Here is a 60,655-nt window from a genome sequence, read left to right on the forward strand (position 1 = left end):
TTTTTTGCACATTTGTTCTGGGATGTATTGAGATCATGTGCCCACCCCGTCTCCAGAACGGTATTATACTGCTTAGGCATCAATATGATACAAGTCCACAAATTTGGAAGCTTGATACATTATTTGCAGATGGAAAGATGAGACTTAATGACGCTATTATTAAACAATGATGGATATATTTGCAGGTCTGATGGACGATAGTTCGGCGTTGTTTTTGGAGGAAAATAATCTTTATGGCCGAGCCTGAAATTTAGGGGTCAATCCTGTAGGTCACTTGACAGGGCTCAAAAACTCCCACCCTCGTCAAAGAAATCGAGCAAAAGCAATCCATACGAATGAGCTAATATTAGCTTTCTAAAACCAGACAGGTTAGCACGACACCTGTCCTTCTTAAATCTGTGTTATGCTCTACAATCAGATGTCGGAGTTACGAAAATACTGAAAATACACAAACCCCAAATGAACATCTGTAATGTCACTAATGATATCTGGAAGGAAAAATTTTGTATAAACAAGAGGCTCCCATGGCTACAGCAAAGACTTACAAAAGATATACAAGCGCTAAACCTACAAGCACATGAAACAAAGAAACCACATAAACAAAACCAGGCACAACACTTGAACCCCTCAGTCTTATGAATAATGTGCATTCAGCATCTCCCGGTACACCATATCAATGAATTGGTCGTTCTGTCCCAAATTAAACATAGAAGCTAAGTATACAAAACTATCATGCAGATGGAATAATCTAAGCAGCAATGTGTTAGGCAATAAGTTAAATGAAAGTTACCACCCAAAAAAGAGAAGAAAAGGTAGCAATTTACAGAATGGAGCACAAAGTAACATTAGAAGCAATAAGGAATACAGAGTGGGGAGCACGAAGTCTTGGTAGTTAAATTGGGTTAGACATGAAAATCTGAGGTAAGTCCTGTGTCAAACCAAGACCGGAAAAAGTACTCAGATCATATTAAAAAAAAAAAAAGAAACAAAAAACACAATTAAATTTATAAAATCTGAGGGAATGAATAAAGGCAGATCCACATTTGATCTTGCAGGTAAGAATATATGAACTAGAAAATAGAGCAGCTCCACACTTTCTCTGATCTTTCCTTTGGCTGCCAAGAGATGACAGTTTAAGAACTATAGTTGGATTTGAGAATTCAAAGGAATTCCTCCTATATTTTGTGCACTGTCTTTCCTTATCGGTTGATTTCTTTTGCTGGCATCACTTTTACTAAAAGCTTTTGTTTCTAAAAATATTGTGATGACGATAGTTAATGACCTTAATTTAATCTGTCGAAGCATTTAACCTTTTTCTGGTTATACATAGAATCGGATTATAAATCAGCTTGATGTTTATATGAAAGGATACTTATCGAAAAAAGGCTAAAAATTTTATTTGAAGCTGAACAAAAATATTATTAATTTTTGAAGAAAACATAAGATTTCATTTTTCAATGTCACTTGATTCCATCTGATCCTCCTGTGACTTCGGAATGAGTATACAATAATTTTATGAGCATCAGTTGATACAATTTGACAGTTGTTAAGATTCCTAAGATAACAGAAGCAATTTTGATGCAATTCTTTATTTTGCTTTCCTTCCCTTTTTTTTGGAGGGTGGGTTTTTTTTTTTTTGGTGGGGGGGGTGGATTCTAAAGCAGTGAATTGGCCTAGGAGTAGGAGCAATTGGACAGTTGTTAAGATTCCTAAGATAACAGAAGCAATTTTGATGCAATTCTTTATTTTCCTTTCCTTTCCTTTCTTTCTTTTTTTTTTTTTTGGTGGGTGGGTTGGGGGTGGCGGGGCAGAAATTCTAAAACAGTGAATAGACTTAGGAGTAGGAGTCATGATTCCACATGTTATACATGCACTGGACATTTAGCATGCAATATTCAAGGGTGCAAGTTGGTTAGTGTCAGATGTGCCAGTAACAAATAAACATGCTATTAGAGATAGCAAAGAGCAAAAGGACATACCTGAACAAGCTTCAGCAGTGCATCCCTGACTCTGTCTCTTGTAATAACCGAACCATAGTTTGGAGTAGGAGTAAGAGATGGCGGAGGAGTGGGTGGTGGAAATGGTTGAAGCAATGGGGTACCATATGGACGCTGCATAGTCACAGGAGGATGAAGTGGGGGAGAAGCGGGCATAGAAGATGCAACTGGTGGCATCATTAATGAAGAGGATGAGGAAGCAGCAGCAAAAAAAGAAGGTTTAACCAGATTTGTGGCCCGACTAGTCTTGCTGCTAGATTCATGAACATCAAGGAATGACTTTAGAGGCGGGGCCGAAGTTGGTGGAGAAAGGGCAGAATGAAGGGTTGGCACAGTTGTTGGAATAACATTAGGTGCAGGGGAAGATAAAGGAATAGCTGCAGAAGATTGATGTGGCTGTCCAGTAATTGTTGACTTTGATACATTTCCAATATTTGTAGCTGCCTGCAAACCATGGAAATTGCCAGTCAGAATGATGCAAGAACAACTCAAGCTGTAAATGTGTCCAATAATTTTTACTAGTTCTACTACCATCCTATGGTATGCACAACAAGTGAATGAATCTTCTGAAAACAAGGGAAGGCAACGAGTCTCCAGAAAACAACTGACTAGTTGAGACCTAAGAGTTCAGGTACAACTTTTCAAGAAAAAATAATAACATTACATGGTCATGCAAACACAAAAGACCCTGGAAAACTTTGTCCAGATGTTACCAGGACTTTCCGGTCTCAGGAACACATGGTCATGTGAAAATTTTGATTTTATAGGACTTTCCCTTTCATGCAATGCAACATAACCAGACAATGTTACACAAGGTTTAGAGCAATAAGTAGGAAAACAGTGGCAAGATTCATGTTTACAGTCAACAAAAGAACATACACTGAAGAAGTTGACAAATGATTCATCAGGAACATCAGGAACAGTAGCAGCAGCAGATGATGTCGGCGGTGGTTCCAGAGGACCTTCCACAACAGCCGAAGTTGGAACAGCTTCCAGCTCTTCAAACTCGCTGCTGCAAATGTGGAAAAGGAGAGTTAAATATTCACAAATAAGGACAGCCAGATACACATAATGGAAAGTATTGCATAGGATAAGTAGCTATTTTAGAAAGACATATGTATGCAATAACGCAGTATGCACTTCAGAGAAAAAAATGCTATAGCATATCAAAATACATTTGGGATCAGATCTACCAAAAGAACCACTATGTATTAGATGACAGTAAACAGGCTAAATGTTAAACATGAATCAGGTTGACACTATAATGTTACTGCAATACTGGAAGCGAAAAAAGATAATCTCAGTAGAAAGAACAATTAAGAAAGAACTAGAACGGAGTACTAAGAAAAAGACCTCTTCTATTTTTCATTAAGTGGCCAAGATAATATCCATAGAATGCAGTATGACAAAACAAAATCAAAGTAGCGTGAGAATACAAATCTTCTTGAACCACAAGCTATTTAGGAACACAGTTCTCCTACTCATACCATTCCCATATAATGAGTTAAGAAATCCCGCCGCCATTCATGCTGTCACCAAGATCTTAATACATATGCTTAAGCAATAGCACAGAATCACCGGTACCGGTCCTGAAAAATAACACAAAATCCCTAACAAGAAAATTTAGAGTCTTTGTATATTAGGGCTGAAAATGGATCGAATACGGATCGGATATTGATATATCCATATTTGTATCCATATTTTTCAACGAATACAGATACGGATATAGATATTAAACGGATATCAAAATTAATATCCATATTTGTTCTAAATGGATACGGATACGAATCGGATATTAAGCATAGCCATATTTGTTATAAACAAATACGGATACAAATTGGATATTAAACATATCCATATTTTTTTATCCAAATACGGATATAATTTAGATATGTTTTCAAATATTAATCAAATTTGAGCAAAATACAACGATGAAAACTAGCAATAAAGACATAATCATAAAAGAAAGATTCAATTAAAAAAAATAATTTTAGTAAGCATTTATCAACAATAAAAACTAATAATTTCATAAAAGATATATCGCTCAAAGTTACTCGTCACCAAAGTAAATGGGATTTATGGTGCCTCCAAGGCATCTCACAGCTGTTGCCGATTGAATTGCCAGGTGAAAACTAGAAAGTGGACAAAATCTTCAAATCTCTAGTTGCTTGAAGATAGTAAAGAGGAAAGAGAGACAAAATAGACGAACAAGAGATTTGAGCCTTTCAGGCGTGTCGGATGATTCCAAGGAATTTATTCGAATCGGGTATTCCGTATTCGGGTTGCTGTCTTAAGTGACAGTCATCTGAAATCTGAGTTCCTTTTAGTTTAGATTTGGTTAATCATTTAATTGGTTTTCTGATTTAACTTAACTTAAACTTCTTTTTTTCATTTACCCTTATCATACGGATATCCGGATCTAAATCCAAATCCGAAAAAATCAGGTGTATCCGCATCCATATCCGTATCCGGAAGCTTTTTGAACTACCATCTAGATCCATATCCGGATACAATAGGACCAAAAAAAACAATAACCAAATCTGACCCGAATCGGATACGGAAATGGATACGGCTAGATATAATCTGACCCACTTTCAGCCCTATTGTATATTCACCTGTACTTGTCTCAATACTACCTATGGTCTCAATGAATTGTAGAAAATCTGGCCTTCCAACCAAACTAGCAAAAAAATGACATTTCTTTCAACTTCCAGGGATTATGCTGGCTGGTTTGATCTTAGCCTGGGTAAAAAAGCGATGCCAAAGGCTAAAAACAAATATTCATTGCAATCACAAAGTATGCCTTTATAATAGAAAGCTGCTATAATCATTGCATATGAAATATTCCAAAAAATAAGAAAAAGAAATGCCACTATCACTTTAAAGACTCCCATTAAAAAGAGCCATCTTTCATTATGAAGATTTTTTGTTAATGAAAAAAACACCACATGGCGTTGCCAAGAACTGCACAAAATCAGCAACTTTACATGATTCTGTTTATGTCCAATAAAAATTAAAATTGTTCACTTTTGTTTATTTGTTGGTCAAATAGTGACAATAAGTTAACACAAATAACTACTTACCAAAACAGTTCTGTTTCAATCAAAACAATGGCATATCAAAATATCCCAATTCTTCTTTCAGGAAAGGAATCATTGTAAATTTACCCTAGCTGTTTTCAATTAAAATCAGTTAAAGCCATGCAAGTTCAGAAAGGCCACTCTGCTTAACTTTTTTTTGCACTTCAAGAAGGCCAATTTTCCCATCATTTATTGCACCTAAGAGAATGAATGAAAACCAATCCATGTCTGATGTAAATCGTAAGTAACTGTATAAATTTATCAGCAATGATAACACACATATGTAGAAAGGGATTGTATCACAACAACAGGCATGAGTATTTCAAGATCTAGAAAAGAATTAAGGCATGCCATCCAAAAAGCTATATATGGATGTAGACTAAACATACTCTTTTAAACAGTAAAAAGCATGTAGATTATTTTGTATTGATCATTAGCTATGAGGACATTTATTATTTTGGGATGAAAATGGGCTGGCCTGGGCCAAAGATATCTAAAATTCAGAAAGACCAGTCTCACAACTTGACCGAAACAATGTGAATTACGGCTCATGGGCCAGCACATTAGCATCTGTATCAAGCATGCTGAAAAGATATCCTCGGGCTAACAAGTGTTTAACGCTTATACACAAAGGCCAAAAACAACTAGAAGAAAAAAAAAATGCCTAAAGATAACATGAATCTTCATAAAGTAGTAGTTCCAATTCAACATGTTACAATACTAGGATGCAGAGGAAGTTGTATACAACCTTTTGCTTGAAGCTTTAGGCTTTGGAGGGACTTTCGAGTATGCATTCAGTATCCTGGTCAACAGAGATCAATTTAATTTCAAACATATCATGTAACATCATACTGAAAGCATCAAATCAGTTTAAAGCATCAAAATAAAGTTAGCAAGCTCACAGAATTAAGAACAATAAGATCTAGGAGAAGGATTTAATAGCATGGATCATAGCATTTATGTATACAAAATATTACATACAAAATGAAAATTTGTCGTGTAATGCCTGTAAGTATTACTGATAAAATTATGAGCATCAGGTTGTTAAGAGTAAATCCTGGAATTCATAGATATAGCTTCTGCAAGGTCCACACATTGATCGATCCATGAAATAGACCGACCCATGAAACAGCAATTCCATACAGATTTAAATAAATTGCTCTTTGGAAAAAAAAGAAGGGGGGGAGACCACAGGGGATTGAAAAGTAATGTCATACATCACAAAATGTTTATATGACATGACATAAGTACATACATAAACATAGGCATAAAAATATTTGTTTGTAAACAGATATGCAATCAAATATAATAAAGTTGTTATTTTGAACATATGAATGCATTATTGCGTTAATTTTTTCTAAAGTTATCATGCTGAGTTCTTTGGGATACTTGAGCACTTGAATTCCATGTCCCCGTCTAATTAACATTAATTATACAAGAAAATTTCTATTTTGGTGGGTTGGATGTGAGGGCTGCACACACATATAAGAAAACTGAACTCATTAATAAAAAGCTTAATAAATGGTTATGAAGTTCTGTGTGATATCATAAGCTACTGAGGCAAAGGCGCTAATAAAGTTTTAAAATTGATTTTTTCACAACACAAAATGTTTAAGGTATAAGGAGAGGTTTTCACCATTTAAGATGCTGGATCCATGGATTACAATGTGGCTCTACAGCAAAATAAAGAAAGAGGTCATATTAAGCACAACTGCAGAAGCGTGTGGGTTGCACCTATAAGTGGTAAAGGGGCAAAGAAGCATTTAAGATGTACACCTTGATTGCAAGGAAAGATGGGGTAAGAGAAACATATTAGACTAGAGATGAAAAAAGGCAGCCATTTACCAAGGGATAAAACAGTGGATATCATAAAACCGACTCTAGTATGGACAAGGTTGTTGGTCATGGTTACTGTATTCTAAATACAATTATAAGCAAAAATAGAAACATAACTAAGTCAATAGGAAGATGTTTTATCTTTCAACCCTATCCATTTGGTAATGCAGGTAACACGTGTAACCACTTTCTATAAAATGAAAACTAGAAACTGATCGATATACTTGTAATATTTCTTAAAGTTAGTTGGAATGCAAAGAAATGGAAACTTAACAACCCTTAATACCTGCCAAAAAGATTTGCAATAGCTTCACAGTCATGTGCATTGTAAAACCATATTCCATTAACTTCCTGGGCTGCATTCCTGTACAACAAATATGGAACTTGGACTTCATATTCAAAATCTCCCAATAGATCCTCCACCAGATTATCTGTTCATACAATAGCAGGCTATCTTAAATACATGTGTGCAGGCATATTCCCTCATTAGATAAGGAGAAATATTTACCACATACCAGCACAAAAATCTAATGTCAAAGCATGTGAAGTAGTTACTGCTACACATAAATTCGGAATTAATTCACATACCTAAGAATAATTTTTGAAGTGATGTTGAATGGAAATATAAGGGAGTAATAATTAAAGAAACGAAATTGCAAAACCAATCAGCAATCTAATTAGAAGAACTGAAACCAAAATGAAAGATACAATGAGGTATAGCCTTTCTTACTTTTTAAGTAGAAAATAAGTGTGGTTTTACAACTGCCAGCAACTTGTAGACCCATCGTGGAAAAGTGACTAATATTATTGGCATTATGTAACAGCCAAAGGCATACCTACTATGACATCTCTTATAATTTTTAAGAAGTTAAGCCACTTATAACATTACACAAGCTGATATGGTTGTATAAGTTTCCAATTATCATCCGTTAAAATATCTATCGGCTGTTTTAAATTCTGATATAGTGATTACTGGAGATAGATCTTGGTTGAAAAATAAAGCATGAAATTTCAATTAAATCAAATATTTAATATATTATAGCTGGTGCAATTAAGGTGTTGTTTTATCACAGTTTTTTCAGTCTTTGCTAAACAAAAATGCAGAAATTTCTCAAAAAATATCAAGAATCAATGCGAAAATAGCCTAATACAACTCAGCAATACCTTCCGATGATCCATGACGTAGTTCTCATGTCCTGCAAAGCATTGGTGATCCAAAATGATGATGTTACACCTATAATCAGATAATAAGACACAAGGTCCTAGGAGGAGGCAATTACTGGAAACTACGTAACCAAAGTCTGGTATAGGTGTGGAAGCTAGTGTGGTTACGATAACAGGTAGGTGTCCTTAGGAAGCAGGTCTAGGTTTGAATTCTAAAGAGTTTCCAAAGCAAGTATGTTATTGGAAATGACTGATAAGGACATTCATTTATCACACAATCAATACTAAAATTTTGGATAAATTGAAACAAAACCATTTGCAAGTGCGACACACCTAGAACAAATAGTATATTAACAATTCACACCACTATGAAGAGATCAAGCTCGTGATTATGGTGCATAGTAGGACGCCAACAAGAAAACCAAGCCATAGTCCTCAACCATGATAAAAATGACTATAGAATAATATTTAAAACAAGAAGGCTCCAGAAAAGAGATGAGTAGGGTTTATGGAGCTAGCTAGCAACCAACCCATTTGGACCCAATCCTTAACTTATATAGGCTGGTAAGAAGAGGGAAAGGTACCAAGAAGTAGGGAAAATTTTAATACCATTATATTTTAAAATATCCGGATGCAGAGAAGACCAAATTAAAATTTATGAAGCACAAAGTTCCTGGAAACCAGGACACTTTATCAAAAAGTCCAGAGATGCAGGCCGCTCTAACTGATTTTCAGTGGAAAAAAAGGGATTAAAAACAGAGATTACTGTCAAGATCTATTTGAGGTGTGATTACTTCTATTGAACCTGTGTTTTGACATATTTAGCTTTCCAGTATTATGTCATTTGCCACTAAAATTTCATCATAATGAAGCACTATACAGCACAAAATTGCTAAAGCATACATCAACACAAATTTTTATGCGTGTGTGAGAGAGGTCTAATTCTGCACCTGTATTGCGTCGGTTCATGACAATGAACTGAAATCTGGGTTGCGTATTTCTGCAAGACAAAGCAATTATTCCAGCATCATAAATCTGGTGAACACGACAAAGCAAATGATGCCATGCAGTTTCCAAATAAAATTGCGGAATGGATAGCAAAAGATCTCCTAAAATGCGGCGCCCAAACTGGTAATGACGTCACCGCATCGGACCAAAGAACCCCCAAAACAGATCGGAAACCGATGAAAACCAACGAAAGAGTTGCCATAGAACAAAAATAAAGGCAAGACAAAGAATGTCAGGCAAACTCAGACATATCATCGATCTAAAAGGATTAAAATCAGAACCGAATTATCAAATTCCTCCTTTTAACCAAGCATTGGCGGAGTATATACGAAAGAAGCAGCAGATTAATATCGGAAGCAAGCAAGCAATCGCAACTGGGAGCGAGAGATCCAAATGGTCACCTCTTGACGACAAAGAGAGATCCTTCGACATCCTTACGGCTCTGCGAGAGAAGTGGAGACGGAAACCCTATCAGAGGAGGAGAGCGAAGGAAGGAAGGATCGAAAGGGCCAAAGGAGATTAAAAATTCCCACATAGATAGATAGATAGATTGATGAATACATACCCATTGATTGAGCTCGATGTTGAATTCATAGAAGGTGACGTGGGCGGCGGTCATGAGGATTTCCTCGACGAAGGGATCGATCCGTTGGAGGACGGTCAGATTGAGAACCTTGGTGCTCTGCTGATCTAAATTGGGCATTAGCTTCCCGCTCTGCGACATCTCGCTTTCAAGCCCAAAAAAACCTTAATCCTAACCCTAGAGCTCGAAAAGTAGAGGAGGAGGAGGAGGAGGATTTAGGAGCGGGTCAGCTTCGGGTGCTCGCCGTCGAGTTGGATAGATAGGGCGGGGAAGAGAGAGGGGGAGGAAAAGAAGCGAGATGATTCCAAGCTTCCACCGACTGGCACCCACGGCCAACACGCCCTCTCCAGTCTTCACGTGACATCACGCGACACAGCCGCTTTACGACTTCTTGCGAACCATCGCGATTTTGAACCACCTAACGAGCCTCTTATTCTTTTTTTTCCTTTTTTTTTTTTTTTTCGCACGTAAAAACGGCATCTTATATAGCTCTAACTTGAGTACATCTTATCAAATTAGAAAAAAGTAAAAAGTACAAAAGAGAAAAAATGTCTTCCATGGATGTCCAAATAATCTCTCCGGAGTGTCGGACAACAAATGAGACAACCCAATCTGCGGCACTATTCACCCCCCGAAACACATGTAATGTCTGAAAAGAGCTCAACTTCTGGACCAGTCTACGAGTATCATGGATAAGAGGGTGACTATCACCATATCTGTCTGCTCCCTGCACCCAATCATTCACCACTGAAGAGTCCCTCACGAGGCATGTGCACTCAGCACCAAGTACCCATCTCGCAAAGGAGATACCCTCCCAGGCTGCCCGTAGCTCCGCCACAACTACAGTAAGACCAGGCATGCAACGACCATCCGCTACTATCATCCTGCCGAGGTGGTCTCTGATCACAAATCCGACCCCTCCCGACATCCGGTCCGCCGACATACTACCGTCAAAATTCACTTTGAGATGACCAAGGGGTGGGGGCACTCAAGAAACAAGGGCAAATGTGGGCACTGAGACAGTAGATCGGATGCCCCATATGTCCCCGGCCATCCTAGAAGTGAATACGGCGGTAAGTGAGGTGACCTCTCCCGCATGCAGTACATCTCTATCCACCACCAACCTCGGCGGTAACCTCCTGCCCTCAAACAGACTGGCATTCCTATCCATTCATACATAATAAGCCAAGTAAGCCCATAGTATCCCTGCCTGCACAGTATTAGGACTCCACATTGGAAGCTCTAAGTCGATGAATCAAATCCTGTGCCAACTCCATCGAGTGGGGAAGAGAAACAGGTGACCTACACCATATGTCCCTGGCCCTGGGACACCGCAAGAGGATGTGATCGATGGTCTCCTCAGTATCAGTACACACCTCGCAACACTGAGTGATCCTTATCTCCCGCCGGACTAGCAAAGACCTAGTCAGTAGGCAATCCCAAGCCACCTTCTTGAGAAAGAGCGTCACACGTGGGTGAATCCTCATCCTCCAAATCCAACCTCCCTCTATCCTCCAAGCTGGCTCCCTACTCACCAACACCTGAAGATCCCTGGCTCGCACCTGTGACTGCCCAGTCGGCACCCAAACTAGCCTATCCAACCTCTCCTTGGAAGGATCCGATAAGGCTAAGACCATCTCTGTCAACTGTTCTCCAAAAGCCTCCTGAATCAGCCTCTCCCACCAGCGGCCCCCACCGAGCTCCATTAGGTCACTAACCCTGTAGCCGGCTAGCCTCGAAGTGTCCACCATAGTCGGCAACCGACTGATCGGCTGCTCAGTCACTCAGGTATCCTCCAGCACATCAATGGCCCGATCATCTCCAATGGCCCATCTAAGCACCAGCGTAGCTCTAGCACAAATCTCCTTCCATACCAGTGAGTGGTCCCGGCCAGCTCGAGCTCCGGGGACCAAAGCACCATACTTGGCCTTCACCAGGGAGGACCACATACTATCAAGCTTTAACATGAATCTAGCTGTGTGTTGAGCCGCTAAAGCCTCCCGTCTCGTCACCAAGGACGGCACCCTTAAACCTCCATTGTTGATCGGCTAACAAACAACATCCCACACCAACAGATGGATGCCTCCTCTGCCCCTGCCCCAGATAAAGTCCCTGAAGAGCTGCTCAAGAGTCCTCACCAGCGCAACCAGAATGAAGGAGTTAGATAGTAAGTGGATAGAGATCGAGAAAAGGATAGACCACACCAAGGTGATCCTACCCATCATAGACAGCAAATGCATCTGCCAACCCTCTAATCTGTGCTTGATACTAAGCTCAAGGGAAGAACAGTCCCTGCCTCTCAAGCGGCGCCCAGAGAGTGGCACCCCCAGATACCTCAGCATACCCTCCTACTCTCCCACCCCCAAAATCTCCAATATAGAAGTCTTCACAGCCGGTCTGATCTTCGGACTGAAGCACATTGCTGACTTAGTTACATTGACCCGTTGACCAGATACTGCACAATTATCCCGAAGAATCCTCCAAATAACCCAGGCGACCTGCCTCGTCGATCGAGCCAGCAATAAACAATCATCGGTATAGAGCAAGTGAGAAATCACGGTGGCCCCCGACACTGGTTGGTAGACCTCCAACTCCTGGGTGAATACTGCATGCCAAAGAGCTCTAAAAGAGCGCATCTATATAGATAATGAAGAGCAAAGGGGAGAGGGGGCAACCTTGGCGCAACCCACCAGAGGATTCAAAGAATTGAGATGGCGTACCATTCACCAAGATGGCGAAAGAAGGAACTCTGACACAACCCTTCACCCATTTGATCCATGTCCCATGAAATCCAAACTCCTGCAAAGACTGTTGCACAAAATCTCATCTCATCCTATCGTAGGCCCTCTTCATGTCCAACTTGATCATCATCAAACTCCTCCTCGAAACCCTGCTAAGGTTAAACATGAACTTCCGGGCTATAAGAACATTATCTAAAATACTCTGCCCACCCACAAAGGCCCCCTATTTCGGGCTGATAAGTCTAGGAAGAATATCCCTCAGTCTGACTGCTAGTATCTTCGTCGTAACCTTGTACAAGGTAGTACACAGGCTAATTGGATGAAAATGATCCAGCTCAATAACATCCTGCCGCTTCGGTATCAAGGTGACAAAGGTCCTTTGCCAATCTGTGGACATCACGGCTGTACTGAAATACTATTGTATGGCCGCCATCACATCTTGTCCTACTATCATCTAATACCTCGGAAAAAATAGCAGTGGAAAACTATCCGGCCCCGGAGCCTTATCCCCCTCAAGGAACCACACCACCTCTCGAATCTCACTCTCTGTCATCGGCCTGATCAGTGTTGCAGTATCCTCCTTCGACACCCTAACTGATGGCGCCTGTATATCTGCTGGGCTCTCGCTCCCAGTCTGCTTAGTCCACCTAGCCCTGAAAAAGCACTTCAATATCCTCCGTATCGTATCAAGGTCCTCCGACAGCAGTCCATCCTCACCCATGATGGCTCTGATCCTATAACGAGTCTCTTGCTCAGTAGGCATGAGACGATATGCTATACTCGTCTGAGTGACAGATGTTGTATGGTGTTATCTTTGACTTGTAAGAGTTTATTTATTTATTTATTATTTATTTTACATTGTGGCAGTTTTACTTCACCGTTACGATGGGACAAGGCACAACAAGTCTCTTGCTCATCATACATGAGATGATATGCTATACTCGTCCTAGTGACATATTTTGTATGGTTATCTTTGACTTGTGAGAGTTTATTTATTTATTTATGTTACATTGTAGCAGTCTTTCAGCTCACAATTTCATACCATGAGCTCATTTCTTTGCATACTCACGGTGGCAGTGTCTCAAACCATAATAATGCCTACTTGCGAGACCGATATCATTAACAGCATTCTGTAGAAATATCCGATCTATTAGGGCCTCTTCATTGAAGATCGAGGCAAGCCGTCCTGGCAAACTCTACCAGGGGCCCTTCTAACCTTCCTATAAGATGCAAGGAATTAGTAGAGATGACAAAAACTCGACAAGCAAATGCCAAAACCTTATCATCTCCCTTTCTAAAAACATTTAAAATACATCAGGGAATCCAAGGGACAGATTTTAATCTACCCTGATAGCCGGGCCTGACATCACAAGGACGCGCGAAGAACCATCCGAGGGGAATGGTTACCCTCTTCTACGGTGACTTAGGAGACCATTTGAGGAGAATGCCTTCGTCCTCGTGATCCTGAAAGCAAGATAGCTGAGCCGCTTGGGTGCTCAAATTTTTGAGCAGCCACAAAATGATTTTAACCGGCGGCCAATGTTACGATGAAATCAAAGGGTTTTGAGGCCGGGAGCAACAAGAAAGAGATTGAAAGGAAAAGATGCTACCAAGAACAACTTTGGGAACTGATGTGACACAATAACAGAGCTTTGCTCAGACAACGAAAGTTTTACCGGATCAACACAAGATTTTGCTCGGAGAACTAGGACGAGGCTTCCAATAAGAAAGTACCAACTTTATTCTGCACCATATCTGCCCCTTGGAAGATCTTTCTTAGACCTAACTCTCTAGTTCTTTTGCTATCCACAGGTAGCTAGCTTTGTTTTATGGGAAGGACATAAAGCCAAGGTTGAACCTTAAATCCTCAAACCATTTAAGTTGCACACTGATCCTCTCTCTTCTTTTGTGTCGATACAATATGATGATCATTTAAACCAACACAGAGAAGCATCATAACCATGCGTCCAGGTCAGCATTTATTGGACTTATTCTGTTTACTGAAACATTATCAGTATCAAAAGGCAGTTCTTTTTACATGTTTAACTGTATGAATACTCTGTTAGGCATTCATTCCCTGTGCTCCAACGTTCATTCTGCTGCTTTCCCTTTATGACGATTGCTACCACCAGGGGAAGCACCAGTACCTCCCATCTCCAGCAGGTAGCAGATCATGGAATCCACATCATCACCAAGCATGCTGTAAGCTTCAATAACCTGCACATAGCTGAAACCCATTGACAGAGCCACCTGCATGCTGCTGGTGGGGACTGTGTCAGACGATAGTGCCTTTTCACTTCCACCTTCCAATGTTGCCCGGGATGACTCCGTCCCTGTTGCTGCTCAACAGGATGCATGTTAGTTCAACCATGATAAAGAGATCAATATATTTAGCATCCGAAAGTAAATTGCAAATCTTGGTAGAAGTGTGGTTCAAAATGAACATACTTGCTCCAGAAGATGATGGTTCCGCTCCTGATGTAGAAGATTCTCTATAAGCAAGCTGCTGTTTCATCCTCTCCTCCGCTAGGTATTCAGCTCGTGAAGCTTCCATGACCGTGCGTTCTATTTCCATCTCAGTCAGCTCCAGATCAGAGTAAAAGCGCCCCTCAGCTAGAAGTGCCTGCCATTAGGTTATTATGAAGGAATTTGTCAGGCTATCGATGCTGGTATGAAATATATCATGTTGCGACTCAACAAGGCAAACATGTCATGTCAAAATGTTAAAACTTTCTGAAGACAAGATTCTGCAATTTAAGCATAAGATATGTCCCTTGTCAATTACTTTGATCACCATATTGATCAAGTATATGGAAATTTTGACTCAAAAGAAGATGGATGGGTTGCAACATATATGTGAATTGCGCTCCATGTACCTTGCAGACGAGCGAAACAACCTAAATTTTCAACTATCCAAATAAGGGGGGATGAACATAATAAATCTGAACAAAGAGATTGAGCTTCCAAGCTAAATTGCCATTTTGATATGCTAAACACACATCATACTTCACCTCAGCACACCAGAAGAGAGGCTCATAGCTTGCATCTTATTCTGCATATATTGAGGATAAGGTGGCAGAGACCCCAACAAATATAAATATAACACAATTGTGGAAAGAGTGCTAGACTCCAAGAAAAGGGTGTAGATCTCAAATAGCTTGGTGGGATAGAAGGCCTTATTCACATCCATTAAATTGTAAAAAACACCCCAAGGACAATCAAAGAACAGAAGTAATACCTTTATTTTAGAGATGAATATCTCATTTTAACTAAAAGTTTACATGAGCTTTATAGGTTGACATGGAGCAGTTAGAGCAAGTATGAACATTGTAAACTCACAATCCAAAATATGTGTTTGTGGACTACATAAATGGATTGTTAACTTGTGTAACAATTGGGGTCACGATGGACATGACTGACTATGTATCGGGCCCAATCAGTTTGCTCAGTTCAGGTTCACATTCATAAATTTGCAATTCAGTCTTCCTTAGTTAATTGGTTTGTTGAGCAGGATGAGAAAATTCATTTTTACAATTTAAATAATTAATATCAAACTCTATCTTGGTTTATGAAATTTTGTTGATAAATTAGCTTGGACTTGTCTAAGATAAATGAGTTAAATGATGATATAGAAGTTTTGGAGAGTTAGAAGGAGCTAAACAAGGAGAGTTGCTACATCTGGGAATTTAATAAATAAAAACTTACATAGTATTTCTAATGCACTCATTTTTTTAATTGCAGCAAACTGTGCTATGAACCATTTTAATTTGTATCAGTCCGCAATTTGCTTCTGCTTTAATGAATTAGGTAATTATGATCTAACCATTTGCCATTTCCTCCATCTCCAAGCATACGGTCTAGAGTAGTCGTAAATGTTTATATCAATAACAGAACATTCAAAGGGAATTAAAAGAAGGATTTAATCAGAAACAGTACCATATTTTATAACCTTACAGCAATGGGCTGACCATTTTTGCTTAAAAAAAAAAGAGCAAAAACCAAAATCTACAAATATTCAAAACTAATGATGTAATACAATGGCTAGCTTATCACTAAGTCAGCAGCAGCATGTAAAATGATTTCTACATGTGAAAAGATTACAAGCCATTTCGTATCATTTATAGAGCAAGATCATGTAATCACTGCAGAAGGTAATTTAAAAGCTATCCCTAGATGCAGATGGAGAAACTCAGTGAACAACCGATGGCGAGATAAGCTTGAAGCAAATAATATGGATTTAGATTAGAAAAATTTAGAAGCTTCATTGAAAAACTAATTTACCATATATTCATTTTGAATAATACAGAGTAGTCAAACATGTGCTCCTAAACTAACACCTCTAACACAACACAAAACGAATAACAAAGCAAACTTAGAGAAGCATTATTACATTATCAATCTGCTGGTCTTGCTGGGCTTTGATAGCAGCTTTCACCTGGTCCTTATCAATGTTTATCTTCAGAAGAGAAAAGGAGGTCAATCAGGTAAAAGAAGCAATAGAACTTGTAAAACAAGCATTATAAATGAATGCAGATGCCAAAGTGTAATTAATAAAAAATCTGATGGAACAAGGAAAAAGCAGTCCAGCTAACCAGTTGAAAGATATCAAGAGAAAACATTTATAACCAACAATGTTAAAATCTGCCCAACCATTCCCCATTAATTTATATTATCATATGTCAAAGAAAATGGAAAAAATGAACTTGTAAAACGAGCATTCTAAATGAATGCAGACGCCAAAGCGTAATTAATAAAAAATCTGCTGGAACAAGGAAAAAGCAGTCCAGCTAACCAGTTGAAAGATATCAAGAGAAAACATTTATAACCAACAATGTTAAAAACTGCCCAACCATTCCCCATTAATTTATATTATCATATGTCAAAGAAAATGGAAAAAAAGCTGGGTTTAAGATAAGACACAATAATATGAGTCAACAAAGACCCATGCTCCTACAAGAGACCATTTTGGAAGAACTCACCCCGCGAAGACTGCTAAATCCAAGGCCTGCACCAACTGTTAATCGGCATGGATCAACAAGTGAATTGTAATGATTGCCATGATGGTAACTTAACCGAATGGGAGGCACATCTGTGTTATAGCTTCCTTGAAAGATGTTAATAGGTTCTGGATATAAAACCACAACACTTAGAAGGTGATTGTAAACAATATTACAGTAGAATGGGCAACAAAAATGATAATCCGAGAACAAAATCATACCTGTGCTGTAGGAATAGATATGAATAGGACGATTATACATCTCAGCAAAGGCCTGGATCTCCACATTATTTCCATAGACCTATTAAAAGCTAGTCAATCAATGAATTTCACAGCCAAACAAACAGTAAATAATTTAAAGTTCAAACATCATTTTCTATGGACATAAATATTTCCATTTGATAAGACCCTATAATACACTGACAAAAGTGTGAAGAATTAACTCCAAATATCCTTTAGCATTTATAAATTAGACTGACAATATTATGATGATAACCCTTAATGTTTTTTTACCAGATTTGATACTTTTACTTTGCAAGCACTCATGACAAGCTCATGGTAGGATAAACTAAAGCTCAGAAAGCCTAGAGAAAGACTTTCAAAGCCAACAATTTCTGGGGTAGCATAGCTTGACATGTATAAGAGAGCATCATAGCCATGGTTTGCTAAACCGACTGGTACAAGCTCGTGGTAGGATAAACTAAAGCTCAGAAAGCCTAGAGCAAGACTTTCAAAGCCAACAATTTCAGGGGTAGCATAGCTTGACATGTATAAGAAAGCATCATAGGCATGGTCTGTTCAGCTCGTAATGTACCCGTGCTGATAGGCACCGGTACGGTATGGCTATTGAAATCGGTTCCCACCCAGTCTGGGTCGGAACCGATCGGTTCATGGCTTGTACCGGTGCGAACCGGCTCGGTTCGCACCGGTACGGGGTGTTCTTCCATGCGCTAAGTGCCACGTGCTATGGCACTTTTAGAATGGTACCGGTCCGGCTCGGTTCGATACTGGTACCGTACCGGTACCAGACTGCACCGGTACGTCGGTACGGTGAACATATGTTTTCACAGCAATGTTGCATTACTGAGATGAATGAAGATAATAATACTTAATTCTACTCAAATTTCTAGAGATAAGATGTCACAAGCAGCTAGGCTGATGCATAAAATTTTGATGGTACTCAAACTGAACAGAGGCATCCTGAGTCTCAGATATGCAGTCACATAGCTCTCAGGTGTTATGTTGCTTGCACAAGACTTCATGTCACTTGCACAACCCATTTCTGCAGCAACAAGTTAAAAGTTAAAACACAGAGGAGCCGCATCTAGAGATCATGTGAAAAGCTTGTTTTCTCAACCTCTCCCTGCTATCCCTTCTTCCCTTTTCCTCCACTCAAGATTATTCAAGATACCAACCCATCTATTGGTGGTGCATGTGAAATGTTGCATTTCATGCTTAGCTGCAAGGAGAGAACTATATCGATCCTCCTAAGTTGCTCGCTCAAGTCAACCCGACAAGGCATAACAACTGAAGAAAGACATACGAGTACAACCTCCTAAGGGAGAGTCGACTATAACATTCAGCATTTTTATGATTATTAGATGTTCATTTCATGAGATTGTTGGTATCATTATTTTGCTGATTTAAACATATGTTAATGTAGCCCAAAAGAGTGGTCAAATTAGTATTTGTCACGAAGTATCGAAATTTAGAAATGGTCAACTAGAGTAGTTCGTAGATAGTTAAGTCCAAGATTTGTCATCTCGGTACCGAACCTTACACAAGTACCATCCTAGTACAATGTCAGTACGCAATAAGGTACAAGACAGCGAGGTGTATTGAGTATCGTACAGTATGAGACTGAGTACCGGTTTGGTGCCAGAATGGTACGGTACGGTACTGACCGGTATGGCAAAATTTACTTAAGTCATTTCTTCCATGATCGCTTAAGCTACTCTCATGGAATATATGTAAAAGAGATGTGATGTGCTACTGACATGTAAATGAACAGAATGATTGAAAATTGTTGGGTAAATGGTTCTTTGATGATCAAGTAGGGTATGAAAGTTTTGTAGTAAATGCATTTACCCAAACATCTTCAGGCAATTTGTGTTATTTGCAGTCAGAGTGGTGGGCCTATTTTTTGCCTGCTCCTAGCAATTCTTATAATAAGAACATCATGTGTTTGCCTTAAAGTTAAGGTGCACCTAGTTGTCAGGTATCATGGTCACATTAAGCTAAACCTTTTGCTCACTTAATCATATGGGTATCAGGAAGAATGTTAGGTGCTCCTCAGAGGTGTGAAATGGAGGGTAAATGCTAAATCTAATACAAGAGCAATATAGTGTCTAACAATAACAGGTGGTTGCCAACACACACATAGATTAAAAGAGAGATAAGATACCTTGTCCCGCCTTTTCCTCTTACAGTATGATGTAAAACCTTCAGTAATGAACTGAGAGAAATGACCTCTTTCTTTTTCCTACAAAAACATAAAAAAATGTGATTCTCCACAAATTGCAAAAGAACATGCCACCAAGTCACCAACACTAAATAATAAATCATCCTTGTCATGCCCTCAGATTCCCTATGCACAAGATCACATCATTCATTTTCCTGTTTCTATGTGATGACTCTACAATTCACAAATCCTTAACAGGGCACACACTTTTTTATGCTCCTTGCCGAGCATTTGCCTATGATGATGACCCCAAATGTGACTGGAAAAAGTGAAGATTAAAACCAATTAACAATCAATAGTAAAGAAAGCACGATCTATAAAACACATCATCAGTACAATCTCACCAAACTGCATAGTGATACTTGAAAAGAAAAAATAGTTTTCCAATACCTGATCTTGGCACAAATGAACGGTGTTCCAAAAAAAACTTAATTAATAAATAATGGATTAAATCAAAATCTTAACTTGTAAGACCCGAAGAAGTTTAAAATAATAAATACAAGAAATGTTGATTCTCTATTATATATAAATATTTCTACAGAAGTCACGAGATTTATTCATTTCCAAGTTAGTGATCATAAATCACCAACAAATACAGATAAAACTACCAAAAGAAGTAAATTTTGTTAATTATCGACATTCATGCAAAACTAGTTTGTTGCCATTAATGACAATCAACCAGGAGTGTTGTAACTAGTGAAAGATGTAAACTTTAAAAAGAAACTCTCGAATACAATCAAATAACAAAATGCAATCATAAGAACTGATCAGATCTGGCAAGGATCTAGTAACAATGGAACATACAGAGCAGTATAATTCAAAAAGATTGAATTAAAATGACTAATTCCATATCATTCTCCACTTAAATAGGAAACATGATAAACGAAGCACTCTTAATTCTTCAATATGAACAATCAAATTAAACCTTGATCCAATCACCAAAATTGCCTTATTGCAAAAAGAAAGAAAAGAAAGAGAAAGAAACAAATGGATGAAACAGTAAGATAATGTGGCCACAACCACTTTATAACCAAATGCCAAATTTAAAGCAGTGTTTCATAAGAATACACAAGCTCACCATCAATATTAAACTAAATAAAATGCGAAAGCCACAAGATTATATGCTCAGGGTACATTTGCAAATCCAGATTACTTGTACTTGGTTTTGATATTTAAATATCAGCTTTGTCCTTTTTTTCGTTGAAATTATGAATAGAAGATGAGAAAAAATCTTAACTGAGAATCCGTAACAGGACATATTTATGCCTGCCCCTGTGAGCTAGGATTTCATGAGTAAAAATCTTAAACAAAAGAACTACTGCAAGCGAAGTCTTTGTTATTTCCAAATATGAAACTATAATTGCCTAATTTCAACCCCTTTGATAATCCTTAATTGTTAACAACTAAGAGTCAATTTAGTATGCCTTCATAGTTTTTTTAATTATTTGATTAGCTCGACAATCACAGAACCATTATCTCTTCCAGTTAAGAACAAGCAAGAGGAGGGGAATACTCCAACCAAGTCGAACTCCCCCACCTCCCATTTCTTTTCTAGGAAGGGATGAGCGAAGGGGAAGGGAGGACTCCAACCAAAGCCGAACTCCCTCATCTCCTGTTTTCTTTTTTTCTGGAAAGGTTGAGAGGGGGAAGGGAAAGACTCTGACCCCAATCTGGACTCCCCCACCTCCCGATTATATTTTTTATCTCCATGTAGAGCAGCTCCTCTATTCTTCCATGCTCTCTCTCTTTCTTGCTTTCTTTGTTTATTTCCTTCTCTCCTCGAGATACACAAAACCATCTCTGCTCTCTTCTTACTCTCAGGTAAGCTCCACCACCCCTCTTTCCCCCTCTCCTTTTCTCTCTTTTTCTTCACACTCTATTCCAACCGCCGCCGCCCCTTTCTTCTTCCTCCTACCCCTCTTCAATACTCTTTCTTCCGTAATTTTCTCACTCAAACATTCATGGTTTCCCTAGTTATTTTTTATATAATTGGAACCATATAGGAGTTATCTTTTATATAATTGGAACCATATAGGAGAAGACCAATTTATTGACAAGGAGAACTTGAGCTTGAGGCCCCATCTTCTAAGCAAGTCCGTAATTAAGATAATTTTTAGCCTTTTCTTATAATAATTTATGATAGTAGCATGATTTATGGTAAGTAGGGAAAATCCTAGGGCTAGAGTTGGTTTTAGAAATTAAGAAATGAAGTTATGAACTTTTGATGGTAAGAAAAAAAGGATTAATTAGATAGCTAATTGATGCAGTTGTCTTGTATTGGTTATAGGCAATAGATGTTGATGCCTTATTTTTATGAAAATAATTAAGTTAGTATAATTTGTTAAATACTAATGTTAATTCAATTTATTATATTTAGGTGATTTGATTGCATAGCTAGATTTGGATTAGTTAAGGTAAGTCCCACATGCTCCCTTCATATTATATATCTTTGTTTTGAATACACATATGTTTGCTATAAAGAACACAGTTGATTATTTTCACTGTGTATAAGTGTTTCTCTGAATGGTTCTGGCTTTAAAATTATTTTGATAGAAAAAGAACTTTCAACTTGGAGTTTTATTTTAAAAGTTAAGAATTAAACCCTGACATGCATAAAAATTTAATTTGAAGTGTTTAAAATATAAAGCAACATGATTGCATTAATTTTGAGTTTTGAACTAGCCATGTATTATTGATGCCTTGTCATGGAATGGAAATATGGCCTTGTTGCTGCCCCATCACAGGCTAGAAATATGGCAATACCAATGCCCTATCGCGAGTTGAAAATGCAGCAATATTGATGCCACATCATAGACTTGAAACATGGCAATATCGATACCCCATCACGAGCTAGAAACATGGCAATATTAATGCTCGGTCACAGGCTAGAAAGGTGGCAATATCAATGCCCACCGTGGACTGAAAATATGACAATCGATGCCTAGCAACAGGATGAAAACGAGACCATGGATTTAGACCAAACAGGGGGATAGCTTTTGATCTTTCATTGCGGACTGAGTTATTTTATTAATGGAAAATTGTGACATGGGATATTGAACTAATAGATAACTGATATGAATTTTGCTTGCAAATTGTACAGGGATAATTATGGTTGTATTTGATTGTCGATGAAAATTTTAATGAATTATGTCAGTATTTTATGACATTGTATGCCTAATTATGGTTTACATTCATATTATCTACTATATGCGTATAATGTGTTCGTGAGTCATGGGATGCTTACCGAGCATTCGAGCTCAGACTCTCTCTTTATTGATTTTCAGAGAAGCATAATACCTAGAGCTGCTTAGGATTATGCTACAAAAGATATGAAGAGATCAGCAGAATTGAGTACTAGTTGAATTTTTAGGATTTATTTATTATTTTAGATATTTTGCAACTTGGACGATTCAGTTTAATAGTTTGTATTTTCAGATATGAATGTTGACAACGAAGGTCATTACTTTAAAATTTATGAACAGAATATTAAAATTATGTTTGACTTAATATTTTATTCTAATGTTCAAAAAAGAGATTATGTTGTCTCCAATTTTAAAAGCTTTTTGTAGGGTTTTTTTTTGAGGCCTTACATATTTCATGGGACCATACCCTATAAGATATGTGGCCATGTCTGGTATCCAGCTGATGTGGTGAGTTTGCGGCACGATAGTCGTCGCCTCTTTATTGATGCATGGACAGCAAAAAATGGCATGAAGAAAAGATTGGATCACACATCCATACATGCACCGGCAATAAAATAGCATTTTCGAAACTAGAATGCAACCATGAACTATGATAAACTATGATCAAGATTTATTGATCTCAAAGACCATGATCCTTAATTTGTTTGAATACCTCGATAAATTTGTTTAATGCTAAGACAATTCTTGAAATGCAAAGCCTCTTGTTTTTGATGAACTTATTCCTTATATAAGAAATCAATATTTTACCAGACCATGATTACCTAGGTTCATTTAAATTTGTTTTTATACCTCGATAAATTCATTTAACAGTTCGTGAAATGCATAGCCTCTTGTTTTTGATAATAAACTTATTCCTTATATAATAAATCAGTATTTTACCAAACCATGATTACCTAGGTAGTAGGTTCATTTGTTCACTTAGTTCCTGTTCGGGCTCATAACTGACAACTAGTTCTTTCTAAAGAAGTTGAGTTCTATTCATGCATTTAATACCAAAATTTATCATGATTTATCATAATTTTTTTAATAAAATGGTTTTATTCATCAAGATATATGAGAAACAACATTGAAAAAAATAAAGAAAAGAAGAATGATAAAAGTGATTTAACAATCCAGAAATTATTAGAAAAATGTTTCTTATAAATTTCCTGATTAGCCCCCCCTTTTCGTATTAGAGCAAATAGTACTACAAGAAAAATCATCTATAAATCAATTTTCTTTAGTCATTAATGAATTAGTTAACTATGACCAAACCAAGGTAACATGACAGCTGGCCAACAGCAATCCATTTTATGTGTCAGTGCATGTGCACCATCTCTACAATGTTAGTTAAAATGCGGACATATGTAAAAGAGAACAAAAATACTAACTTCTATTCGTATAACTTGACAAGTCAGCATTAACTAAACCAGATAACCTAGTTATGTTCTTGATAATCCAAGGTCCTGAGAAGGGTGAACCATGGACAAACCTAGCCTTTGGCCTTTTTTTGACACAAAGTGGCTGCCCCGGGTCTTGAACCCGTGCCATTGCACTTGTCAGCCCAAGCCTTTACCACTGCACCAAGCAATGGCCCCACAAATCACCATTAACTATAGTATAAATCCCTGACATACCTAAGAAGTAAGAAAACTGGGAGCCTACTACTGTTCACAAGACAAACACATACGATTGGTACAAAGACTTACCATACAATCAACACACATTTGCTCGCCTCAAACATCACATTTGATTGGTACAAACACTTACCATATAATCAATGCACATTTGCCTCGCCATATCATATGCTTCTGGATCACCATAAACTTGATCAGCCACTGCACGGAATAAACAATTTCCATCCTCCAACATTTTTTTGACTTCAAATCCCTTTGTTCGTCTTATCTCAAGTTCAAATCGTTGTTCTCTCTGCTGAAACAAAATAATCATGTTATGGTTAGATCCCAAAACATATACGAGCCCAAGAGATATGAAAAGGGAAGCTCATTTGATGGAAAGGATAAAAGACATGAATGATCAAATGGACATATAAATCTGCGCTGTTCATCTGGATTCCTTAGCCTGAAAAATGTTGCATGAATATATGCCCATTGATTACAATAACAACATTCCAAAACTTGGTTGCCTGCGTCTAGCAAAACCTACAAACTAATGACATAATTCCAGCTCTTTGTTCAACAGTGGAAACATCTAGAATGAAGCCAAGTGCTAGATTCATAACCAAAGCTGCTTTCCTAGGAGATGAGTAACCCCACCAATAAACTCAAATAATTCGAATCACAGTTCAGAACTTCTGCCTATCAGAAAGCTTGGACTGTTATCTAATACCACGCCCCAAAAACAATTATTTTGTTTATCTGAAAGGAATTTTTAATTCTATTTGAAGCAATAGCAGGTGAAGATTGTAGATATTCCATCACTAACAGCTGATCAGTCCCCTTTCTGTGACAATACTGACAAGCACCTTGCAAAATGCTAAGAACAACAACCAGAAAACAAAAGTGAACCATGAATTACACATCGGAGCTCTATAGCTGTCAAATAAGGGCAGCAAGAGTGAATGAATCAGAATATGAAATCATAAGTAATTCATGGCCATCCAGCTATCCTTTGCCCAAGCAAAAAACTAATATGTTCTTCACACTTCAACCTAAAATTATTGGGCACGCTGAAATATCAGCATGTTAAATAATAATATGTACTCACCCATGCATCCTTGAGCTTTGACCTCAACTAACCACAAAAAAGATGGGAACCAAGAAAAGAGAAAAGAACAATTGAAGGAAACATTAACACTGAAGAATATTGAAAAATGGATAAACAAAGGCTGGGGCTCCATCATGTGCAACAACTGCATAAAGAACAATGTAGTGGGAAATTAATAGTTTTATAGCTGAGATCATGGAATGCCGTACCAGCCCGTACCGGCCGGTACGTACCGATCCGGTCCTAGACCGGTACCGGAACCACAAGAAAACCGGTATCTCCGGTTTTCTTGTGCGAACTGGCCGGTACGGAGCCCGTACCAGTCGGTACCGGCTGGTACCGCTTGGTACCGGCCTCGTACCGGTTCGCACCGGTACGAATTTTTTTTTATTGAACCACAGCGCGAGGCGCTGTGGTTTTTGGCTCGCGCTACCGGCCGGTACTGTACCGATACCGGCCGGTACCGTACCGGTCCGGCCCGCCACCGGTATGCCTACCGGTACCGATACGGCGGACCTTGGCTGAGATCATTAATAATTTTATTTCTTAAAAAAAGTCATCTGCCACTTAACACATTTTAATATAAGAAGCAGGTTCATATCTTATTATCAACCCCTTTCTAGTCAATTTATTTTTGTCGTACATCCCTCACAACTAATATCATAAGAAGACATTTGAAAATTGAAATTCGCTTACCTAAATCACTTAAAAATTCAAATATAAAGGAGACCATTAAACATGGTGTAAAGAGAGAGAGAGAGAGAGCCCCACAACTGAAGAATGATAGCAAAATGGAAAAAAATGGTCCTTCAATGCCCTATGTTCACCTCCTTTGACCCAAGAATGTAATAGCCAAGGTTTTAGATCCCGTGGGATGGGGTTATCCCAGTTTCTCAATGTAATAGGATGCCTTGCTGTCGCGCCCCATCCCGATATATATCCTCTGTCTCTTTCCCTTTCTTTCCATTTTTTCTTTTCTTCTTTCCGTTCTTCTTTTCTTTTTTTCTACCTTCATGTCTTTCCTTTCCTTTTTTTTTTCTATTTCTTATCCCTTTTTTTATTTCTTTTTCCTTTTTCTTCTTCTTTCTCTTTCCTTTCTTCCTTCTTTCCTCCCTTTCCTCTTTTTCTTCTCACTTCCTTTCTTTCTTTCCTTTCCTTCTTTCCTTGTTCTTCTTATTTCCTTTCTTTCCTTCCTTTTTCTTCTTATTTCCTTTCTTTCTTTTCTTTTTCTTATTCTTTCCTTTCACTTTTTCCTTTTCTTCATCTTTCCTTCCTTTCTTTATTTCCACTTTCTTCCTCTCTCCCTGCATGGATGGGTTTCGGAGTCTTGACCAATCCCAAATCCATTTTCTCACAGGAACATGACGGGATGGTTGGGACGCCCCCGTCCCGCCGAGACTTAAAACCTTGGTAATAGCAACAAAATTCAGAAAAACTTTAACCTCCCTATAATATGTTTGGACGGATTTCATCCCCTATGAATTAGTCACCTATCCTTCACTCATTAAAAAATTTAAGTTACAACCACATATAGAAATTATCCAATAGTGCAATGGATATCTATAGTAAAAGGCAATAACATATCTTTACATGTAACATGCATTTTTTTGCTGCTCATCAAAGCCTATTTACACTAAAAACATTGTTCTTTCTAAATACTGGTTATTTTGTCTTTTCCATTGGGATGGAATCTGCATAACAATTACCACTTACCTCTTCTCCCATTAATCATACTATCTTCTTAGTATGTTCACATGCCCATCATACCTCCATGTGATACAGTATCACAGGCGCATCGATCTGTATCAAAGTAAATAATTATCTTTTCTTCCAGATTTGCAACTAAAAAGTGGCAAGAAATACTAAGCATTTTAGCAGTTGGATAATTTTACTCAGGGTGCAGCAGAGGTTCAGAATCTCTCCTGAAACTAGATTGCATGCTCGCACCCTAAACACTTATGATAAAATTTCTGAATTCCACGTCCGCTCACCCACACACCTAAACATAATCTGCACTTGCTCTCACTTTAAGTAAATAAACTCAGCAAACAGATCAGAAGCCACAAGAATAATACATTGTAGGCAAAGGATTGTGTATTGAATAAAAAAATGAAAATTCGAAGGCATACATGTTGCTTGCAAAAATATTGGTCATTGCCCAAGCATCTTCAACGATATATATACCCTAAATCGAGCTGGTATAAGATATCAGAACAGAACATATGCTTTGAAGCACAATTTGAGAGGTCCTAAATTAAATGTGCACAACCAAAATCCCCCCCATCCCCACCCCCCACCCAAAAAAAAAGGAAAAAGGAAAAAAGGAGGAGAGAAAAGTATCCCTAGATAATGGTTTGTACTAGGTCCAATTGATTTTCATGGTACCAACTAAATAAAAGATGCAACTTCAATGAAATTGATGGCAGCAGCTCAAATAAGTGCAATTGTCAACAAGAAGGCATCTTGAACAGTAATCAAATTCATAACAAGAACCCAAATGAAGTAATGTAGAAAATAGATTGATCTCATTTATAAAACAAAGTCCCTAAACATCTGCTTCTACCAGCTGCAAGAAGGAAAATATTTATACATAGGTAAGTCGAAAAACATGAATTGAAAAAGAAAAAGTTAATGAGTGAACAACTAAAGAATATTTTTTCAGAAAATTTCAGCCACTAGAACCCTAAATGTTGTGTTGGAGAAAATAGACTAAAATCAGAATAATCAAAATGCTGATCTTCAGTAGTGCTATATGCACAAGAACCCAAGACAAATATGGTGAGAAATGGAGAATGGAAGATTGGAAACTAAATATTGAAAACAAGAAGGAATCCACAGATACTTTTATTTTAGAAGCCTGATCTTGGAAAGGCTTAACACATCAAGCTGTATCGATAAGATGAGACATTGATATGTCTATTTCCATGTTTACGGTCATGTTTATGTTCCAAGTCTTTCTATTATATATACTGAACCAACCATACTTAAGAACCGTAGCTGATGGAAATTTATAAGCCAGACTGAATTGGCCAGAGCTACTAATTCAATGCCTCGCTAAGGACCCTGCCTTAGATCGAGCTTCATAGGGAACTATATTCACCCATCTGAATCTCTTGGCTTCACCAATCACCATCATCAAAATTTCCTTACCCAGATACAAAGGCATAAAAATAATAGCAATAAATATACAGTTACAACTAAATATTTTTAGCAAAGGAATTCAGCAAGTATGTGTAAAAGTGAAATAACTCCTAGAAGGACAATAGGGATTTCAACCTGCCATGATACAGTGGATAAAAATGTCAGGACATCAATGCATAGCAAGCTTGAAATAATTATCCTTTGTCATAAATACTGCAGTTGATAAATTCAGCCAAATGACCAAGTTCATAATCAAATTGCAATGGAACTGATCTTACTGCATCATCATGCGAGGAAACATAACAAGGGCTCTGTTCATCTGCACTGTTGTAACCTTCGCCTTCACCATATGACCTGGGAGAAGAAGGCCGAGAACCTGATGGTGATGGCCGGGTTGAGACCACAGGCCATCCTGATGTCCTTCTGGAAGGGCCGATCCTCACACTATTCAAACACCCCAAACCCATTCTCCTTGAGCTCATATTTGCTGCAGGAGGTTTTGGAGGGGGCACTGGAGGAGGTGGAGGGTAGGAACCTCCTGTAACAATCTGGGAAGACCCAACACCAGAACGCACTGATTCATCATGGTCTGAATGCTCAGACGGGTGAAGCTCACCCAATTCTTCCTCCAGAACTGCAGAATCCAAGGCATCATCTTTTAAAGATTCTTCCTTGTCATCGACACGCTGATTAGGCCCACTTTCAATTCTGATGCCCTGAGAACTTTCAGGCAGAAGCTCATCATTCTTTGTGTCTTTGTCCTCAGAACTCCCACAGTGCTCTATGATCTCACCTACCACACCTGGTTCTTGAAGGACTTCCTTGTCTTGCTCCTCCTCCTTCGAGGTCGAGGCAGCCTGTGCTGCCGAAGGTTGAGGCAGTGAAGTAGAGGAAGGGCGATTAGCATTCGAGGAAGAACCTGCCGACCCTCGCTGGACAAAGATTCGGGTCATCTTGTTCAGCAAAAAATCTTAATCCCTCTTTTTTAATTCCGTTACTCCACTTTTTGAGAACTCAGAGCCTCCAAGCCCTAATCATCCCTTTATCACGAGTTCTGACCTTAGGTGCCCCAGTGCCAATCCCTTGGCTAAACGACTTCTTCCAGCCCAGCACGCTCTCCTCCCCGTAGTCCAGTCTCTGCATCCCCCTATCAATTCTCATCAGACCAAAGCCCTTGTCTTCCACTCGAACCACCAAGAATAAATCCCCTCTGTATCAAAACCTTAATTCACCCCAAGAAAGGCCCCAGCAACCCCAAGAAAACTCACCAATTCCCCTGTCAAAACCCTACATCCATAAATCTCAGCCCAAACAAAAAACAAGAACAAGAAAAAAAATAATAAAAGAAAGCACCCTCCAGAACATCCGGAACCTCATCAAGAAACCCAAACTAAACCAGGAGGGAAAAAAAACGGAACAGAAATCCGGAGACAAACCCTAAAACCCGTCAAGAATCCGGTTGACGAACAAGGAAAGAAACGAATCAGAAGGACTCGACGGTGGTTACCTTTGGGTGGTTCCGCAGAGGCGCCGAGATCTTTTCCACGGGAAGCGATCGAAGAATTCGTGCTGGCTCCGAATCGATTCCCCGCGTTTGTGGAGAAATGGAAGAGGGTTCGAGCTCTTTAAAGGAGAGAAGGCCAGAAGGAGAGTGACAGGAGGCGGAAGAGAAAAAAAGAAAAAGGAGACGCTCGGAAAAGAGAATGACGGGGAGAAAACGATTTGGGTGCTTGAGGGGCTGCTTCGGCTTTTATAGCGGTAAATAGGGGTCACACCTTCTCGATAACACCGAGATAATTAAATCACGTTAGATATAAGACGGAACGGTTAACGACCGTTACACCGGAAATAACAACACAAGATTCCGACAAGTCTTATTCATTACTATTGTTGATTTTTTTTTTTTTTTCTTTCATGCATGATTTGGATTATTGTTCAAGTAATAAAGAATTTTTTTTTTTTTTAGTCGTGATAACTCTTCTAGTGTGTAAATTTGGAAAATTAATTTTTGAAAATAATTTTAGAATGCAAATGGTGCAATAGCCAAATAATAGTTGTTAAATACTATCCTTTTTTTTTCTGCACCGTTAAAACGGCGGTTATAACGCCCACCGAAAGATGGACGGGCTTCATCGACACGTGGCGGCCAGGGAGGGGGCATCCGGGTCGAGGTCGCACTGCAAGTCACGAGCGAAAGGATTAGAGTACGCGAGCCTCTTTCTCGGAGCTCGGGAACATGTCCAATTACTATTTTACCACCACAATTTTATTACTTATTGGTTTGCTCGGGGGATTAATAAGTCTTTTCACAATCGGAATAGGCGTAGAGAAGGTATTTTGTGGTTTACTTTAATTTATGCAAGTGTGAAAAGAGTGAGGGGTATGACGCTCGTCTGACTCACTCGCCACATTCGATGCGAAAAGGCTAGACCCACACGTGTAAACACGTCGCTTTTTCATTTGCTGGAAAAGGCTGCGTGCTGTGTACGCCGGCAAAACCAGTGCACTCCGGGTGAAGACGTCCTGCTGGTACAGATTTGATGACTGAAGGGAATCATCGGATCGAACGCTCAGGTACTCGATGAGTCAGAAGAAAGGACGTCCTCGGCCGTCCGATCGGGCCGTGGCAAGCAAGCTTCCGGATACGCATGTGAATTGAAATTCTCCGATTTTAAGAGACGTGGCCAGTTCATTAAATGCTTCAAAAAAAATTCTATTTTTGCGCAAAAAAATACACCTTTTTTTTCGGCATATAATTGCAATTATTTTTTTTTAGAGAAAAATTTGAATAACAGTTGCTTCCATGAATCCTATTCATCACGTCTCGCGGCATCATTACAAAGATAAGCAGCTGTGATGAACTGCTTGTTTCTATAAATACTATTCATCAAATGTCCGTCTTGATACATTATTAAAAAAATAAACGACTATCTTTAAATAAAAAATTTATTCTAACTTTATTAGATATATTTGTATACATATTGTATAAATAGCCTGCTCAAACAAATAATAATAATAATAATAAAATAATTTATAAATAAATTCTTTGGGGGCTATTTCGTTTTTCTGGATGTGTCATTTGTTTGTTAAGATCTAATGATATATTTATCTAGGGCTAATCATCAGTAAAAGGATGGGTGAGATCAGGTGCTGCATCAATGCGCGGTCATTTTATCAGGCTAATAAAGAATTTTTGGCACAATACAATGCCAAACCCTAAAACATATCGCCAAGCCCATACAAGTAGAATTGAGATTCCCAAACACATAGAAAAGAGTACAAAATCACAAAAGAAAGAACTCCTTCCATGTGCTTATTCTTTAGCTACATGACTACATCTAACCCAGTATATTACTGAAGATAAAGAAATAACGCCTTCATGTCAAACATTCAACTTGCTACGAAATAGTTCGGTGTATGAAGTGAAAAATTGCACCAATTGACATAAGAACATGTATTTGATCAAAACTGGAATAGGTAGTGTTTTTTTTTCATATTTTACAATCCGGGCTGCTGCCATTTTTTTATTTCTCTTGAAAACCTTCTATCTTTAAAAAAAAAAAATGCTGAATATAATTTTGAGTGTAATTGGGACCAGCTGACGCATAAGGGACCAAAAGAACAAAGCACGCTAACGTTGCAACGTCCAGCCTCGCTCTGCAAGCACTTCACGGACGCGCCCAGCGACTTCAGCAGCATCATTGAGTGGAGGGTAGCTCCAGCTGTTTGAAATCTGAAAATTCAGAATCACAAATGCAATGATTTAGTCGATGCTGCTTAATCATTCAAAAAATAATCTTCAAAAGACTTAATTCTACCAAAAAATAAGAAATTGTGGAAGTGGTTTTGGTTGCTCATGAAAGAGTTCCATCATACCCCAACAGACAGGTCACACTACCTTCACCAACCTGTCATTCATCATCATATCGAGAGTAATTAAACTATCAAGGCTCTACTGCTCTGGTTCCGAGAGAGGTTACTGGATAACCAAGGACAGTCTTTAGTCTTTACTATTCTTCTTTAACCCATCTCGTGTTTAGATTAACCAAATTCACTCAAAGTTTTCCAGTAAAATTTTACAACTTGATATAAGAATAGCAGTGGAAATGTGCTTACATCCTCTAAGCCAGTGAATGGACGCACCAACCCCCGCTCACGCAGGGCCTTGTGAAAGGCTGAGAATTTCCATTTACTATGCTCACTTCCAACCACGTAAACAGGTTTCCTGCAAAATAGGCACACAAAAAATCGCACGTACATGAGCAACTCAAGACACAGTCCACATTTTCCATAGATGAAAGCAGATTTCAGCATACCCTGTGCTGCAAGCCTCACTCAACATGCTAATTGAATCTGCGGTAATGACGAACGCATCTGCCCATGCTAGATGCCCCATATGTGGATTCGGTCCTGCATGATGTCAAACAAAGTAATGTAAATCAAACACTTAAATTCCCAAAAGTTACAATGCTGTCACCATGAGAAATAGAAATTACCTTCACCATCCCAGATATAGATCTTAGGATGATCCCCAAGTTCTCTTAATATAATGTCAGACACCTGTCCATTATAAATGAATGGATTGCAAATCAGAATGCTCACAGATCACATTGAAATGAAACGAAGGGGATGCACATAAGCACACTACCTTTTGAGGAGTCCTCCTAGAGAAAGAAACTCTGACACTTCCACAGCTTGCTAGCACATTATACAGAGAACTCACCAACTGTTCAGCAACATCTGGACCATATCGACAATGCCCTGAAAGAGTTTTGACTCATTTGTCAACTAATTGGTGGCTAGGAACCATTACAACCAAAGTAACAAGTCCATCCACAAGAGAGATTTAGCTGCTCAGAAAGAACAAGATTACTATTAACAAGTCTGGACCTACATTCTCAAGACATGATTTACCTCTCCATTCACATGCTAGAAAACAAACACGAGATTAACAATAATTTATACAATCCATCAGATGCACACACTAAGATTTATGATCTGTTGAACAAATGTCAGGTGCCAATAGAAAGTGTGCACTTAACTTTATAAGAGTTAACTGTGGATTTTAAACCTTGGAAGCCAATTCAAGCTAATTTTAAGTTCTAAGATATTACCCACAATTGCCAAATCAAGATTGCTGCAAGGAATGTCACCAGACTTAAATCCAAGTGGCAGGGCGGAAAGGAACAGGAAACATTCTTCCCACAAGCCTTTCAATATACCAAAGCCATGGTGTCAATGAAATGGCATACTTTAAAGTCAACCAATAGACATGTCACAATGGAAGCTTGAATGTGTATTCTTCTAATGGAGTCTCACAGTAATCCATACTACCTTCTGAAATCCTTCTCCCTTCTGAGAATTTGAAACAGTTCTACTTTTGCCTAGAAAGGATGTTTTGCTCCTCTGCAAATTTTTGATCAAAGATACTTACACACTTGGTACTTAACAACTATTGCATCCATTCATGCATAATTTATCACCACCAACTCTCTCTATAGACATCTTGGTCCAGATCTGCTATCATTTGTTTGACGGCTTCATACTTCCATCTTATTAAGGATTGTTAATATGAGGATTTTTAACCACATTTTGTTTCTAGAAATAGAAAAAAAAAACAAGGAAAAACAGGGTTTACTTCTTTTTGACATGTAACAAGAAAGCATTCCCTGAAGGCACATCCTGAACTCTAAGAATTCAGCAAATACATTTGAAAACAGTAGCGTGCATTATCAACTACTAATCGGCAACCAGCTAAAATATATGTATATATATAGTGAAACTGAAATGGAAAGATAATGATCAATATATGGAACTTTACGTATTTAGCTATAGGTTATTATTCAATCACATCATACATGCTTGGGCACATAACCCCCGGTGTTCACGTATCAATAATCCACTGTAAGTAACTATAAAATAGTTAAAATGTTAGGGGAAAAAAACACAAGAAGCATATGGAAAGTTTTATAGATACTAGCTTGAATCTAATAGTAGCACTCAATAACCATTGATTTTTTTATTAAAAAAAAAAGAACTTAAAACTATATATCACAAAGAAGCAGAAAATTACTTGTAGGCCCTCCTATGTTAACTACGAGCAAGGGCTTTGGAAGAGGAGCTAACTCATCGTGCCAAGCAGTAGCGGCAATGCGAAGGGAAACAGAATCAACCTGATGTAATGCTCCCACAGTAAGGACCTAAAATGCCACAGCATCAAACTTGTGAGCAAAATAATCAACAAAAGACATTTCTTGCAAGGCAATTGGTGGTCCACGGCAGATTTTAGCTTGCATAGAGGCATTTTTGCATCATAAATCAGATACATACCACATTTCTACCAGGTGGTTCTCGTGGAGTTATCCACCGTTGCAAAAACCGGGGGATCTCTTGTTGTCCACTTGGGGTCAACGCATAGTAATCATGACGAGGAGTTACTACTAAGTCGAACCTGTCAAGACATGATCTTGGATGTTGAATCTGTAACAACATAAAAGATGACATGAATTGGACATTCAAAAATAAAAGAAACTACCATCTTGAAAAAAGCGATCATTAACCATCTGGATAGTTTGTATCAACTCATTATAATATAATTGACAAAAATTAGAGTGGAATGGTTTCATACAAGTATCATATGTGAAAACAATGTTCATGCCTGTCACAAACCTGAATAAGAAAAACTTTTTCTGGTGCTAATCGTTTTATTGAACTGGCTAGCGAGACAGTATCCCGACCAGAAGCAACCACTAACAGAGGGCCTTCCCTGGAAGAAAATTTTGGTGTCATTATTCAAGTCCATCATTTAGTAAAGAGAAGAATAGCAGAAAGCAAATCCTTCAGCTAGCTTTGCAAAGGGGTATGTACATGCATTTAGAGTGATTCCTGGGAAGAAAAGCATCTTAACACATTAATAGCAGTTAACAAATTCATCAAGTAATCAGAATGAGATTGTAGCAGATTAACACAGCATTTTTTTTTTTTTTGAGAAAAAGAAAAGGTGGTTCATGATAATAGCTCAGGCAGATAGCAATAGGCATAGTTGTCAGACCCAGATCAGACATCACCCCAGCCAAGGGGTGGAGTTACCAGGTTGCCTGGTTGAAATGGTGGCTTATCAAAAGAGCCAACTGATCTCTGCAACATTCAAGACAATGGCGAACTGAGGCAAAATAGGCACAGCAGGTTGCACATTTCAGAAACAAGATGACCTCGAACTGCAGCAAATAAAAGGCCACTTACCACAAGAGGCATAGTTTTGAATTTAAGTTTGAAACCAGCAGCACTGCAAAAAGATCATCGAAAGCTTCCAAACCCATTAAAACACTAAAAAGGGGCATTAGACAAGAAAATTCAGGATTTCTATTGGAAAGACTGTTAAACATGTTGAAATTAGAATTATATCGATGCGAAATTTGAGTATTAAGTTAGCTTTCTAGAATCTTTTTTTGTTATTTTGGTGTCAAAATTAGTTCCAAATGAAGCTAGGAGCCCAAAATCTAGAATTACAGGGATTCCAAAGGCCCTAGGATTGATTTAGCCAAATGAAGAGCCTTAGCAAAAAGGTTTGGCAAAGAAGACCATGCATAAAATCATGCACATACATGTTCTTGCAGAATAAATTGACCTTACAAACCATCTTCAATGACCTAGTCACCAAGCCCCGTTTCATTATTTTAGAGTCAATTAGTTGGATGTTCCTCACAATTCACTCCTATCAAAGTGCAATATATTCTATGTTCATGAGCTTTTCAAATCCATCTTCATAACTTTAACCTTGTGCCATTTTAGATCTCTGGTGATTTTCTGACATTCCATGCAATTTAAGCCCCTCTGTGCACAAGTTAAAGTGTATATGAAGTACACCCTGGAGTGGCAGATTGGATATGTTCAAGAAGTGATGAAGCAGATCGAGATATATTAAAACTGTCAAATTTGGAAAGGAGCAACAACGTTGATATTCAAGCAGGCCAAAGAACCCTTTTTCAAAAGTAGAACCACTACCTTACAATCTTAAAAAAAAATTCCACAAAATTCCTGATGAAATGATGTTCTAACATAACGTCCGAGCTTTCACATTCTATTTCCAGTTTTCAATTAATACGTATACAATGAGTGAAATTTCATCTGACATTCTATTACCCACACAAGAGTCAAGATTTCAAATGATCACATTTCAAGTTTTCAATTAATACATATACTATTCATTTGTTTTCAGCTAAGCGATTCAGTTTTGTCCAAAACAATGTAAGCCTCTGCCTGTCTCATTGGAATCTTAGTCAGTTTAAGCCAATAATTTAAACTAATCTCCAAACTTTTGGAAACATGCCAAATATAACGTTGACGTAGACATAAATAAAGCTTTATATGTGTCTCTCAGGTTTTCATAAGTTTACGGTGTACCAGATTACAAGCATCCATGTCATTTGTTGATTTTTCCTGCAATTAGTGGCAACTTTTTCAGAAAGTTAATCATTCTGTTGCAGTACAAAATGCTTGAGTCCTTGTGATTTATCAAACAATATTAAGTGAGACAAATAAGATTTCCAGTTTTCTGTGGTTGATCACTTAGGCACTTCATAAAACTTTAAAGGATGCAATTTATTGAAGGTAGAAAAAAAGGTCCTTATACTTCATAGGAATCATAGATAAAGGTCAGGGATAGAACATCACTTCTTCCCTATATATTACAAATTTCATGACTATGCCCCTCAACAACAAGCAACTGTATGTTAGGCCTTGATATAACCGATATATGTTTGAATCTATTGACCTAGATAAGCTGTATATAGTGTCATCCGTAGCAAATAAGAAATCCAAATTTTGTAGGAATCCTAATGAAGACAATGAACTACTTCTCAACATTTTCTTAAGACATAATTTAAAGAAGAAATAGGTGCTTTAAAAGACACTTTAGACTAAGAAAAAAGAGTGTACATATTTTAAAAAAAAGAAGCAAGGGAACGATTACTTAATATTCAGAGTCAGGAAAACTCCTTACTTCTCAAAGGTTTCACGTGCCATAGCTGCAATCCTTTTGGCATCAGCTTCTAAAACAGCTGCTAAGCCAACATTCCCACCATTTTGAGTGGAAAATGGCACCAATTTCTTTCCTTGGAGCGTCATCACAAATCTTGAATTGCCAAATATCTGTCTGATTACACTGTCTAGCATTTTGTGGAAAGAGACAGGAAGCCACCGAAGCCACTCATTAATTCCTCCTCTAGGTCTGGTAACACGCTGTAAATTTCATCCAGAATTAGAACATCATGATAACAGTAATACCACTACCAAAAAGAATGTTCAACACTAATCTTGCAGAAGTAATGGAAGAGGTGGAAAGGACATTGTAACAGTTGGACAAGGGACGGGAACAACATTTCACTACTAACTGTAGTCTTAACCCTCATTAGAATCTTGTCCTCATCTGCAGCAATCCATTTAACTGAATATGCAGGATGCATATCTGATCATGAACATCACACTCAGATAGTAAATTTGTTCATGAAAGAGCCTAGCAACATGTCTTGTTGGATTTACTGAAACCCATCCAACTGAAACAAAGGCGACACACAAAGATCCATGACATACGAATATCTTAATTTCATCCGAACCTCACAGCAAACATATTTTAATCACTTCGTGGACAGAGTATTAGATTTTTAGAATAAATATCAATTCAGAAAACTCTACCGAGCGAGGGGGTAATCAGACAAGTTCTATCCTTTTCTTAAAAAATAAAAAAGAAAGAGAGAAACGCACAAGGAAAATTTTCAGCTTTTCACTAATAAAGACAATTTCATTATCGACCAATGATGACTCGAAAACGCAATTCCAATCAAGAATCAAATATTATTCACATTATAGAATGTCATCATTTAAATCCAAACTCCAAACTACCGCACAAAACAGACCAAAATCTCAACTTTTCAACCCAACAACATGGATCTTGGTCGGAAAAACTAGATATATCAAATTAACACCGAATAACAGGAAGAGAAAGAGATGGAAAGTCTCTCACATATATAGTCTGCTTCTCGGACAGGCCGAGCGCACGAACCAATCCAATACTCTGATTCTCCGAGCCAGCAAACCCGTTCCCGATCACAACCGCCCGTCTGATGACATTTACCCCGCCTTCGAAGATCTCCGGCATGCCGATGGAGCCGCTGGGCGGCTCCGGGAGCCTGATGGGCCTCATCAGGGATCAATCAAGAAACTATACACACCCTCTCCGATCGAACAGCGAGCATAGACGCCCTCTTCTTGAATTCCCCGCAGAGATTTCGAATAGGTAAGGTGTACGAGATTCCGGGAGAGAGAAAGGCGGGATAAGGGTTAGGGTTTTCAGGGTTTCGTCGTGCGTTCCTCCGGGACTCTTTTCTCTTTTTAATTTAGGTGGTAAAAAGAAGCGGAGTTCGCTTCGAGATGGGATTCCTTTCCTTCCCGGCTTCCGGAGCCGGTTTCTTTATACGACTTTTATTTTAGTAGAAAAGTAAAAAAAAAAAAGAAAAGGCATACCTAATTACCTAGTAGGTTGGAGTTCATTTCCCTATTTAACTAGAGAACTGATGATGCGGTTATGAGACCTGGGACCTGTTTGGCATGGCTATTTTTATTTTGATGATACCGAGATATTTGGTAGCTGAGTTTATATAAAAAAAATATATATTATCTAATTTTCAGAAAAGTGAAAACTAAATTTCTATTTTTAAAAAACTAAAAATTAATTTTTTTATTCTCGCCACCACCCTAGTGTCCATTGAATTGGATAATTATTAATTTTTTAACAAAATTAAGTACCAAAAATTAACGGTCATAGCAAATACCATCTTAATTTTGACCTCAAGGTGACGTGTTATATAAGTGAATTTCAAGATGGATGTTCCACATCGTATATCGAGTGCAATATATAAAAATTTGCATGTATTCTTGATATATCTGAGTCTATCATATATGGTAAATGGGCTTGAAGTCATGGAAGATTTAAACCATGCTTTCGAAACCTAGGTATCTAATAAAAATAGAAGTCAGCCAACTATTCTGTCATACCATGTGATACACTTTTTTTTGCGCACAAAATAGGCTCTATATGAGGCAGGAGATTTTGGCAGCAAGATATGTGATCATGTATATTCTGGAGCTAGACAACTTATGGTGTGCCCTTCTAAGGGGCAAGTATGGTGTGTGCTCGGAGATGGATGATTTCTGGATGGGACGTCACAGTTCCTTCATTTGGAAGGAGATCTGTGCTCATGCCCTGATGGTCCTGCCAGCGATTAAATGGGCCATGAGGGATGGGCGGTCTATTGATATCCTCGGATATGCTTGGGTGACTGACTAGCCACTGGGTAGGATGCCGACGATGGTGGACTCGACGAGATTGGTCGGGTGCAGAGTTAGTGACTTGATCAATCCGGACGGGGGCAGATGGAATGAGGTAGTGATCTGAGACGTTTTCGGGAAGCAGTTGGTTGAGAGGGTTCTAGCTATTCCAATCCCTAGTGAGGCAAGGAGTGACAGGCGGCTATGGGCGTTGACAAGGCAGACAAGGGTGTTTACCAGGGGCTTGCAAGCGCTAATGGGCAGAGAGGCCACCCGGCAGATTGAGGGCGGTAGATATGGAGGATGTGGGTGCACCCTCAAGTAGCCTTATTTATTTGGAAGATTGCTTGGGGTTGCTTATCGACCCGGAAGTGCTGGCAAGCAGGGGTGTCAGGATTACTCCGATGTGTGAGGACTGTACGGACACAGAGGAGACTATTACCTGATGAGAGCACAAAAGTGCGACCTACATGTTACTAAAATTAGTGTTATTGTTAACCGATAATGATAAATTTACTGGATTAATATTATATTTGGGTTTAACATAGATTAGTATAAATTAAGGATAAAATGCACATTGAGTACAAATTTGACTTCAAATCGGGCCCGAGTCGGGTTCGGATCCGAGTCGGGTTTGGGTCCGAATCAGGTCCATTTCTTTTGTGCTTTTGGAAAATAATTTTGGGCAAATCTAAATTGGCTATGTCATAACTATAAGGTGCTGGGTGACCCATGACTTGAAAGAATTGCACTTGACCTCCAGCCAGGATAGATGACCCGTCTACAAGCCAAATTTCATATCATACTATTTTTTTATCTATATGACTAATTGGACAGAACTTGGTGTCTCCCAGCTCCCATCTTACGAGGGAAAGGAAAATCCAAGCCGCCCGCAGTGCATCACCGCCCTTCCCTTGCTCCCGATCCAAGCGCGCCTGTGATCCCGTGCAAAAGAAGGGGAGAAGAAGGAATTCACCAGCCCGCGTCCCCACCTCCCGGAATCCCATCGTCCACGGATCACGCTTCATCATCAGTCCACCGTGCCAGCCACCGTGCCAACAAGCATCCCGTGATGCAAGCCGAGATACAGTGCCAGCAACGCCCGCGCGTCTCTTTCCTCCAGCCGATCCGCACTGGATCCCTTCCACGATCGACTCCTCCCCGTCGATCCTGCTCCCAAACCAGCAACCAAAGAAGGAAGTCCTTCCGCGTGCCAGCCACCGTGCCAGCAACGCCCGAAATCCCAGCATCCGAAGAAGGAAGCCCCAGCCGTGATCCAATCTCCGGCGATCTCGAACCGCATCTCACCGCTTCCCGAATCAGCATCCACCGCGTCCGTGTCAATCTCCTCCACGGATCACGCCAAGATCGCTCCTCCTCCGCCCAGCAGCCGTCCATGAAGCTTCCGCCCGTGATCACCGCATCCAGCTTCTCCCAGCACCCGGATCACGCCAAGATCGACCTCCCCGCGTCCTCACCGCGTTTGCCATCTCCCTTCCGCATCAGGCGACCGTCCGCGGCTATAAGAAGAGAAGGAGGAAGAGAAAGGGGGGTGTGCTCAATTGGGGGTGTGCTCGATTGGGGGTTGAGGCCAAGAACCAGAGAAGGAGGGAGGTGTGTTCGTTGGGGGCCATCGGCTGGGAGGAGAGCTCGGTTTGGGTGGTGTCCGGCTGGTTCAAGAAGGAACAGGGGAGAGTTCGGTTTGGGGAAGAAGAGAGAAAGAAAAAAAAAAGAAGAAGAAGAGAAATGCTCTGTTTTCTCTTTTGAAAACAGAGCATGTTCTGTTTGTTTTTTTTTTTAGTTTTTTTTTTTTGTTTTATTAAGAGTTTTATTTTGAGAGCAAGTATTTTGGGGTTTTTAGTTTTATTCATGCTAAAGTTGTAATTTCTGTTACTTTTAATTTACGTTCTTCGAATTATGCAATCTTTTAATTTTTCTTTGATGCAATATATTTAATTTTTTTTTATAAAATTTATGTTTCAGGCTTCAATCTCCCTAAGCATTGTTGTCATCCATTTTAATTTATGCAAAAACTCTTCTTTTCCATTAAATATATAAATGTTCTTTAAATCTAAGTATATGTCTTCTAGTTAATTTCAATTAAAAATTATTCTCCGGTAGACTAGATAATCCATCAATATCCTCAAAATAATGTTTTTCTTCTATCATTCAAAAATCGATTTTAAATCCGAGTGAACGTTTTAATTTTTATGCAACTCCAATCGCCTCCCTGTGGATCGACCTCTTACAACCGCTATTCTTCGAGTAAAACAGGTAAGAGTAAAATTAAATTTAAACTTTGTTCGTCGGTTCTAACAACGATCTGTCTAGCGTATTTTTAGTTAGACAGGAAAGGACGAACAGAATTTTGGCGCCGTTGCCGGGGAGGCAAATCGAGAAGCAAGAACGATCACGAAGATCAAATTGGATTTTGGATGCCCGGAGTGAACGCACTCCGGTAGTAAGTTTTTATTTTTATTAATTTTTCTTATTTTGATTATTTTAGTAGTAATTTCGTAGTTATTAAATTCTAAAATTTGAAATTCGTAATTAAAGTTTTCTAAACAAAGAAAGTAAAAAAAAAATTTAAAAAAAAATTTAAAAAAAAAATCAAGAATTCAAAAATTTAAATTCAAAATTTGAATTCTGTGATTCGAAATTTGAAATTTAAATTTAAAAAAAAGTAAAAAAAATTAATTAAATTCAAAAAAATATATTATTTTTGCTAGTAATTGATAGGGTGCAATCCCCCGAGGTGATCATACCTCTATTGGGGCTCCTCACGGAGTAATCTCCAGAGCTTATTCAACGGGTATTCGGAGATTGACTGACGCATAAGGATTAGTTTTAGTTTACATTCAAGTTATTCCTATATAAAAATTAAAAAAAAACAACATAAATTAAAAGAAAAATAAAAAAAATAAAAAAAAATTTGCTTGCTCATTTAATCAGTACAACCTAATGACATTGCATAAACTTTAAAAAAATATTGATTATTTGCTGCATTTAGTATTAAGCATTTGCATAAAGTAATTAAGGGCAAAACCCATTAAAAAGATAAGGTCGGAAAGTCATTACCTGTCCTTAGCCCAAAAATCACCACCTTGCATACTTATCCTAAGCCAAATTAAATTAAAATCAAATTAGACGTTGGCCTTAGGGTTTTCGAGCTCAATTAGGCTCTTGGAAAGAAGCGGCTGAAAGCCACTCCAGTGAGGATTTAGTAATTGGTGATGTCTAGGAAAGTTTTACAATAGTGAGAACTGTTACGGGTATTGTGGTATCGGTGTATCTCTTCTGGCACCACTGCACACCCCGGGACTTTCCTGGTCACTGGTTACTGGATCACTTAACTGGTAAGCTCAAGCATAATCTGAAAGGGAGATTAGGAGCTGTCTAATCTAGAGAGAATTTCAGGAACTTTTTTAACCTGATAAGTCTCTATGCAACTAGATTTAAGAAGCTACTAAACCTCACTTAGCTCTAAAATTAATAGGGTCAAATTATTGTGTGGTGTTGATTGTGGTCATCTTGGTCTAGCCCTTCTTCTTATCTTTTAGAATTTCGTTTATAAAAAAAAAAAATTTGAGTCTAATTAAGTTGTGGAAAATGTATGCATGGTAGAAGGTCATTAAGGGATAAGTTAACCCCATTTGATCCTGAGATTGACAGAACTTTTCATCATAACCTGCGAACTGTAAACCAACCGTCGATCTCTACAATGGGTGAACATATTAGAACCCTGAATGAATTATTCGCTCCTGCATCCGCTAGTCCACCTACATGTATAGTATTGCCAATAAATAATGCAGCCCAATTTGAAATTCGGGCTGCAACAATAAACATGTTACCCAAGTTTCATGGGTTCGAGAGTGAACAACCCTATATTCATCTAAACAAGTTTTTGACAATCTGTCAAACGTTTAGAAATCAAAATTTAGATGAAGAGGGTATTAAATTAAGGTTATTTTCCAGGACTTTAGAGGATCGTGCTGCTGCATGGCTGTATTCCCTAGCTTCAAATTCCATCACATCTTGGGAACAACTATCTAGGAAGTTCATGGCTAAGTTCTATCCCATGGTAAAAACTGAAAAAATTAAGGATGCCATCAGAACTTTTAGAGGAAAATCTGAGGAGGAATTTTCCCAACTTTGGAAAAGATTCCATGATCTGTTAGTCAAGTGCCCGCACCATGGGCTTGATAAGGCTGATCTAGTCCACTTCTTTTATAAAGGACTAACTCCGGCACATAGAAACATGATCAAGTCCATGCACAAAGGTAGGTTTATGGACCAAACCCCGGATCAAGCCTATGAATTTCTTGTTGACTTAGCCGAGAACGCCCAAAATTGGAGTAGCTATGGTGAGGAAGTAAATAGAGATGAGTTCGGGTCTAGAAAACCAGGTAATTATGAAATAAAAGCAGACCCAGAACTCAAAAATGTCATGTCCAATCTGGTGACTGGAATGAACAACTTAAGCAAAAAGTTTGATGCTCTCACTGTTTCCACTAGCTCGAGTTCATATAAAGAGTTAAATTCCATCATGAAAGTGGATCACGAATCACATAGTTTATGTATCTTGTGTAATAGTTCTGAGCATCTAGTGGAGTGTTGTCCTAGTTTACTCAACATTAAGGCTGAGCAGGCAAATGCTCTATATTCATATAGTGCCTTCAAGAAGCCCACTCCCAATTCATTTAGCCCAGTCTACCACCCTGATAATAGGTTCCACCCAAATTTCTCATACAAGCAAAATGAACCTATTCAGCATCAAGGTGGTCCACCAGGTTTTCAAAAGAATTTTTCCAGGATAGGTCCATCACAAATAAACCAATCATTGGCTCCACCTATTCCTACCTATAGTGCCCCTATCCCTCAGCAAACTACATCATTAGAAGCCATGATGGCTAACATGATGAAGCAGCAACAAGACTTCATCCAACAACAACAACAGACCAACATGGCTCAAACCCAGACTAACCAATTCCATGCGCAAGCGATTGCAAAACTTGAGGTTAGTCTGAGCCAAATAGCCAACTCTCTAGGGGATAGGAAGAAAGGTGAATTGCCCAGTCAGCCAGTGCCTAACCCTAGTAGGCAACAGAATCAAGGGCCGAGAGGCCAGTTTCATATTGATTCTAATGGAAACCCTAACCATGAAGTCCAGGCAATTACCACTTTACGATCTGGCAAGCAAGTGGACAACAAAGTCCAACTTCCTGTGCAAGAAAAAGAAGAAAAACATGAACCAAACCCCACCCAGAAAAAGGCACAAGAACAGGGAACACAAGGAATAGAGGAGAAACCAATAGAGACTTACACACCTAAGGCTCCCTTTCCTAGTAGACTACAAGATTTAAAGAAAAAATCTCAGTACGATGAAATCATGGAAGTCTTTAAAAATGTTCAAATAAATTTACCCTTCCTAGATGCCATCAGACAGATCCCCTCCTATACAAAATTCTTAAAAGACTTAACCACGGTGAAAAGAAGAACCAGTATTCCTAGGCAAGCTGTGATGGCTGCACTAGCCTCATCTCTTATTCAACAGCAGATTGCCCCAAAATACAAGGACCCTGGTTGCCCTACTGTTGAAATTAAAATAGGAGAAACCATCATTCGGAGAGCCCTATTAGACTTAGGAGCAAGTGTGAACCTATTACTCTATTCTGTCTACACCGAACTAGGTTTGGGGGAATTAAAACCCACAAACATCACTTTGTCATTAGCAAATAGGACTGTGAAGTATCCTAAGGGAATTGTAGAGGATGTAATTGTAAAGGTAAATGAGTTTTACTACCCTATGGATTTTGTAGTCCTCGAAACTGAACCAGTGAAAAACCCAAGAAGTCACATCCCGGTAATCCTTGGTAGACCATTTTTGGCCACTTCAAATGCTGTGATCAGTTGCCGAAATGGGATAATGACCTTAGCATTTGGAAACTTGACCGTCCAACTCAATGTCTTTCACAGTAGTAATCAACCATCTGAGATGGACGATTTAGAAGAAATTCACATAATTGAAAACATAATCAGCAAGTCCTTCGAGGAGTCAAGTTATTCTGATCCACTAGAAAGATGTTTGGCCCAATTCAGTCAAGATTGTGAGGAAGAAGAGTCGAATCAGGAGGTTAATGCATTACTAGATTCCATTCCTGTAATGGATACTAGCAGATGGGCGACTAAATTTGAATCATTACCTATACCTGAATCCCAGCTAGTACCTTCAAGTGTCAAACCTCCCCAGCTTGAACTTAAAGATCTGCCTGAAAACCTAAAATATGCATTTCTAGGGGACAACAACACCTTACCTGTTATTATTGCATCAAATTTAACTGAAGAACAGGAAGAGAAGTTAAATATCCTTCAGAAAAATCAAGAAGCGATCAGCTGGTCTATAGCTGATATTAAGGGGATTAGCCCTTCTGTGGTCCAACATAAAATTCATCTAGAAGAGGATGCAAAAACCTCTAGAGAACCACAAAGGCGACTTAACCCAGTCATGAAAGATGTAGTTCTAGCTGAAATCATTAAACTCTTAGATGCAGGGATTATATACCCTATTTCTGATAGCCAGTGGGTGAGCCCAGTTCAAGTTGTACCCAAGAAATCTGGAATTACTGTGATCAAGAATGACCAAAATGAGTTAGTCCCAACTCGAATCCAAACTGGATGGCGAGTGTGCATCGACTACAGAAAGCTGAACGCCATGACTAGGAAAGACCACTTCCCACTACCCTTCATTGACCAAATGTTAGAACGTCTAGCTGGCCACTCTCATTACTGTTTTCTTGATGGTTATTCTGGATATAACCAAGTTCCAATTGCACGTGAGGATCAAGAGAAAACCACATTCACCTGTCCTTATGGCACTTTTGCCTATCGTCGCATGCCTTTTGGGTTATGCAATGCACCGGCTACATTCCAACGGTGTATGATGAGCATTTTCTCCGACATGGTGGAGAAATTTTTAGAAGTTTTTATGGATGACTTTTCTGTATTCGGATCTAATTTTAATGAATGTCTCCATCACTTGACCCTTGTTGTAGAACGATGTAAAGAGAAAAATTTAGTTCTTAACTGGGAAAAATGTCATTTTATGGTCCAATCAGGTATTGTTTTGGGACACATTGTGTCACAAAGGGGAATCGAGGTGGATAAAGCCAAAGTAGAATTAATTGCCAAGTTACCACCTCCCAAAACTGTTAGGAAAGTCAGATCCTTTTTAGGGCATGCGGGTTTTTACCGCCGCTTTATCAAGGATTTCAGTAAATTGTCGAAACCCTTATGCGATTTGTTGGCGAAAGATGCTACTTTTAATTTTTCGCCAATTTGTATAACTGCTTTCGAAAGACTAAAGTCTGAACTAACTTCAGCACCCATCATAAGGAGTCCTGATTGGAGTCGTCCTTTTGAAATCATGTGTGATGCATCCGATTATGTCATAGGTGCTGTCTTAGGTCAGCGAGTAGAGAAGCTTCCCCATGTGATTCATTATGCGAGCAAAACTCTGAATGACGCCCAACTTAACTATTCTACCACTGAAAAAGAATTGTTGGCAGTGGTTTTTGCCCTAGATAAATTTCATCCCTACCTGATAGAATCTAAGGTTCTTGTTTATTCCGATCATGCCACCCTTAAGTACCTTCTCACAAAGAAGGATGCTAAGACAAGGCTCATTCGTTGGATCCTATTGCTCCAGAAATTTGATCTCGAAATTCGAGATAAAAAGGGATCTGAAAATGTCGTAGCTGACCACTTGTCCAGATTAATTGTTGAATCATCTGGAGAATCCATGCCTGTGTCCGAGACCTTCCCTGATGAACAATTAATGATGATTTCCCATACCAATGTTCCATGGTATGCTGATGTAGTCAACTACCTTGTTACTGAACAAATGCCCAGCTCTTGGACCAAACAAGAGAAATTTCGCTTCCTAGCTCGTGTAAAATGGTATTTTTGGGATGAACCATACCTGTTCAAATACTGTCCTGATCAAATCATCAGACGATGCATCCCTGAACACGATCAAAGGAATGTCCTTTCCTTTTGTCATGACCACGCTTGTGGTGGTCATTTCAGTGGTAAAAAGACGGCTGCAAAGGTTTTGCAGTGCGGATTCTATTGGCCCACACTATTTCATGACTCACACGAGTATTGCAAAGCATGTGACCGATGTCAAAGACTAGGAAAAATTTCAAGAAAAAATGAGATGCCCCTAAACCCAATCTTAATTATAGAAATCTTTGATGTTTGGGGTATTGATTTTATGGGTCCTTTTTCTATGTCATTTGGGCACCAGTACATACTCCTAGCTGTTGACTATATACCTAAGTGGATTGAGGCTATCGCATGTAAGACCAATGATCACAAAGTAGTGATCAAGTTTCTTAAGGAGTCTGTCTTCGCTCGCTTTGGCACCCCTCGTGCTATCATTAGTGATGGGGGGAAACATTTTTGCAATAGAATTTTTAAAGCCCTTGCTAGGAAGTACAACATCACCCATAAGGTCGGTACACCATATCATCCACAAACGAGTGGACAAGTTGAGATTTCCAACAGAGAAATCAAGACCATCCTTGAGAAAACTGTCAATCCATCTCGAAAGGATTGGTCCCTTAGGTTAACAGATGCATTGTGGGCATATCGTACGGCCTACAAAACACCAATTGGAATGTCCCCATACAGGATTGTCTATGGCAAGGCTTGCCATTTACCTGTCGAGTTAGAACACAAGGCCTATTGGGCAATCAAACGCTTAAATTTCGATCTCGACAAGGCGGGAGAACATAGAAAGCTTCAGCTCGACGAGCTTGAAGAAATTAGGAACGATGCTTACGAGTGTGTTAAGAAGTACAAGGATCGCATGAAAGTCATGCATGATAAAATGATTACTCGTAAAGAGTTTTACCAAGGACAAAAAGTTCTCTTATATGATTCTCGATTACATCTATTCCCTGGAAAACTTAAATCTCGCTGGACTGGCCCATACACAGTAGAGAAAGTACACCCGCATGGTGCAGTAGTAATATGCAACATCAAGGATGGTAGGACCTTTCAAGTCAATGGACATCGTTTAAAACCATACCTTGAGTATCTAAGTCCAGAAGTTGAGGAGACACTTCTGACCGACCCTATCTATTATGAGTAAATCGGAATTGTCTGGCTGAAGACATAAAACTTAGCGCTCTTTGGGAGACAACCCAACATGTAAATATCTTCTATAAAAAAAAAAGTTCAATAAATTACTAACATGCAGGTTTGGGGGATTTTGTCCCAATTTTTAATTTACCCACCCATATCAGGTAACCTCTCCTCTGTCCTCTTACTGCTTTAAATTTTCTTTAACATTGAGGACAATGTTAGATTTAGGTTTGGGGGTATTTTTACGCATTTTATAAAAAAAAAGTTTTTAGTTAAAATTTTTGAAAAAAAAATATACAACACACAAGGTATATAAAATCTAAGAGCCCAATGACTAGTTGGAAGTAGTGCAAAGTGAGTTCTTTTTATTAAGTTCCTTTTAGTGAGTTGTAAGCTAATTAGTGCTTTGAATTTCACAACACATCTGGCCTGCATTTTCTAAGGTATAGGTTCGACATTGTGTTGAGAATATGGTAGCAACCTCGAATCCTGATGAACCATCTTTTTCTGATCCAAAAAATAAATAAATAAATAAATAAAATAAAAAAAAATGGTGGATTTAGTCAGGTACATCGAAAAGGGCTACCTATTGTCAAAGGTCAGCGGGCTTGTGATGAGGAACCCGAGCATAGGTCCGTAGGGGAGTCTTGATGCCCGACACCTCATGCCAACTGGTGTGAGAATTGTCGACTAATTGCTCGCTACATGGAGGAATCATCACAGGAGTAAAAGTGCACAATATATACATTATCATATGCAAAAAAAAAAAATCAAATCAAAAAAAAAAAATTGAAAAAAAAATATATATATTGACCTTAAGAAAGACAATAGTGTGAAAGCCGTCGTTGTAAAAATTCGAGTAAACTGGAATATTACAGATAAAGCCCATGAGGTATTAAAGTAAACATCCACAACTCTCGAAATCCTGCAGAAAAGATGATTTTGAATCAGCAAATAGGTTTTATCCGACCAATTCTTGGAAACTACTAATATTAGCGATATTTTGGAGATCCAAAACCTTAGCTTGTGCATGGTCCAAACTTCACTGAGCACTCAAGTATAAATAAGTCTTACAACTTCCTAACGGAAAACTTAATGACTTCAACTCAAATTGCATACTAACCTAGAAAGTGGGCTACTTAGTAATTAAAACCTTGTGTGCTTTTGAAATTCTTATCAGTTATGTACTTGAAATAAGACTTTTATTTCACAAACCAACTTTTATTTTGGAATTGAAGTTTGTGGGTGACTTCACTGCAAACCCTCACGAGACAACACTCGTCCACTAGGATAACCTAGGGGTTTAACGGCTTATTGCACATGCTAAGTGCAATCGTAATGCTCTACGAAAATGAGTATTTATCTTAGGATATTTATATAATAAATAACACTTTTGCTCTCTCATTTTATCATTTTCGCACTGAATTGCTAGAGATTAGCAATAAGCTAGTTGGGGGTTGTGATGAGAGCACAAAAGTGCGACCTACATGTTACTAAAATTAGTGTTATTGTTAACCGATAATGATAAATTTACTGGATTAATATTATATTTGGGTTTAACATAGATTAGTATAAATTAAGGATAAAATGCACATTGAGTACAAATTTGACTTCAAATCGGGCCCGAGTCGGGTTCGGATCCGAGTCGGGTTTGGGTCCGAATCAGGTCCATTTCTTTTGTGCTTTTGGAAAATAATTTTGGGCAAATCTAAATTGGCTATGTCATAACTATAAGGTGCTTGGTGACCCATGACTTGAAAGAATTGCACTTGACCTCCAGCCGGGATAGATGACCCGTCTACAAGCCAAATTTCATATCATACTATTTTTTTATCTATATGACTAATTGGATAGAACTTGGTGTCTCCCAGCTCCCATCTTACGAGGGAAAGGAAAATCCAAGCCGCCCGCAGTGCATCACCGCCCTTCCCTTGCTCCCGATCCAAGCGCGCCTGTGATCCCGTGCAAAAGAAGGGGAGAAGAAGGAATTCACCAGCCCGCGTCCCCACCTTCCGGAATCCCATCGTCCACGGATCACGCTTCATCATCAGTCCACCGTGCCAGCCACCGTGCCAACAAGCATCCCGTGATGCAAGCCGAGATCCAGTGCCAGCAACGCCCGCGCGTCTCTTTCCTCCAGCCGATCCGCACTGGATCCCTTCCACGATCGACTCCTCCCCGTCGATCCCGCTCCCAAACCAGCAACCAAAGAAGGAAGTCCTTCCGCGTGCCAGCCACCGTGCCAGCAACGCCCGAAATCCCAGCATCCGAAGAAGGAAGCCCCAGCCGTGATCCAATCTCCGGCGATCTCGAACCGCATCTCACCGCTTCCCGAATCAGCATCCACCGCGTCCGTGTCAATCTCCTCCACGGATCACGCCAAGATCGCTCCTCCTCCGCCAGCAGCCGTCCACGAAGCTTCCGCCCGTGATCACCGCATCCAGCTCCTCCCAGCGCCCGGATCACGCCAAGATCGACCTCCCCGCGTCCTCACCGCGTCTGCCATCTTCCTTCCGCATCAGGCGACCGTCCGCGGCTATAAGAAGAGAAGGAGGAAGAGAAAGGGGGGTGTGCTCGATTGGGGGTTGAGGCCAAGAACCAGAGAAGGAGGGAGGTGTGTTCGTTGGGGGCCATCGGCTGGGAGGAGAGCTCGGTTTGGGTGGTGTCCGGCTGGTTCAAGAAGGAACAGGGGAGAGTTCGGTTTGGGGAAGAAGAGAGAAAGAAAAAAAAGAAGAAGAAGAGAAATGCTCTGTTTTCTCTTTTGAAAACAGAGCATGTTCTGTTTGTTTTTTTTTTTATTTTTTTTTGTTTTATTAAGAGTTTTATTTTGAGAGCAAGTATTTTGGGATTTTTAGTTTTATTCATGCTAAAGTTGTAATTTTTGTTGCTTTTAATTTACGTTCTTCGAATTATGCAATCTTTTAATTTTTCTTTGATGCAATATATTTAATTTTCTTTTATAAAATTTATGTTTCAGGCTTCAATCTTCCTAAGCACTGTTGTCATCCATTTTAATTTATGCAAAAACTCTTCTTTTCCATTAAATATATAAATGTTCTTTAAATCTAAGTATATGTCTTCTAGTTAATTTCAATTAAAAATTATTCTCCGGTAGACTAGATAATCCATCAACATCCTCAAAATAATATTTTTCTTCTATCATTCAAAAATCGATTTTAAATCCGAGTGAACGTTTTAATTTTTATGCAACTCCAATCGCCTCCCTGTGGATCGACCTCTTACAACCGCTATTCTTCGAGTAGAACAGGTAAGAGTAAAATTAAATTTAAACTTTGTTCGTCGGTTCTAACAACGATCTGTCTAGCGTATTTTTAGTTAGACAGGAAAGGACGAACATTACCCATGCCCTTCTAGGGTGTCCCTGGGTTGTGCATGTGTCACCTTGCCACAGGGTGTGGAGTCAGTAGGGGATTTGCTAGACCACCTAAGGATGCTGGTGGGGAGACGGAGGACTCTGGACAAAAGCATCATTTGTGCTTGTATAGCGTATCACATATGACTGGACAGGAATGCCCGCACCTTTAAGGGTAGGAGGGCATCCTCGAGGGCTGTGGTGGACAGAGCTATCCGTCAGGCGACGGATATTATCGTTGCTACCCGAGCGCCTTCATCGGAATGGGGTAGAGACATCTAGGGCTCCCATCTTGCTGCTACAACGCTCTGAGTTACTTTTGTTTCTTCGGAGCTCCCACCCCATGTTACCTTAAGGTGAAATTTGACGGCAGTGCTTTGGCGAGAGAAGGCAGAGGAGGGACTGGGTTTGTGATCCGGAATCACAACTTTAGGTTGATTGTGGCAGGCAATAGGTGCACTTGGCACATGACCGCTATTGGAGCGGAGCTTAGAGCAACGTGAGAAGAAGTCACCTATCCAAGAAGAATCCTAGGGGCAGACTACATCATCCTGGAGGGAGACTCGATTACAGTGACTGAGTAGAATTTATTTATTTTAATTTTTATATGGATAATAAATTCTATTTTTATTTATTTGAATTTTTATTATTAAATCCTTAAAATTTTATTTATATTTATAATTAAATAAAAATATGAATAATTAATTTATATTTGTATTTGTTGCTGGTGGTCCAAACCGAGAACGATTGGCACAGCGGTGTGAACGGAGTTCCGTTTGAGTTGCCTTGGTTGGTGTTGATTGCGCTCCACCTTCCACCGGGAAAACCTGCAAGCAAACCTCGCACCACCACTGGGGTAGTGGGGGCCCTCCGACGATCAAGTCAGAGGAGATTGGAGGAGAAGGAGAGATAATAGTAGCAAGTGAGAGAATGCACTGGAAGTTCTTGCTTACCCCCCCTTCTCCCCCCAGCCGCATATATACCAGGCTGGGGGGTCTTTCAGGGGGGTTCGTCATCGTGGGGCACGATGGAGCTGCCACTGACACGGCCGTTACAGGACGTCGTGGGGCAGCGCTGGGTACGGCCATGACAGGGCGTAGTGGAGCTCCGCCTTGTACGACTGTTACAGGGGATCGTGGAGCAGCGCCAGATACAACCGTTGCAGGGAGTAGTGGAGCAGGAGGCTGCGGCGTGCCTCTGGGGAATAGCCTGTCGTTGTCGAGAGATGTCCGACTCGGGGTCGGGCTGCGGAGACGAAGATGTCCGACTCGGGGTCGGATTGCTGGATCAAGGGGCTGCCGACTCGGGGTCGGGCTGCGGAGCCGAAGATGTCCGACTCGGGGTCGGATTGCTGGATCAAGGGGCTGCCGACTCGGGGTCGGGCTGCGGAGCCGAAGATGTCCGACTCGGGGTCGGATTGCTGGATCAAGGGGCTGCCGTAGTCTTCCTGGGCGCGCGTGCCGGTCACGTGGGGCATGGTGGCTAAGTTCCCCCGTAACAGTAGCCCCCCACTTCCGAGCCTGGAACCAGAAGGGGAACGGGTGAAGGGAGTGATGCTTCGAGATTGCCGCCATCCCTCGGAGAGGCGCGCGCGCTTCGAGCTCCCCGCCTTCTTTATGGCGTATGGCGGTTGTTGCTGACCTGGCAGTCTGAGGATTTCGGCGGACATCCTTCCTTAATGGCGTCGATTCGCCTTTGGGGCGCGAACAAACTTTCGGCAGCTAGGCGTCCTCTGGCGTCACCCGCCTTTCCACCTATTTAACCGGGGGGCCCTCCCCCGTCCGCCTTTCTCTTCACAGGCATTTTCAAGTTTCTCCCTTGTGCCGCTGCCGTTGCCGCCGAACTGTTCGTTCGCTCCTCCTTTGACGCTCTCGGAGCCGTTCTTCCTTCCTTTCCGGTGAGTTGCCCCACTCTTCAATTTAGGGCTCTCCGTACTTTCTCCTTTCGTGTTAGTGTACTCCAGTCGTTCCGGTGCCTTCCCCCCTCTTGACCCCGTCCTGACCGTAGGTTCACTGGCCATTAGGGATGGACGAAGTAAGGGCGGACCGCATTCAGTCGGAGCTGGTCCCTGAAGACCTAGATAGGTTCGTGGCCCGGTACCACCTTCCCGAAGCCTGCAACATTACGCTCCCGGGGCCTGAGGAGAGGATGTCCCATCCTCCTCCAGGGAAGGTCGCCATCAATGAGGACATCCTTCGGGCTGGGTTCCGCTTTCCCCCCTCGGACTTAGTCGTGCAGGTGCTTCGGGGTTTAAGAGTGGCACCGACGCAACTGGTGCCGAACTCATGGCGTATCCTGACGGCCTTCCAGGTTCTCTGCCGCATGCATGAGGTTCCCGCCACCCTGAATGTCTTTTGGGAATGCTACGGCCTGAACGGCCACCCCCGGGACAGAGGGTGGTGGTGCTTCGGGGCGCGGCGAGGGTGCGGCCTCGTCAAGGATGCTCCTTCCTCCATTCATGGCTGGAAGGAGCGTTTCTTTTTCATTGACGTAGATCCCTCTTGGAGAATCGGGACAACCTGGGAGATGCCGATGAAGTCCCCGATCGGCTTATCGAGGTTGTCGAGGGAGGAGTCCGATGGCGTTGCCGTCTTGAGGGGGCTGGTTGCCGAGGGCCGGCTCCCCCCGGTGGCTCGCCTTATTTCCGAGGATACCTTGGTGAACGTCGGTCTGAGCTCGGTCCCCGCTGACCGTGAGCCCGCCACCATTTCTTTTTTAGCTCTTTTCTCCTCTTTCGTCTCGTTCTTTCCTTCAGTTTCTCAACCTCCGACCACCTCGTCCTTTTTGCAGAGATCGACGACGTCATGCGGTCGGACAAGGCAGCGGCTGTTGGTAGGACGTCCCTACTGGAAGCAGTCCGGAGGAAGAAACGAGCTCCTCCGAGCGGGGCCCCACCGGCGAAGAAGTCCCGCCGGCAGGTAACTCCGACGCCGACAGACGGGTCCGGACCCACCGACCAGGGGGACGCCGCGGGCGCGGACCGGCAGTTGACGCTGTATCAGCCCTCCGATGCCGAGACTACCGTTTCTCCGGAGGCATCACCCGGGCGCGCCCGAGATGGACGGGTCGGACGTGATCGGTCACCAGCCCAGCCTTCGACTCGATCGGCTCCGGATGATACGAGGAGGGACGCGCCGAGGCCCCGGCCGAGCGGGACCCTGTCAATTCCAGGGGCGGTCCCCACCCCGAGCATGGTCAGCATGACTCTTCCCCAAGCGATGGGTAAGGGTAAGGCTGCAGAACCACCGTCCGACTCCGGGGAGAAGTCGGGGTCGGCCTTCACTTTCGCCGGCGCCCGAAACCTCATCGAGACGGTGCTGCTGGAGAAGGACCGCAGGCAGGTCCGGGAGATGAGGGTCCCTAACGTTGGGGCTGCCAGCTGCGTCTGTCTCATGTCGGTGAGTGTTCTTTTGGTCGCTTTCATCATTTATAGGCTCTGTTGATCCCTGCCTGACGCCCTCGTTTTTCCTATCTCTTAGCTCGCCCAGTACATGATCCGCCTGGAGGAGTGCTACGAGGAACAGGCGAGGCTTCTGGCGAGGGCCGAGAGCCAACTGAAGGCAGTAGAGGAGGGAGGTCAGGCTGCGGCGGGGAGGACGACCAGGGACCTCGAGATGAGGCTCCAGGTGGCCGAAGAGCGGGCACTCGGCTTCGTCACCCTCGAGAAGCAACTGTTGGAGGCTCAGGAGCAACTCAAGGTTGCCTCGGGTCTCGAGGGCGAGATCAAGAAGGCGGAGGAGCGGGCCGAGAAGCAGTCCCGGAAGGCTGCCGACTACCGGGAGAGGTGGGAGAAGGCCCAGCGGTCAGCCGACAATGCCCGCAACCGAACCCGGTCTCTTGAAGCCAAGCTGGGCGAATTGGAGTCGGCCTTGGAGAAGTCCCGCGCGAGCGACCAGGAGCTTCATTCGCGCCTGGAGGAGGCTGAGGCTGCTCGCATTGCTGCCGAGGCGAAGCACAAGGAGGCTCAGGCTGATCTGCTGAGGGTCTCCTCCGAGGCGGACGACCGGATTGTGGCGAAGGTCTTGGAGGCGAAAGCTCAGATTATGGAGCAGGCAGAGGCGGCGCTGGCCGAGAAGAGTGCGGAAATCGGGCGTCAGGCGGTACAGGCTTATCGTCAGTCCGCCGAGTTCACCCGTGATATGTCGGAGGCGGTACAGGCCTATCGTCAGTCTGACGAGTTCGTCCGTGACATGTCGGACGCGGGGTCCGACTACTTTATCTTAGGCTTCGAGGAAGGCCTGACAAGGGTGTCGGCTAAGTACCCCAAAATTGACCTGAGTGGGATCTCTCTTCTAGACTCCTCTCCGGCGCCATTGCCTGCTGATTCTCCAACCGCCTCCCTACCCCCTGCGGACGTGCCCGGCGTTCCCGACCCGGGGGTTCCTCCAAGCTGACCTTCTGTGTTTTTGTTCTTTTCTTTGTGTGTTGGCGTTTTGCCAAGTTGAATGGGTCTCGGCCCTGAAACAATGAAAGTTAATGCAAATAGAGTTTCTTCATTTCACTTTCGTCCTTCTTCTTTTTAACTCTTGGTAGCGTCTCGCTGACTCCCGACTCTTGAAATTCTTCTGGCGCTAGGCCAGGTATCTGAGGGTTAGGCCTCAGGGAATTCTTCCGGCGCTAAGCCAGGCATCCGAGGGTTAGGCCTCAGGAAATTCTTCCGGCACTAAGCCAGGCATCCGAGGGTTAGGCCTCAGAAAATTCTTCCGGCACTAGGCCAGGCATCCGAGGGTTGGGCCTCAGGAAATTCTTCCGGCACTAGGCCAGGCATCCGAGGGTTAGGCCTCAGGAAATTCCGCTCGTTGGTCGGCCAAGGCTGGCGCAAGCCGAGGCGACCGGTCGGGGCTTCAGGCTAGTCTGCTCCCGGGATGATCATCGGGTTAGCCTGGCATCCGAGGGCCGAGCCTCGGGAGATTCCGCTCGTTGGTCGGCCAAGGCTGGCGCAAGCCGAGGCGACCGGTCGGGGCTTCAGGCTAGTCTGTTCCCGGGATGATCATCGGGTTAGCCTGGCATCTGAGGGTTATCAGGCCTCAGAAAATTCCGCTCGTTGGTCGGCCAAGGCTGGCGCAAGCCGAGGCGACCGGTCGGGGCTTCAGGCTAGTCTGCTCCCGGGATGATCATCGGGTTAGCCTGGCATCCGAGGGCCGAGCCTCGGGAAATTCCGCTCGTTGGTCGGCCAAGGCTGGCGCAAGCCGAGGCGACCGGTCGGGGCTTCAGGCTAGTCTGCTCCCGGGATGATCATTGGGTTAGCCTGGCATCCGAGGGCCGAGCCTCGGACAATTCCGCTCGTTGGTCGGCCAAGGCTGGCGCAAGCCGAGGCGACCGGTCGGGGCTTCAGGCTAGTCTGCTCCCGGGATGATCATCGGGTTAGCCTGGCATCCGAGGGCCGAGCCTCGGGAGATTCCGCTCGTTGGTCGGCCAAGGCTGGCGCAAGCCGAGGCGACCGGTCGGGGCTTCAGGCTAGTCTGTTCCTGGGATGATCATCGGGTTAGCCTAGCATCCGAGGGCCGAGCCTCGGGAAATTCCGCTCGTTGGTCGGCCAAGGCTGGCGCAAGCCGAGGCGACTGGTCGGGGCTTCAGGCTAGTCTGCTCCCGGGATGATCATCGGGTTAGCCTGGCATCCGAGGGCCGAGCCTCGGGAAATTCCGCTCGTTGGTCGGCCAAGGCTGGCGCAAGCCGAGGCGACCGGTCGGGGCTTCAGGCTAGTCTGCTCCCGGGATGATCATCGGGTTAGCCTGGCATCCGAGGGCCGAGCCTCGGGAAATTCCGCTCGTTGGTCGGCCAAGGCTGGCGCAAGCCGAGGCGACCGGTCGGGGCTTCAGGCTAGTCTGCTCCCGGGATGATCATCGGGTTAGCCTGGCATCCGAGGGCCGAGCCTCGGGAAATTCCGCTCGTTGGTCGGCCAAGGCTGGCGCAAGCCGAGGCGACCGGTCGGGGCTTCAGGCTAGTCTGCTCCCGGGATGATCATCGGGTTAGCCTGGCATCCGAGGGCCGAGCCTCGGGAAATTCCGCTCGCTGGTCGTGCGCCTGTCGCTTGCCGCCCGACGAGATTTCTCCGTGGCCAGCTGCGATCGTGTTTCTCCTCCTCTCCAAGCGTCGCCTGGGGAACACCAGATGGGCATTAAATGCTAATTGAGGGGTTACCTGGAAAATCGGATCGCCAGTTGCTGCTTGCGAGGAGTGTCAGTTAAGCGGCCGCGATACGCGCATTCTTCGAGGCGGATGCGGCCTGGGCGCGAGCGGAGATATGTGGACCTAGGGGTACAGGCCACCCGGAGTGTCCTGCACAAAGAATGCGATTAAGGAGAATGACGCTTAGAAAATCGCGGAAAGATACGCCTCGAGAGCCGGATCGGCTCCGGATTCAATGCGCCCGCATTTATTGGAGCCACCCGCATCGGAACGACCGGGGGGCCGCAGTTTGGCTATAAATATAGGTGCAGGTGCGATGGAGCCTGCCAAGCCGGAGCTGTTCAGGTTGCCATAGATCGTGGGCCTCCTCTCCGGCGCATGGTTGAGAGACCCCTACCGAAGGAACGGGAGGCGCGCCCTTCGCGACTTCCGCCAACTAGCCGTTTCATCTGGGATCAACAAGGAGGTTCTTCCCGGCGGAACTCCGCTCTAGGCGTTTCATCCGGGATCACGTCTCCCCTCCTTGAAGTTCAGCCTCCCGATTGAGCTCCGCGCCAGACGCTTGATCCGGGACCGCGCCTCCATATGCTCTTCTCCCTTGTATTCCTTCTCTCCCCTAACACTGGGGAGGACCGGAATATCCCTTGGAGGTGGCGTTCCCCTGGAGGCAGCGGGAGCTTCTTCTGCGGCGGCTCCTCGTCTTTTTCGTGAGGCGTGGATGGCGCCTCTGGGTAGGAGCAGTGTGGACTTCTCCTTCGTCCACTTCTTCTTCATCCGCGCCGGCTCTTCGTCTTTTTCGTGAGACGTCGATGGCGCCTCCGGTTGGAAGCACCCACTTCCGGTGGGATTGCAGCCGCTTCGGATGGAGGTTTCGGGATCCCAGATCTTCAGCTCCTCGGAGTCTCCACCTCTTCTTTACTTTCTTTACACCCTAATTCCCCTCTGGGAATTCCTTGTAATCACACGAGCACGCCATTGTAACCAGAAATTATTGAAATGAAAAGTGTTATACATTTTTGAACTGGCATTGTCGTTCTACTGGTAATACCTCCGCAGGTTAGCGGAATTCCAGCTCCTTGGAATTTCTCGACCATCTAGGGCCTCCAACTGGTAGGAGCCAGGTCGGTTTACCCAGCGAACCCTATACGGGCCTTCCCAATTTGGCGCTAGCTTCCCACCTTCCGCAGGTTGAGATGCTTTAGCTCGCCTTAGCACCAGATCTCCGATTCTGAAAAGCTTCGGTCGGACCTTGGAGTTGTAATATCGGGCCACCCTCCGCTGATACATCGCCATCCGAACCTGCGCCATTTTCCTCGCTTCTTCCAAGAGATCCAGGTTCCCTCGGAGTTGCTCCGAATTGGCCTCGGGTCGGTGCGCGGCCACCCGAGGTGAGGGGAGTCCGAGCTCCACGGGGACAACGGCTTCCGTGCCATAGGTTAGGCTGAAAGGCGTCTCCCCGGTAGGGGTCCGATGCGTGGTCCGATACGCCCAAAGGACATTCTCGAGTTCTTCGACCCAAGCTTGCCCCGTCCGACCGATTCGCGCTTTGATTTCTTGGAGGATTGTCCGATTTGTGACCTCGGCCTCGCCGTTGGTTTGGGGATGCGACACAGATGTGAACCGATGCTCGATCCCGAACTCCTCGCAGAAGTCACGGAAATGCTTGTTGTCGAACTGTCGGCCATTATCCGAGATGAGGACCCGAGGTACCCCAAATCGGACAATGATGTTCTTCTTCACGAACTTCCGGACTTGCGCCTCCGTG

General features: G+C 41.5%; 3 protein-coding genes across 7 annotated transcripts; all 3 read right to left on the reverse strand.

Moving 5' to 3' along the window:
* Nucleotides 1-346: 346 nt before the first annotated feature.
* On the reverse strand, nucleotides 347-10,064 carry LOC103703113 (mRNA-decapping enzyme-like protein). 2 transcript variants are annotated; one of them, XM_039130750.1, is made up of 8 exons: nucleotides 9,651-10,064; nucleotides 9,487-9,527; nucleotides 9,028-9,077; nucleotides 7,200-7,344; nucleotides 5,826-5,879; nucleotides 2,877-3,006; nucleotides 1,980-2,441; nucleotides 347-690 (listed from the first exon to the last, which is right to left on the reverse strand). In XM_039130750.1, exons 1-8 carry the CDS (start codon nucleotides 9,807-9,809, stop codon nucleotides 634-636), a joined length of 1,098 nt encoding a protein of 365 aa, XP_038986678.1. In that variant the 5' UTR covers nucleotides 9,810-10,064; the 3' UTR covers nucleotides 347-633. The 2 variants fall into 2 exon arrangements, with proteins under 2 accessions (XP_038986678.1, XP_017697325.2); XM_017841836.3 differs by having other exon boundaries at nucleotides 2,877-3,009.
* A 4,290-nt stretch (nucleotides 10,065-14,354) lies between these two features.
* LOC103703112 (OVARIAN TUMOR DOMAIN-containing deubiquitinating enzyme 6-like) lies at nucleotides 14,355-30,601 on the reverse strand. 4 transcript variants are annotated; one of them, XM_008785829.4, is made up of 9 exons: nucleotides 30,424-30,601; nucleotides 29,195-30,192; nucleotides 24,819-24,977; nucleotides 19,810-19,887; nucleotides 17,628-17,706; nucleotides 17,389-17,534; nucleotides 16,800-16,865; nucleotides 14,858-15,032; nucleotides 14,355-14,748 (listed from the first exon to the last, which is right to left on the reverse strand). In XM_008785829.4, exons 2-9 carry the CDS (start codon nucleotides 29,867-29,869, stop codon nucleotides 14,501-14,503), a joined length of 1,626 nt encoding a protein of 541 aa, XP_008784051.2. In that variant the 5' UTR covers nucleotides 29,870-30,192; nucleotides 30,424-30,601; the 3' UTR covers nucleotides 14,355-14,500. The 4 variants fall into 4 exon arrangements, with proteins under 4 accessions (XP_008784051.2, XP_008784052.2, XP_008784048.2 ...); XM_008785830.4 differs by having other exon boundaries at nucleotides 14,355-14,742; nucleotides 24,819-24,980; XM_008785826.4 differs by having other exon boundaries at nucleotides 24,819-24,980.
* A 1,666-nt stretch (nucleotides 30,602-32,267) lies between these two features.
* On the reverse strand, nucleotides 32,268-39,391 carry LOC103703111 (mitochondrial fission protein ELM1). The gene is made up of 10 exons (XM_008785825.4): nucleotides 38,938-39,391; nucleotides 37,918-38,156; nucleotides 35,586-35,682; nucleotides 35,247-35,396; nucleotides 34,990-35,116; nucleotides 33,565-33,677; nucleotides 33,413-33,476; nucleotides 33,233-33,326; nucleotides 33,033-33,141; nucleotides 32,268-32,649 (listed from the first exon to the last, which is right to left on the reverse strand). Exons 1-10 carry the CDS (start codon nucleotides 39,115-39,117, stop codon nucleotides 32,548-32,550), a joined length of 1,275 nt encoding a protein of 424 aa, XP_008784047.1. The 5' UTR covers nucleotides 39,118-39,391; the 3' UTR covers nucleotides 32,268-32,547.
* Between the last annotated feature and the right edge of the window lie 21,264 nt (nucleotides 39,392-60,655).

The sequence above is a fragment of the Phoenix dactylifera genome, chromosome 10 (assembly GCF_009389715.1).
Source record: "Phoenix dactylifera cultivar Barhee BC4 chromosome 10, palm_55x_up_171113_PBpolish2nd_filt_p, whole genome shotgun sequence".
NCBI classification, from domain to species: Eukaryota; Viridiplantae; Streptophyta; class Magnoliopsida; order Arecales; family Arecaceae; genus Phoenix; species Phoenix dactylifera.

Coding starts and splice junctions, on each gene's coding strand:
- LOC103703113 (XM_017841836.3), bottom strand. CDS start 9,809: ATGTCGCAGAGCGGGAAGCTAATGCCCAATTTAGATCAGCAGAGCACC. Junction 7,345..9,027: donor CATGAACCGACGCAATACAG/GTGCAGAATTAG, acceptor TTGTATGAACAG/ATAATCTGGTGGAGGATCTA. Junction 5,880..7,199: donor ATTGCAAATCTTTTTGGCAG/GTATTAAGGGTT, acceptor TCTGTTGACCAG/GATACTGAATGCATACTCGA.
- LOC103703112 (XM_008785826.4), bottom strand. CDS start 29,869: ATGACCCGAATCTTTGTCCAGCGAGGGTCGGCAGGTTCTTCCTCGAAT. Junction 17,707..19,809: donor AGAGGAAAAGGCGGGACAAG/GTATCTTATCTC, acceptor AGCTTTTAATAG/GTCTATGGAAATAATGTGGA. Junction 14,749..14,857: donor ACCATCATCTTCTGGAGCAA/GTATGTTCATTT, acceptor CCTGTTGAGCAG/CAACAGGGACGGAGTCATCC.
- LOC103703111 (XM_008785825.4), bottom strand. CDS start 39,117: ATGAGGCCCATCAGGCTCCCGGAGCCGCCCAGCGGCTCCATCGGCATG. Junction 35,397..35,585: donor AAAAAGTTTTTCTTATTCAG/GTTTGTGACAGG, acceptor ATGTTGTTACAG/ATTCAACATCCAAGATCATG. Junction 33,327..33,412: donor CTATATCTGGGATGGTGAAG/GTAATTTCTATT, acceptor GACATCATGCAG/GACCGAATCCACATATGGGG.